Source organism: Podarcis pityusensis (assembly GCF_964106645.2).
Source record: "Podarcis pityusensis genome assembly, chromosome: 2".
Lineage (NCBI taxonomy): Eukaryota > Metazoa > Chordata > Lepidosauria > Squamata > Lacertidae > Podarcis > Podarcis pityusensis.
The window spans coordinates 114021890-114090048 of NC_138029.1; the positions used below are offsets into that span (position 1 = coordinate 114021890).

Sequence of the window (68159 nt, forward strand, 5' to 3'; positions counted from 1 at the left end):
GCGACAGTGAACTGGCCCAAGCCACAAAAACTTTGCCGACCTCTGTTGTATAACAAGAGAGAGAGAGAGAGAGGACCAACTGTGATGTAGTGGTTGTTGTTGTTGTTTAGTCGTGTCTGACTCTTTGTGACCCCCTGGACCAGAGCATGCCAGGCACTCCTGTCTTCCACTGCCTCCCGCAGTTTGGTCAAACTCATGCTGGTAGCTTCGAGAACACTGTCCAACCATCTCGTCCTCTGTTGTCCCCTTCTCCTTGTGCCCTCCATCTTTCCCAACATCAGGGTCTTTTCCAGGGAGACTTCTCTTCTCATGAGGTGGCCAAAGTACTGGAGTCTCAGCTTCAGGATCTGTCCTTCCAGTGAGCACTCAGGGCTGATTTCCTTCAGAATGGAGAGGTTTGATCTTCTTGCAGTCCATGGGACTCTCAAGAGTCTCCTCCAGCACCATAATTCAAAAGCATCACTTCTTCGGCGATCAGCCTTCTTTATGGTCCAGCTCTCACTTCCATACATCACTACTGGGAAAACCATAGCTTTAATGTAGTGGTTAGAGTGATGCATCGTACTTTGGAAACCAGAGTTGAAACCCCGGTTAAGGCATGAAGTTCACTGGGTGACCTTGGGCCAATCACCATCTAACCTTCCTCACAGGGTTGTTGTGGAGAGCAAAGGAAAATCATGTACGCCACCTTGGGCTCATTGGAGGAGAGTTAGGATAGAAATGTAATCTTGAATAATTTATGTTTCCTGCCTTCCTCCGTGCCAGCTGTAGGCTCTTCAACTCTTCACTCTCTTGGGAGGAAGGCTCCGTACAGCCTCCTCTGACTTTTTCCTCTCTTTCTCGCAGAAAACACAACCGAAAAAGTTTTGCAATCTGAGTTCAAGAAGCCCTGTACGGGTTAGTCTGACGTCACCCAGGAAAGCATGGGCAGAGAGCTTTGTTGTCAACTGCACAGCCCGGTCCATCACACGTTTACTTGGAAGCGAGCCCCTCCTGGTGGGCTTCCTTCCTTCTTCTTTTTTAAAATATTTTTTATTGCTCAATTTCCACATAACAAATTGTCAAACCATATACATTATTTTCCCCCTCCCCCCCCCACCAAGGACTTCCCTCAGCTCCTCTCCCTGATTTCTCTTCACATATTTTCTCTGCATATTACAAAATTGTACATATCCTTACATAGCTATCCATCACGTTATCAACCAATACATTTTCTGTATGTTTATTCAAAACCTGCCAAGGAGTCCAGTTCATTTTATTGTCTTTTTAGATAGTTTGTAAAAAGTTCCCATTCCTCACTGAAGTCACAGTAGCCCTTGTCTCGCAGTTTGTAAGTCAATTTGGCCAGTTCTGCGTAATTCATCAATTTCTCTTGCCACTGTTCTTTTGTCAGGGTTTCCTCATTCTTCCATCCTTGTGCTAACAAGACTCTTGCCGCTGTTGTAGCATACATAAATAAATTCTTTGTTTTCCTTGTCCTACAATCCCTAACAAAAATGCTTCTGGTTTTTTTTTACAAATGTCATTTTAAACATTTTTTTTTCAATTCATTGTATATCATTTCCCAAAAATTTTTAACTTCTCTACACTCCCACCACATATGATAACAAGTCCCTTCTTCTGGTGGGCTTCCTTCCACGTCAGCGCCATGCAGGGAGCTGCAATCTTCTGGTGACTTGAGTGCAAACAAGTCTAGGGTGTCCTCGGACTGTGCAGGAAGTGGTTGTTTCCCGCAGGCCCCTTTGCCAATGAACGTTTGAAAGGGCTACACCTAGGTTTCATTTTAGTCTAGGACAGGCTTCCTCAACCTCAGCCCTCCAGATGTTTTTGGCCTACAACTCCCATGATCCCTAGTGAAATAAAAAAATAAAGGTCATATATATATATATATATAATGTTCATAAATGCACCAACCAAGCACGTACATTGATATATAAACCACATGTCTGAAACCCGACAAAATGTCCTGAAACCATTTTGTCCCTCCCAAATTGACCTCAAACATTTCTCTGCAAGGTCGAAGGAAAATGGAAAAGCCTCCCCATTGTCTCCTCCTTCACAAATCCTGTCTTAAGGGTATATCTGTGTATGAATAGGGTGAGCCAGTGACCTGGCTCGGGAACTAAGTATTTGTCATGACAAAAGACTGGCCAGGCTCCCCAGGATATCCAATCAAGTGATCATTAACAGGTAACCTCCCAGACAGGAGATAAACAAGGCACTCAGATTTCTGTTGTAAACCGCCCTTTCTGTGATGTATCTGGGGGGTGGTCTTGAGCTACACCCCTTCTGTCATGTAGGTATGATGTTTCTGGGAGTGGTCTTGGACTCCAGGGTGCGCAATTTAAAATGTCTATATAAGGGCGAGCACACCTTTTTTCGGGGTCCTCCTCCTTTCCTGCGTGTGAGGGGAGCACCCTGTTGCAACAGTTCAATAAAGATCAGGCTTACGAGCTGCTTTGCTTCTCAATATTCTCTGGTTGGCCTCTGTTATTTTCTCCGACTGATGGAGAACCTACAAAGGACTCTATAAGGGCTCTTGTGTTCCCCATAAGGGAATAAGGGCAGATTTTTCTTTATTACACTAGCTAGCAGGGCCAGTGGTCAGGGATGATGGGAATTGTAGTCTCAAAACATCTGGAGGGCCGAGGTTGAGGAAGCCTGGTCTAGGAGAAGCCTTTGTTGTGCCAAAAGTTTTTAAGAGCAGTTGGAAATGACAAGATTTTTTTAAAAGAAACATAGGCATGTGTTCCAAATATACAGGGATGGTTCTTATTTTTTATAACCTCAATAATTTTTGGTTTTTGCATGCCGTGTTGTTTCCTACTAGGCCTTGTAGAGTTGTCGTTCTTTTATATTCAAGTTCCATCTTCCTTTTTTCTTTTTTCTTTTTTTAGGATTTTCAGGTTTATACATTTTAATAATTCTACAGTCATTTTAGCATTTCAAAACTTGACTTCCTTCCCTCTCTTTCTGCGGTTCCTTAAATTTATTTTTAATATTTTCTGCATATTTGTTCTTGAACTTAATTTGTTCGTTTATTCCTCTACTTTAAATCCATGCTCTTATGAAACTGCAGCTTGTTACAATAATCCTGCCAATGTTCTTGTCTGTTTACAATTTGTTTGTGAATCTTCAATCAACCATTTCCATTCTTCTATAAAAAGTCTGTTATCTTGATTTCTTATTTTTCCGGTAAGTTTTGCCATTTCTGCATATCAAGTTCCATCTTCCATCCAGGCCACCAGAATGGAAATGTACAGGTTTGTGCATGCGTGGAATGCATCTTGTTTTTAGTTTTTATTTTAATTTCATTTATTAAATTTGCATACCGCCCTTCATCTCAGGGCGGTTCACAGCATAAAAATACAAGATAAAAACACAAAATAAAAACAAGAACAAGAACGAAAACAAACCAGTAACCCAATACCCCTACCCCTAAGCAAACTCACAAACAGTAAGCGTGTCTCCAAGCTGTCACTATTTTGCAGGAGGAATTCAAGTGTCTTCTTCTTTCTTTGGTGATCACTCGTAGCCAAAGATTTATGGAAGATTGTCTTCCATAAACATGGTTTTAACAATGAGTCCGTAAGTGACTATGGAGGCCAATTCTGGATCCACACGTCCTTCCACAGTGGGGACATTGGTTTCCGGGTGGGAGTTGATCACAGTGAGGGTTTGCCAAGCGTGCCTTCCTTTTAGCACATTTCTCCCTTGAGTCCTGAGTTCAAGTGTCTTCAAAGCCCATGACACCTTTGGTAAAGGCTGTTCTCCAACTGGAGCGCTTGCAGGCCAGTGTTTCCCAGTTGTCAGTGTTGATACTACATTTTTAAAGATTTGGATTGAGACAGTCTTTAAACCTTCAAACTTCAAGTCTATGCTGCTTGGTGTAAGGAAAGCAGATGAAAGTGCTTCGTCACCTTAGCACAACAAACCAACTCCGTCATTCTTCTTTTTAAGCAGACCTTTTGCAGTTAGGAAAGATGTAGGAAATGCGCAAAAAGTGCAGGATGAATGGCTGAATCAATGGGAAGACATATAAACACACATCCCACAAGCAAATCAGGGCAGATGCTCAACATATAACCTCCCCATGAACATTCAGTAGGAGTCTAACCTGTTAGAATTCCTGCTCCATGATTGCAGTCATGGGATTGTTGTTTATCACATGACGGTGTGTGTTTTGACTCCACAGAGTTGGAAGTGACGGAGACAAGATGTTTGTGTTACTGTGGGACTATTGTCCTTTGTTCTTTCTCTCTTTGCTGTCTGATGCTAGAGAGAGAAGGAGCCATGTTGCAGTACTCCGTGTGTGTTTATATGTAAATAAAGTAGATTAGCCAAAATGCTGAGTTGCTGAGGTCTGTCATGCAAGGTGCGCAAACTCTGTGGATCCCTAAGTGTGCCGGTGTCGGTTGGCATCCGTCGCTGTGATGTTTGGGCTGAAGAAAGCTTTTGAAGCTCCCGAATGATCTACCAGGAGGGAGGGAACATGCCAATCGGGCATGTGTCTCTGCCAGGGTCCTACTCAAGTGTAGGCTGAACTCAATTAACTCAGGATGAAAGTGGAATAAGCATGTCATCTGGAGGGGCCCTAAGGAACCTGCCTTTAAGAAAAAACAACCACAGCTACTGAGCAGGAAGCAACTGCAGTTGTGAGGGACTGTCAGCAAAGTGCCCCTTTATTCTGTCACCTCCCCCCAGTGGCAACTCCAGGCAGCTAAAAGCCACCATTTTAAATTTCCCACAGTGCTCTGTCATCACTCGGGGCATTGTGACATTGGGAAACGTCAATGACAGGCTCCATTAAGGGGCAGGGCCTTACCTTTCTGAGCCCTCAGATTAAATTCTATTTCCTGCCCTCACCCCCCAGGTTTCCCACAATTTTGGTGATGACAGTGGAATCAAAGAAAATCCCCATCCACTCTATGGAGAACCTTGAAGGGCTTGTCATCTCTATTGCTAACATAACTTCTTAGAACAGTTATGTCATATTTGTTTGCTTATTCGTGGCATTTACATCCCATCCTTCAACAATCACATGCATGACAAATTTGTGCTATCAGTAGAGATGGCTGAGTGTTGTGAAGATCTCCTCAGATTTGCTCAGGATTTTTCCAGGGCATGGGTCGGGGGGGGGAGGGGGAGTAACTCAGGAAAAATCTGGTCCAGCTGGAAGGCTCAGAAAGGTGTTGCTCTGTACCCCTACTGGGCACAAGCCTTTACCAAAGGTGTCATGGGCTTTGAAGACACTCGAACTCAGGACGCAAGGGAGAAACGTGCTAAGAGGAAGGCACGCTTAGCAAACCCTCACCACGATCAGCTCCCACCCGGAAACCTATGTCCCCACTGTGGAAGGACGTGTGGATCCAGAATTGGCCTCCACAGTCACTTACAGACTCACTGTTAAAACAATGTTCATGGAAGACAATCTTACTCGGTTACGAGTGATCGCCAAAGAAGAAGAATGTTGGATCCTTAGTAGGAATTGTCAGTATTGTCTATTGGGTTGGGCCATCCAAGGATAGTCTAGCAATATAATTACTGAAGCTATAACTCAAATTTGGCCTGTGTTACGTTTGCTCAGTAGCAGAGGAGTCTACAGAAGGGTAAATTCTGCTCTGTTGATGAAGGTCCTCAGATTATAAAGGGGAGGATGAGTTCTACTGGATTGAAGGGGGAAAGGAATAGAGAATGGGTCGTGGGTTTTGTAGCTGCCTCTGCTGCTGTTGTCAATTCCTGCTTGTTGCTTTATATTCATTCTCTCTGCGGTGCAACGGCCTCTTTTGTGGAGCTAGAATAAGGAAGAAAAGAGGTAACTATTGGCAGACTGGTTTTCCAAGTGCGCAGCCTGACATAACCAAAACAACAACACTTGACACATGCGCAAGAAGGAAGTATCAAATTGAGGTGCATGAGAACTTCCCATTTGGCCCATGGGGCCATTTTGGCCAAGCCGCACCCACCTGCCCCACACAGCTGATATCCAGGGGGCTGGAAATGGATGTTCCAGCGCACCAGAGATCCCACAGATCTGTTGCTGCCACCTACAACTCCCCACCGAGGCCTACAGAGCAGTCCTCTCTCCCTCAGAGCTGCCCTGCCACCACCTGGCTTAGTTGCCTGGCCTGGCTTGAGTTAGTACGAATAACCTCTTTTTGCCCAGTTACAGATAGGTAGCCGTGTTGGTCTGCCATAGTCAAAATAAAAAAAATTCTTCCAGTAGCACCTTTAAGACCAACTAAGTTAGTTCTTGGTATGAGCTTTCGTGTGCAAGCACACTTCTTCAGATACCTCTGAAGAAGTGTGCTTGCACACGAAAGCTCATACCAAGAACTAACTTAGTTGGTCTTAAAGGTGCTACTGGAAGAATTTTTTTTATTTTGACTCTTTTTGCCCAGTTGGTTGTGAAGCAGCACCACTCACCAGTGCCGTCCCACCCATGAGACAAGGTGAGGGGACTGCCTCAGGCAGCAAGATCCACAGGGGCAGAAGATCCCGATGTAGATATTCATTGCCCTCTTGTTCCTAATGAAGGTCTTCAGTCAACCCTTCTTTCCTGACCAAGAGGGGCATGCAGTTTTGCGATTTGCCTCAGATGCTAAAATGTCGGAGGCTGGTTCTGCCCCTCAGGACTGAATTCTGCAGGGTAGTCCTTCTCAAGCAGATCCTGACAGCGCATGCGCATGCTAAGCATGCTAAGTAAGATTGAACGCACTGCTCTCGGTCATGGAAGGGGCGCATTTCCTTTTTTAAAAACCCTAATTAAGCATTAGCCTTCCCCTGAATGGATTCAGGACTGAGACTGGGTAGGCTAGCTAGTGTTAGAATTCCTCCTCTATGATTGCAGTCATGGGATTGTTGTCTATCACATGATGGTGTATGTTTTCATTCCACAGAGTGGGAAGTGACGGAGACAGGATATTTGTGTTACTGTGGGACAATTGTCCTTTGTTCTTTTTCTCTTTGCTGTCTGATGCTAGAAAGAGAGGGAGCCATGTTGCAGTGCTCCGTGTGTGATTATATGTAAATAAAGTAGATTAGCCAAAATGCTGAGATCTGTTACACAAGCTGCGCAAACTCTGTGGATCTCTAAGTGTGCCGGTGTCTATTGGCATCGGTGGCTGTGATGTTTGGGCAGAAGAAAGCTTTTGAAGCTCCCGAACGATCGACCAGGAGGGAGGGAACATGCCAGTCGGGCATGTGTCTCTGCCAAGGTCCTACTCGAGTGTAGGCTGAACTCCTGACAGCTAGAACACTCAGGTCACCTTGATCTGTGGCATCAGATTGGGGGCCTGAATTGGGTCTGTGGGGTGGATCACACTTTCCCGGCCATGGCAATCTTCTGGCCCTTTCCCCTTCTGACTCTCTCTATGGTCCAGAAAATGCCAGCTTCTACGGGGGGGGGGGGGTCTGAGGGTTACTCACATCTCTTCCCATAATAAAGACGTGTCACCAAAGCAGTGGTTGTAATTCCAAAGGTACAGAGGGAAGTACGCAGGAGAAGCCATATGAGGACCATGGTATCCTGTTGTGGTGCAGAATTAGATCCTGGAAGATTCCAAACACGGGAGAATGGATTAAGACAGGGGAACACAAAGACATATAATCGAGACCATATAACACTGGTCCTGAAAGACCTACATTGACTCCCAGTACGTTTCTGAGCACAATTCAAAGTGTTGGTGCTGACCTTGAAAGCCCTAAACGGCCTCTGCCCAGTATACCTGAAGGAGCGTCTCCACCCCCATTGTTCAGCACGGACGCTGTGGTCCAGCGCTGAGGGCCTCCTGGTGGTTCCCTCATTGCGAGAATTGAGGTTACAGGGAACCAGGCAGAGGGCCTTCTCGGTAGTGGCACTCATCCTGTGGAAGGCCCGCCCATCAGATGTCAAGGAAATAAACAACTATCTGACTTTTAGAAGACACCTGAAGGCAGCTCTCTTTAGCGAAGTTTTTAATATTTGACGTTTTGTTGTGTTTTAAATATTCTGTTGGGAGCCGTCCAGAGTGGCTGGGGAAACCCAGCCAGATGGGTGGGGTATAAATACTATTATTATTATTATTATTATTATTCACTTTCGCTGCCGGTTCTCAGAACTTACAGACTACCAAAAGCTAGTCAGGTCATCTTGATCTGGGACACCAGATTGGGAGCCTGAATTGGACAATACAATCCACCCATACAAAAGTCAGGCCTCTTAGATTTCCCATGAGCTTACCTTTCAGGTCTTCTCTAAGTACGTGAAGCTCAGTCCCGTTCCCCGAAGTCTCCTGGAATCCAGGGATCTTCACCACGCATTGATACACCCCTGAGTCGTAATGTCTCAGATCCCGTATCTCTATGTCGGCTCTTCTATCCAAGAGGAAGGCCTGCTCCGAGGTGGGACTCACCCTTCCCATGAATTCCCGGGTGGTCTTTCTGACCTCCACCCCTGGCTCCTTCACCCACCGGAAGCTCCCAACCTTAGGCTCTGAGGTGGAGTTGTAGGAACAATGCAAGGTGACGGAACCGCCTTCCGTGCCTTCTGCTGAGCTGGGCTGGGAGACCATGAGGAGTTCTTGAGCCTGGGAAGCTAGAAGAACAAAGATGGAAGAGTCAGGAGGTAAGGCAGGTGTCCCACCCCACACAGCTCCTATGGCTGGACGGCAATTCTCATCGTCCCCAATCGTACGCCATGCTGGTCTTGGCTTATGGTCTCACTGTGCAATGGTCTTTGTGCTTCTCCTCAGTTGTCTCCCTTCTGCCAAATTTTAGGTCATAACAGCCTTGTATTTAATCACTCACCTGGTCACTAAAGGGACACAGAAATCTCCCTTTTACTGAGGCTCGGTATCTGGCTCAGCAGTATTTACAGCTGTTATGTACTGAGTTGAACAGGAACCAAAATGCAGCAGTCTGATTGGTCCTAGAACAATAGGATTCAGAATGCAGCAGTCTGATTGGTCCTAGAACAATGCAGCAGTATGATTGGTCCGCAGGAGCCACCCAATCCGGCTCCAAACGGAAGTGAATCCACAACCTGATTGGCCTACAGGAGAATCCCGGAATTAGCCAATCATGTGCAACCCATTGTGTAAATAATGTATATAAAGCAGATACTTTGGGGGAACTTTCATTCCTCCTCACCACTATGAGCTGAATAAAGAGCATGAAATCCACTCTCGACTCCGAGTATATTTCAACAGCTGTCCAGGCTTTCAGACTAGGGTCTCTACCAGACCTCTCTGAAGTTGCTGAGCATTGAACCCCGGCCAATCTGCCTGCAAAGCATGCATGCACACACACAACAACAACAACAACAACAACAACAACAACCACAACCATACACAATCCTAAGAGGCTGTTGGCTTTTCTTCCCTATTCTGGCTTCAGAGGAAGGCTTATCTTCTTATGGAGGTAGAAAATGAGTCTCTTAGCAGGGTAGTAAATATTTCTGCATGCTAGAAAGGTTTGTGGGCTTGTTTACAAAGCTGGATTGCCGGGCACTCATGTTTCGTTCAGCCTTTCTGAGATTATTTACACAATGCGCTTTCAACAGGTTGAATGTGGCATACAAACATTGAGAATTATTATTATGGAGATTTTTTTAAAAAAAAAAAATCCAAGTAGGAATCTGGATTGAAATTTGAACTGTTGCTTTTCTGCATACAATTCTTTCAACTTTTTTTTTTTTCATTTCGTAATGGCGTTCGTTTTTATATATGCAATCGTTTTATTTATGTTTTAATTGTATTGTGAAATCACTTAAAGATGCCTCATAGGAAGCAACTCATAAATATAAAACAATTGCAGTCATACCTTTGTTTTCAAACAGCTTAGTTCTCAAACGTTTTGGCTCCTGAACGCCGCAAACCTGGAAGTGAGTGCTTGCTCCGGTTTGCGAACTATTTTTAGAAGGTGAGCGTCCAATGGGGCTTATGTGGCTTGGCTTCTGCAGCCAATCAGAAGCCACACTTTGGTTTCTGAACATTTTGGAAGTCGAACGGACTTCCGGAACGGATTCTGATCGACTTCTGAGGTACGACTGTACAATGATAATAACTCCTCTTGCACAATGGGACTCCCCACCTCCCAGCGCATGCACCTCATGCCCTGCTAGAATCTTCAGAGTGATGGACAGACCAGAACAGAACCCCTGGAACAGACTGAGGGATGCGCAAGCAGAAATCCTTTCACTGTTGCGCAAGCAGAAATCCGTTCGCTGATGGAATGTCCTATTGTTAGGAATCTGCGCACTTTTACTGTTTCGTGCAGGATCACACATCCTGACGGGGTCTGTGTGGGATTCATTTTTTTGTGAAGGGGGATATTAGCAAGGCCACACACACACACACACACACACCCTACACACATCCCCTTCCGTTCCATGTAGCTGTTGCCGAATTTGGGTTTGTGGAAGTAGTTTGCAATCATGACATGAGGATGGCGCATGTGGGCAGGCTGTTGGACAACGTTATGTGAGGGGAAGTAGTCGACCAACTTCCTGTTTGACGGTAAAAAGGCAAACGTGTGTAAAGAAAGCAACCATGTGCAATCTATCCCTGCTTTTCTTTCCCTCTCTGTGGGTCTGTCTTTGGCTCATTTGGATCATTTTAGCCTAGAAAGGGGGTGCAGGAAATTTGGAAGGCCGAGAGCAGAACTGTATCCCATGCAGCAGCTTCTCTCAATAAAAGGAAGCCTTGGAAATGTATTGTGTGGGTATCCATTGACATGATAACCAGCTCTGTATATTTAACAACTGAGTTTATCTCAGTGAAGACCTTACTTGGAAAATAAATAGAACCCAGGCGGTTAAGAAAGCCCAACAGAGACTCCATCTCCTCAGAGTATTGCAGAAGAACGATGTCAATCAACATTTGATTATCTCCTTCTACCGGTCAACAATAGAAAGTGTCCTTTCATACTGCATCACAGTGTGGTACGCTGGTTTGACATCATCTGATAGGAAGTGCCTACAGAGGGTGGTGAATACAGCACAAGATATTATGGGCTGTCCCGTGAATCCGCTGGATGAAATAGCGGAAGAACGTTGCCTCAGGAGAGTGAGGAAAATTCTCAGGGATGATTCACACCCTGGCCGGCACTTTCTTGATCTCCTGCCCTCAGGCAGAAGATAAAGAAGTATGATTAGTCGCACCAACAGGGTAAAGAACAGCTTCTATCCATGGGCTGTTAGGTTGCTGAATGAAAAGATAACAGGACAACTGACTTTCGGATTTGGTGGGTGTGCGTCAGTAAATGAGGGGAATTAAGACTAAGAGAGATGAGTGGGGGGTGCTCGTGTATTCTCACTGTAAACCACAGAGCCTAGGACTTGCTGATCAGAAGGTCAGTGGTTCGAATCCCCGCGACGGGGTGAGCTCCCTTTGCTCAGTCCCTGCTCCTGCCAACCTAGCAGTTCAAAAGCACGTCAAAGTGCAAGTAGATAAATAGGTACCACTCCAGCGGGAAGGTAAAAACAGTGTTTCCGTGCGCTGCTCTGGTTCGCCAGAAGCGGCTTAGTCATGCTGGCCACATGACCCGGAAGCTGTATGCCGGCTCCCTCGGCCAATAAAGTGAGATGAGCACCGCAACCCCAGAGTCGGCCACGACTGGACCTAATGGACAGGGATCCCTTTACCTTTACCTTTACAAGTTGTACAAGTGACAATAAAGTTTTTCAAATATGAAGATGTTTGACTGGGGGGGATACCAGCTCCTAGCTACCACCAGCCTGTTTTCAGTGTGGTGGAAGAGGAGGGATCAGGCCAGTGGTCCTTCAGTCCGCCATTTTGTTCTCATAACAGCCACCGAAATCCCTGTGGGAAGCCTGAAAGCAAGACCTGAGCACAAGAGCGCACTGCTCCCTTGAGTTTCCCAGCAAATGTCACTCAGAGGCATACTTCCTCGCATCAGAGCCTCGCTAGTCACCACAAATGACTAGTCTGTTGGGTCACACAGCAGCTTTCATCTTAGACACCTTCCTGTTCTCCCCTCCCTCACGGTTATCTGTGGCTTAAATCCCTCACCGTAATTTAAGCCACATATTTCAAATGGCCACACATCACGGGCTCACTTTTATTTTTGTTCTGAAGCTATCCCTTGTGTCGCAGTTTTACAAGCCTGACTGTGTGTTGTCGTGGACTTCTCTGTTCTGTATGCAATGGAAGTTCCCCTGCAGCACTAAAAATATATATATGAGTTTGAGGAACTGTTAGTAACACAGGATGCTGCCACAAGAGCCGCTTTTACTCTGACCTCATTTGTTTATTCATTTGGTAGAATCCAGATAGGGACTTCCTATTTAACAACAACAACTATTATTATTATTATTATTATTATTATTATTATTATTATTATTATCCCACCAATCTGATTGGGTTGCCCCAGCCATTCTGGGAGACTTCCAACATATATAAAAACACAATAAAATATTAAACATTAAAAAAAAAAACTTTCCCATACAAGGCTGCCTTCAGGTGTCTTCTAAAGGTTGTATAGGTATTGTTACAAAAGTCGGGTGCCTCTCTCTGCAAGAGCCCATGGGATTCTAAATCTCCTTTAAAAAAACAGATTTTGATTTTGCTCCAGCCTTTTAAAATGCAGCGTTATTTGTTTTTATTAGGAATTATAGGTACCAAGATTCCATAGGATCAGAAAATACTTTTTATGTATGCGACAACAGATGCACGGATGTTATTAGCCCAGTGATGGAAAGAAGAAACCGTCCCGACCAGGGAAGAATGGCAAACCAAGTTGATGGACCATGCAGAAATGGCAAAATTAAGTGGGAAGTTCAGGAACCAAGAGGACAACAACTTTAAAAAAGAATGGGAAAATTTATAATTTATTTAGGAGACCATTGCGAGCAAATGAAAACAATAGCAGGATTTTAATCTCAATTGTAAGGTAACAAAGACTATGGATAACTCAGATGGATTTTTTTTTAAAATGTGGATAACGGATTGATAAGCAGTTGTAAATGTTGACATTTGGACCTATGGAGGGGGGGATTTTTGAGATTCAGAGCAATCTCTTTATATGGATTTGTAATTGATTTTGTTATTAATTTATATTTTTTTAAATCAAATAAAATCTATTTTCAAAAGGGGGGGGGGGAATGCAACGTGATTCAGAACCACTTTTCAATGGTAGTTCTGCAAATACGGAACTCCAACTCCATCTTGCCATTTCATTCTGATCATATACGCCATTCATTTAAAACACACCGTTTCCACCACCAAAGAATACCGGGAAATGCAATTTAGCCCACACAGAGCTACAATTCTCAGCATCCTTTGTTTCCTTAGCATAATTTTACTAATCTAGATTTCCAAGATAGCCTTAAAAAAAAAGAGAGAACCATAAAACAAATATAAAACAGATCAAAAACGTCAGAAACAAAAGCAATTATTGTAGCAACAGCAAAAAAATAATACAAAAAAGCAGTAGATATAAAATCAGTTAAAATCCTGGGCAATCTTTTTTCCCCCTTTTTTAAAAAATGTCTAAAACATTGTTCTCTGGGCAACCCTGTCAGGTGATGGCACATAATTAATAGTAATTATTATTACAATTTTTATTATTTACTATTTACTATTAGGGGCGTGGGTGGCGCTGTGGGTTAAACCACAGAGACTAGGACTTGCCAATCAGAAGGTCGGCGGTTCGAATCCCCGCGACGGGGTGAGCTCCCGTTGCTCGATCCCTGCTCCTGCCAACCTAGCAGTTCGAAGGCACATCAAAGTGCAAGTAGATAAATAGGTACTGCTTCGTCGGGAAGGTAAACGGCGTTTCCATGTTCTGCTCTGGTTCGCCAGAAGCGGCTTAGTCATGCTGGCCACATGACCCGGAAGCTGTACGCCGGCTCCCTTGGCCAATAAAGCGAGATGAGCGCCGCAACCCCAGAGTCAGCCACGACTGGACCTAATGGTCAGGGGTCCCTTTACCTTTACTATTAATTTATTATATATTTATTGTTTATTTGTTATTATTTATTATTATTTACTATTTTTATTATTATTACAATTATTATTACTAACATGAGTTTGACCAAACTGTGGGAGGCAGTGGAAGACAGGATTGCCTGGCGTGCTCTGGTCCATGGGGTCACAAAGAGTCCGACACGACTAACCACAATTATTATTAATAAAGCTTTCAGAGTGACATGGATATTTGGAGAAGGACTGGGCTAGCTGGGGTGGGATGCTCCACGGGGCCTCCAAGGAGTCAGCCTGCCTCCTCCCACTCAGCCGCCCTACAGCTGAGGGGGAGGCAGTGGGCGGACCATTTGGGGCAGTCAGAAGCCTGCGGGTACCCAAGCCACCACATCACTCCCAGAAGGGACGTGTGGCTGGGCGTGCTGCAGCCCCTGCGGTGAGTGCCGCATGTCATTTTGTCAGCCCCCTCAGTGGTGACACCCGGGGCAGTCTGCCCCCACTGCCCCCCTTCCTCCACCCCTGTCACTAGTCCAGCTGCCGCATTCTGGATTAGTTGTAGTTTCTGGGTCACCTTCAAAGGTAGCCCCACATAGAGCGCATTGCAGTAGTCCAAGCAAGAAGTAACTAGAGCATGCACCACTCTGGTGAGACAGTGCGGGCAAGTAGGGTCTCAGCCTGCGTACCAGATGGAGCTGGTAGGCAGCCACCCTGGACACAGAATTGACCTACGCCTCCATGGACAGCAGTGAGTCGAGAATGACTCCCAGGCTGCTCCCAAGTTTGGGGGACCAGGGAGTCCCCAATACCTGCCCGCCCCCTGTTCCCCCCAAACAGTATTTCTGTCTTGTCAGGATTCAGGTTTAAATGTACGGTATGTACCAAGAATGTCAGATAATTTCTACAGAAACAGAATCAAGTGTGGAAATCACTGTTTTCCCCATACAGTGGTGCCTCAGGTTAAGAACTTAATTTGTTCCGGAAGTCCGTTCTTAACCTAAAACTGTTCTTAACCTGAGGTACCACTTTAGCTCATGGGGCCTCCCGCTGCACGATTTCTGTTCTCATCCTGAAGCAAAGTTCTTAACCCGAGGTACTATTTCTGGGTTAACGGAGTCTGTAACCTGAAGTGTCTGTAACCTGAGGTACCACTGTATTCACTCAACATCAGGACCACATTAACTTCAAACAAAGGCAAGTAGGAATTTGTTGACACCAAGTTTCAAAGCTGCAAGTATCTATCACAAATTAACGCAACTTGCGTTCAGTTTGTGGTGCTTGGATGCAAGCTCCATTGAATCTAGTGAAACTTATTTTATGATATTGCTTTTTTGTTGTTGTTGCAATTTCATTTTGGTATAGTTTTTATTTTAGTTATTTATTTAGGTGCCGGCAGCGTCAACCACAGAATCCTTTCATCTCCCAACATGACCTTTTAAGTGGAGATCTTCCGGGGGCGGCGCGAACGGCAATGGCGGTCCTCTTCTGAACGGGAGAGGAGGCTCCGCAGGCAACGGGTCGTCCGCTACGGCGAAGCGGAGACCCACTCTGGAAAACCCCAGGCGGCAAGAGCCTGGGGTCTTGAGGCTCGGTGGGCGCCTTGAGCGACCCTCCAAGTGCAGAAGGAACCCCGTAAGGGGCTCCGGAGCGCAGAGGGGGGTTGCGGCGCTGTGAGCTGTTTCACAGCCTGAGGAGCGAAGCCGCGCTGCTACTGTCGGTGAGCGCTGATCCCTTTTCCTGCTAAATTACGGATTCGGACGAAAAAGCAACTAACTTGTGAGTAAAAGACTGAGTCACTTGAATTTGAGACTTTAAAAGGAAAACTTAAATTGGCTTGAACTTGGCTGAAAGCGGAGAGACGTGGAAGCAGGAAGTCCGTCTTCCGCAGCCATTGAACTTGAAAAAAGCAATCAGCTGGAGGAGTGGAGGCTGAAAGAAAGAGATCCTAAGTTTTACAGATCTAAGCATCTACTGAACTTGCATCTTAAAGTAAAGACTTTAAGTTAAAGATTTGGGATTTTTATTTGCACTTGACTTTCCTCCTTTTTATTGGATTACAAATTAGAAGGTGAAACCCAGAGTCAGGAGCTGCCTGAGCACTAAGGGAGCTGTCAGCACTGCAGATTTGGATACTGTATATTGGAACTTGAAACAATCTGAGGGTATTGAGACCTTTTAAATTTGAAACATTTTTTTTTGGAGATAAATAAGCACTGTCTGCAACAAAGTGACCATTTATAAACTCTGCTAAACATTTGTATTTGAAGGTTCTTGGACATTAAATTAGACTCTGAAAGACAGATTAAGCTCCCTCTAGAGGATTGGATTATAACAGTGACTTTACATGCACTTTTTACTTTCGATTCCCTTGCTGTTTGCTTGCTCTGGACCTTTCCATTCCCATGGGAACAACTCAGTGTGACCTTGACTGACAGATAACGTTGGAATGAGTGGCACAAGAAAAAGAGGGAGAGCTAAACAAACAACTTTAACAACTCTAACCTCAGCCTCACAGACACGTAGATCATCTGTGCCTACTTTGCCCTCAGAAGTGGAGGGAGAGGGCGAAGCAGAGCAGTTACAATTGGAAGATATGGCCTCAGGAGCATCTGTTTCTGTTCTAGACAAAATTTTTGAAAAATTGGAAGCTTTGGACAAGAAAGCAGATGCGCAATCAGCAAAGATTGATAAAAACACAGAATGTCTAAATAAATTAACCACACAAGTGGTACAGAATGCACAAGCAACTGGACAGTTAACGGAGGCCTCAGCAGAAAATCGGAAATTGGCTGAGGACACCAGACAAAAATTTGAAAATTTAGAGCAAGAGGTAAGACCACTCACTAAACAAGTCGGGGAACATCAGATTTATCTTTCTATGATAGAACTGCGAAACCGTGAGAACAACTTAAGGATTAGATCACTACAAGAGGCAGAAGAAGGACATCTAACTGAGTTTTTGACCAAAGAATTCTCCAAGTTCTGGAACTTGGAAGAAAAGGACTTTAAAATCGTGTCAGCTTTCAGACTTGGAAGATTTATAAAGAAGGAGAGGCCCAGAGACTGTTTGATAACATTGAGATCAAAGGAGGAAAGGGATAAGATTTTGGGACTACATTTTGTAAAATCACTGGAGGTTTCGGACAGAAGAATTGAAATTTATAAAGATATCCCAAGACTACTGCTTGATCTTAGAGCCGCCTATTCTGAACTTGTTAAACTACTAAGGAGCAACGCAATTCCATTCAGGTGGGAATTTCCCCAAGGAATATCTTTTACCTTTAGAGGGAGAAAGGTTAAAGTAAGAACACTGGAAGAGAGAGACAAATTCTTGTCTACATACGGAGAGGACCTTCAAAAAGGAACTGAACTACCTTCTGGGCCCGAGGCAACGCCAGTACCAACATCGGCATCTGTGGAACCTGAAGATCCTGAGAAGATACCACCCCTTGAAAAATAACCAGATAGTTCAGGATGTCTCTGCAACTGTTGAGCTGGAATATTAATGGTTGTAACATTCCGGAAAAAAGGAAGAAAATATTTCATATATTAAAAAAAGAACAATTGGATATTATTTGTTTACAAGAAACACATGTGACGAGGCTCCACAGAAAAGTGTTAATAAATAAAAGATTGGGCCAGGAATTTGTATCGTCCGACAAAGTTAAGAAGAGAGGTGTGGTGATATATGCAAAAGAGAGCCTGTCACCTAAATTCCTATTTAAAGATGAACATGGAAGAATTTTGGCTATTGAGATACAATATCAAGGAGAGAAATTGCTGATATTAGGAATCTACGCACCTAATGAAGGGAAATCGGAATTCTACAAGAAGTTGCAGGAGACAATGCTGGACTACCTAGACTACAACAACATCATAATGATGGGAGATATGAATGGGGTCGTATCAACTAACATGGACAAGTCACAAAGTCAAAATGTTACAAAAGACGGCAGACTACCTAAAACCTTTTTTGAAATGACTGACAATATGGATTTGATTGACATTTGGAGGACAAAGAACCCACTAGGAAGAGAGGGAACATTCTTTTCTGAAGCCCAACTGACCTGGACAAGAATCGACCAAATATGGATCTCCAGAGGCCTGGCACCCAAGGTCAGAAAAGTGGAAATCTGCCCAAAGACCTGCTCCGACCATAATGCAGTAAAGATGGATATGACACTATTACCAACTGGATCCTTCAGATGGAAGATGAATGACAATTTGTTTAGAGATCAGGAAATTACCAAGAAGGCCCAAAAAGTTCTGAAGGACTATTTTGAGATAAATATGAATAATATGGTGGAAAAAAGAATAATCTGGGACGCAAGTAAAGCTGTAATGAGGGGATTCTTGATACAACAGAATGCAGTAAAGAAAAGAACACAAAATGAGAAGAAAGATAAGATCTTGGAAAAAATAAAAGAATTAGAGAAGAAATTAAGAGTGAATCCGAAGTCACAGCCAACTCTGAGAGAAATTAAACTTTATCAAACACAATATTCTAAATTGATAAATCAGGAAATTGAATGGAAGGTTAAATTAATGAAACAAAAAACGTTTGAGTCGGCGAATAAATGTGGAAAACTGCTAGCTTGGCAGCTGAAGAGAAGACAAAGATTAAATACTGTTACAAACTTAGAGGTTGATGGAAAAAACATCCAGAATCCAGTGGACATTAGAAAGTGTTTCCAGAGATACTTCAAAAAATTATACACCCAAGGGCCGCAAGATGATGCTGAGATTAAACAATTTTTGGTAAAAAACGGACTATCTAAATTGTCACAAGAAAATAGGACAATCCTGAATTCTAAAATAACACGACAGGAGATCGAACAAGCTATCCAGAACATGCAACTTGGCAAATCTCCAGGACCAGATGGGCTGACCTCCAAGTACTATAAGACATTAAAAGACTATTTGATACAACCTTTGATGGAGGTCAGCAATGAAATTATGGAGGGGAAGAGGGCACCGGAGTCGTGGAAGGAAGCGTTTATCACATTAATACCAAAGTCGGAAGCTGAAAAGACACAACTTAAGAACTACCGTCCCATCTCTCTTTTAAATGTGGATTACAAAATATTTGCAGACATTCTGGCAATTAGATTTAAAAAAGTTTTAAATGAAGTAATTCATAAGGACCAGGCCGGCTTTCTCCCAGGAAGACATCTGTTTGCTAATACAAGGAACATTATTGACATTTTGGAACTTTTGCAAACAGACATAAATACAAAAGCAGTCTTAATTTTTATAGACGCGGAGAAGGCCTTTGACAATATCTCCTGGAAATTTATGATGGGAAATTTAAAAGAGATGGGAGTGGGACGGGGTTTTGAGAATGGGATCGGGGCGATATATTCAGAACAGAAAGCTAAACTGATAGTTAATAATGTGGTTACAGAAGAGTTTAAAATTGAAAAAGGGACACGACAAGGTTGCCCTATTTCCCCTTTGTTATTTATTTCGGTTCTGGAAGTGCTATTAAACATGATTAGAGAGGATCGGTTGGTGGAAGGAATTCAGGTCGGTCAGAAACAATATAAATTAAAAGCTTTTGCAGATGACCTGGTTTTGACCCTGCAGAAGCCAGAGCCCAGTACGAAAAGAGTATTACAACTGATTAATGATTTTGGTCGGGTGGCTGGATTTAAACTAAATAAACAGAAAACTAAGGTTTTGGGGAAAAATTTGACTGATACAGAGTCAGAACGGTTTCAGAATGAGACAGAACTTAATGTGGTTAAAAAAGTAAAATACCTAGGGGTGAACATAACAGCAAAAAATCTAAGTCTATTTAAGGACAATTATGAAAAATGCTGGACAGAAATTAAGAGAGACCTAGATAGTTGGTCAAAATTGAAACTTTCTTTGTTAGGCCGAATTGCTGCTATCAAGATGAATGTATTGCCAAGGATGTTGTTTTTATTTCAAACACTTCAGGTCTTGGACAAAACGGGGTGCTTTCAGAAGTGGCAGAGAGACATTTCTAAGTTTGTCTGGCAGGGCAAAAAGCCCAGAATTAAGTTTAAGATTTTAACTGATGCAAAACAAAGAGGGGGCTTTGCCCTGCCAGACTTAAAGTTGTATTATGAAGCAGCAGCGTTCTGCTGGCTAAAAGACTGGCTACTTCTTGAGGACACTGATGTGTTGGATCTGGAAGGGTTTAACAATGCTTTTGGATGGCATGCATATTTATGGTATGACAAGGTTAAAGCAAATAAGGCCTTTAAGAACCATATTGTCAGAAAATCATTGTTTAATGTCTGGACAAAATATAAAGACTTGTTGGAAAATAAAACACCAAGGTGGCTTTCACCTTTGGAAGCCAAGGCCCGAAAAAGACCCAATATGGAGGCTAAATGGCCAAAATATTGGGAAATACTAGAAAAGGATGGAGACAATTGGAAATTGCAGAGTTTGGAGAAAATGAAAGACAAAGTGCGAGATTGGTTACATTACGCTCAGATCAAAGAAGTTTTTAAAAATGATAAGAAACTAGGGTTCCAGGTGGAGAAATCGAAATTAGAAACAGAATTGTTAGAACCAAAGATTAAGGTACTTTCAAGGATGTATAACTTGCTGTTGAAATGGAATACACAAGATGAAACGGTTAAATCGGCTATGATATGGTGGGCACAGGACATTGGGCATAATATCATGTTTGAGGACTGGGAGAGGTTGTGGAGCAATGGATTGAAATTTACTGCATGTAACGCTCTGAAAGAAAATGTAATGAAAATGATTTATAGATGGTATATGACCCCAGTCAAACTTGCCAAAATTTACCACCTGCCTGATAATAAGTGTTGGAAATGCAAAGAATGTGAGGGAACGTTCTTCCACCTCTGGTGGACTTGCCCTAAAGTGAAGGCGTTCTGGGAAATGATCTATAATGAACTGAAAAAGGTATTTAAATATACCTTCACTAAGAAACCAGAGGCTTTCCTTTTGGGTATTGTCGGCCAAGGGGTGGCAAAGAAGGACCAGACATTCTTTATGTATGCAACAACAGCAGCAAGGATACTTCTCGCAAAACACTGGAAAACTCAAGATCTACCCACACTGGAAGAATGGCAGATACAACTGATAGACTACATGGAACTGGCTGAAATGACCGGCAGAATCCGTGACCTGGGAGAAGAGAGGATTGAGGAGGACTGGAAGAAATTTAAGAACTATTTACAAAAGTATTGTAATTTGAGTGAATGCTAAACAAGACGCTAGATCAAAATAACTGAGCACCACTAAATTTAGAAGTTTTTAAGAAAATAAGTAAGACTATGAAATTTAGCTCCTTCTGAGAATTATAAGATTATGAAATATAGAAGGGATATAAGAATTTAAATAAGATGATAAATTGCTGACAAAACGTTACAACGATGAAAGTGGGAGCGGGAGATGTGAGGAAGTCCAAAGAAAATGTGAAAATATGTTAAGATCAATGTTACATTGTTTATTATGTTTATTTTTATTGTAAAACTTAATAAATTGCTTTAAAAAAAAAATAATTAAGTGGAGATCTTTATCCCAGTCTGCCCTCTGTTTTCATATATGGAATTGTTTTTAAACGTTTTATATATGAAGCTATTTTTGACAATTTTCACACTTTTCTTCTTTCGTTGTAACAGTTTGGTTTTTCCTGCTGTAACCTGCCAATGGGGTCTTACGGCACAGGGAGATAAGTAAGTTTTGCATAGACCATTTACCAATTATTTTTAAAACAAATATCTAAGCAGCTTACAGTATAGGTTAAAACATCTCAATAAAAAAAAAGGGGGGGGGGAAATCACATTCTGTAAGGCACAGTTAACAACTAAATAGAGAATCTTCCTTGGCATCGAAATAGATATTACACATAAAAACCTGCTGCAAAAATACAGTTGAAGACATTTTTCTTCCAACCAGCTTTCCCAGCTGAATAATTGGACCTCTACCATGTAAGTCTATTCTTATTGTACATCACTTTCAGATGCTTGTACAGATGAATAAATGGTTGATAATATTTTTTAAAAAAAAATAATGACAAAAATACAAGGAAATTTCAACAATGTAAAACAGCTGAAGAGAATATCCTCTAAATATAAAGAAATAAAACAAAATGTTACAAATGAAAATCAGCACAAAACTTATATTAAGTTTTCATTCTGCTTACTTCCCTCTGTCTGTAAAGTTAGGAGTAGCATAAATAAATAATTGAGAAAATAAAATTCATTTTAATTTGAATACTGAAGACACAAAGACAATTGTTTACAGACCGGAATTTGACCACCCAGAAATTAAAATTCTCATTCTGGAGCCCAAAGATACCAGTAAATTCTACTCTCCTGCAGCTGCCATCGTGGGGTTAGCAGAGGATCTGACAATTTTGATTTTCTGTTTCTCGTTTTTCTCTAGTCTTAAATTCTGTTTTCCAAATTTCTGCAGCAATTGGCGTGTTAAAAAAATCCCCATGAGAATTCTTCAGCATTTCAGTGGGAATTTCTTCTAATAAGCATCTCATATACACATTTTCCCAAGCAATTTCACCTGATATAATGCATGTTGGCATGCTATTTTCACAAATATATTCATTTTAATGCAGACTTCCCCCTAATATATGCAGTTTTGTAAGCACTGTCTGGTTGGAGAACTGCATCACAAAATTCGGGTGTTTGTGATTGTCAAAGGACGGCGGTGTTTCAGTTCTCGCACTGTTTTGGAAAGCACGAATTGGCTAGATTTAGCTTTTAATTGAAAGTGCATCCCTCCCACAGAGAGTTGTCTTGCCCTGGCGGAAGGAGAGAGCTAACTTTCAGAAAGGATTTCCCTACAACTGTTTCTATCTTGCCTCTATTGATCTTAATTGTTGCTGATTTGTGAGGTTATATGGAAAAGCTGCATGTCTAAATCCGTACAAACAAACAAAACAAATACATGCAGTGCCTTCTCAGTGGTGGCTCCCCATTTGTGGAATGCCCTCCCTGGCAACATGCATTTGTTTTCGCTCATTATCGACTTTCAGGAGTTGAGAAACATTCCTGCTTACCCAGGCATTTAATGGCCGGCTGAGAGAATGTGACTGTTTCAAGGATGCTTTTAGACCTGATCTAAGAACGTTTCAATAATTTTATAGATGCGTTTGCCACCCTGAGTTCCTTTGAGAGGAAGGGTGGAATGTGGGTCGGCTTGCTCTGGCAGGGTGGAAAGCTGTGCTACTATATTATGGGTTGCTGGTTCACCCTCCTCCTCACTCCTGTGGAAGGTTTTTACAGTTTCGCTGGTACCATCAGAAGTAAGGAAGTGAAATCGACAAAGCTTTTTGCAGAAATAAACAAAAGACATAGAGGAAACGCAACAGCTATCTTCCTGGTAAATATTGCCCCAAACAGGGATAGGGAGCATGTAGCCCTCCAAATGTTGTATGGCCACAATTTCCATCATCCTCATCGCCTGCCGGCATGCCCAATATTCAGGGTTGATGGGAACTGTAGTCCATTAACACCACACCACCAGGTCTGACTAGCAGAAGGATCTGAGAGAGGGATCTTTCCCAACTCAGTCTGGAGATGCCAGGGATTTAATCTGGGAGTATTGGGAAATAATTTATAATGAATTGAAAAAAAATGTTTAAAAGTACTTTTCCAAAACAAAAAACCAGAATATTTTGTTGGGGATAATTCAGATGGAAATTCCCAGGTATGCCACTACTGCAGCCCATGTTTCGTTAGCCCAAAAATGGAAAACGAGCGAGGTCCTGACTAAAGAAGAACAGCAACTTAAACTGATGGAATATGCGCAGATTGCGGACCTGACATATAGAACAAGAGAACAAGAAGAACATACGTTTAGAGAACGGAAAACGTTTATTGAGGGTCAAAAAATGCGTTCTCAAGATGGCCACCATGTAAGTTTCCTCCTTCCAGTTCTCTCCGACCTCTTCTCCTGACTTGGATTTTACAACCGCTGGAGTAAGCTATTTACTTTAGTTTTGCCTTTTGCTAGACAAGTAATTGCTGGACTCTCCACTGGTGTGATGCCAGATTTTAACTAAGTTTGACGAAGGAGGATTGCTTTGGATTGATCTGGGTGGTGCCAAACTTGTGTGCTTCATAGAACAACGATCCTTCAGACCTGCACCGCCGGCACGAAGAGAAACTCCCCTGTTTAAGGTTTCTTATTGCTAAATGATTTTCTCTTCTGGGGGACACTCGGACAAATGACTGAGAAATGTAAGTAAGCAACGAACTTTACCTTACTTTTTCTTCGCTCACCACTCCCCTGCCTCCTGCAATACTCTCTAAGGTGCATTAAGATATTTCCAATTATTGCGGATATTTCTCCTAATCTCCACTATGGGCCATGGCAAGCGGCCAAGGGACCTGGATGAGGCAATGCCTCCCCCGAGGCCCAAACAGTCCAAGATTGATTCTTTCTTTCTTAACTGTAGCAGAAATAACGAGGAAGATAGCTACACGGTTGAAACCCACAATCGTTTTAATCCTTTAATTGACCTCGCAGCCGATATAGAAGTGGAGGGGGTGAACTTGAAGGCAACGAATAATGCTAATGATAATGACAAAGAAGAGAGAGTCACCTCGAAGGGGGAGTCCGAGTTGGCCCTGGGCGATGGCATGGGATTCAATCATTTCCAATTAATAATCAGGACCCTGCGCTGCATCTTTAAGAGCATAAATGGGATCTCCATGCAGGTGAATAATCTCCACCAAAAGCTTGAGGCCCATTTGCTGGAGCTGCAGCACAACCTCACTCTGCCTCCGAGGGATTTAAAGGGACAGAGGTGTACCTCCCCTGTTAGACATGAAAGTGGTACTGGTGGTCACCTCTTAAAAACTCAACTGGACTCTCAATCTCTGATCTTACAACCAAACAAAATATGTCTAACTATACGCAGCAGTGACCCCAGGTCCCCAAGGTGGAATAATCCGAGAGATGTCAAAGATCATCTAAGGCAACTCCTTCAGATTTGGCCTCCGCTAATAGATCTCAGTACAGTGAAACTCTTATACTACCACCATCGGTTCCAAAAAGTACTGCTCTCCTTCCAGTCACCAAAAATTCCCTCCATACTGGTTAGGCATAAAGCGTTTTTGGCCACCTGGGGCATCTTCCCAACGAGAGTCTTTAATGACACCAGGATTAAACCTCTTTTCCGTAGCATCGTACAAAAAGGTATCCGCTCGCCAGACAGGCGCGACATAGTCTTGAAACTCAAGCTGTCCACCCGGGAACCTCACCCTCCCTCTCAGCCCAAGCCTCCTGGTTTATCTACTCCAGCTACAGAGAAGCATGACCAAAGCGGGCCCAGCCATCTGGCTGCCTCAGAGGAGAGGGACCTTATTTCATCCTATGGCGAGTTGCCATTAGTAGAACAGCAGGAAGTTATAAACAGGCTCGATACACTCAAGCAGCAACTTACACATGTACTTCAAGAAAAAATCTCCTCAAAACCTGGTCATAGCAACCTATTAAATCAAAGGAACGCAGTCATGAAGGGGCTAACACCCCAGAAACCCCTGCCAATCACTGGGACTCCAATAACGGATGATATGGCAGTCTGCCTGGCGGAAGCTCCTCATACACCGTCGCAACGCAGACCCCCTTCACCTCTACTAATAGATCTGCAATCAGCTACCTCGTCCTCCGCCTTAAAGAGCAATGCGCCAAACACCCCTCATCCTGGTAATCTGTCAATGTCCTATTCTTCTATGCCTGACCTGGAGTCCTCATTCAGTGTGGTCCAGCCAGATGACTGTATATCCTCGTCCTTTGCCAGTCAACCTCTTTTGGTAGAACCTCATGTATCCGCAACCTCTTCAAGCCAATATATAAACGTTAAGGAAGCCACTGCGCAAAGAGACAGCTCAGGCTTTATTGAAGACCCTGCTGGCCACATCAATCAAATTACCACCCCTTCGATACCTTCGGCTGTATCACGCCTGGCGCTGTCTCAGACCCTTGGCAATGCTTCTCCCACCAGCAACCAGAGTAACTGACTAGCACATAGTCCCTCTTCAAACTGCTTCAATGTGCTATCCTGGAACGTGGCGGGATGGACGTCCAAACAGGATGGCAGGGATATGAAAGAGTTTTTAGCGAAATTCCAGATTATGGGTATACAAGAGACCTGGTGCTTAGAATCGTCACCCCCCCCTTCCCTACTGGGCTATGACGCCTTTGTGATTCCTGCGACCAAAACACATTTGTTTGGGCGCCCTAGTGGAGGCCTGGTAACATTTGTTTCGCAGGAGCTTCAACTTAATATCTCTCCTCTCTTTTGGTTAGAGAGTAATTGCATTCAAACTTTACACATCACTAACAGCCCGGTTGGGGACTTCATATGTGTAAACTTGTACAATCCATCTACCTACTCCTCTTCTCATTCAAATCAGCTTTGGGAGGATTTAAGATTTATCCTCGACAAATCTGTGGCTGAATTTCCAAAGTCAGAGATCCTTATAATGGGGGACTTTAATGCCAGAATCGGAGCAGATATAAGCTCATTCACCAATAAGTCGCAATTATTCATAGAAGATGAGTGGTTTCCTACGTGGAATTCACATGATGAGACCATTAATAGGGCTGGCATCATACTGCTGGAGTTTACCATAAACTGCGGGCTGCACAGCTTGCATGGCACACCCAAAGACTGGTCCGGGGGATTCTATACTTTTCTAGGATCTAGAGGGGCAAGCGTTATAGACTACATCTGGTCCTCCTCGGTATTTAATGATAAGGCATATTGTTTCAATGTGTTCAACAGAACCGAAAGTGACCACCTGCCAATCGCCATCTCCTTCCTCCACACACAGCTGGGGCTTCCCAGCTCACTCCACCCCCAGGATCCACTGATCTTAGCTCCTGGACGTAAGAAGTGGGATTTCTATCTGGAGCAAGACATAAAAGTCCTCCTAAATTCCCCTGAGATCCTAGCCCTGAAAGCTCAGCTGTTAACAATGAATGTGAATCATTTCTCAACTTTCCAGCAAATTCTAGCCTTCTTGCTTCCTTCACTTACGAAACCCTCCCGTGCGATTCTAACCTGGAAGAATCAAACTTGGTTCGACCAAGAATGCAAACAGTGCAGAAGTAGGCTTAGATTTCTTCAGTCTGATATGAAATCAGACAGCACCCAGAGCAAAATCAGGGAGTTAGCCCAATTCCGTTCATACTACAAGAAGCTGCTCCATCATAAGAAATTGCTCTTTGCGAAAGACCGCTGGACGGCACTGTCAGTGGCCATTAAAACCCGTGACGACAAGAAATTCTGGAATTTAATTAATGCAGGTTTAAGACCCCCCTCATTCATCGCTAATAACATCACAGCAGCCAGTTGGCACTTTCACTTTGCTCAGCTGTATTCCGCCCCAGATCCCGAAGTAAATGTTGTCTCCACTCTTCCAGCATCTGCCTTGCCCACCTGGGAGCCCGTCTCCCCAGAGAGATGTATACAACTAATCAGTACGCTTTCAGGGGATAAATCCCCGGGGGAGGATATGATACCACCTGAGGTATTCTTGTCGAACCAGACATGGTGGGCCCCTATTTTAGCATCTCTCTTTACCACTATTAATGCTACTCTTAAGATTCCACCTAATTGGAAACAGAGCATAGTCATCCCAATACATAAAAAGGGGGATCCACAAGATCCGCGTAACTATCGACCTATCAGCCTGCTGGACATATCATACAAGGTCTACTCTAGATTCTTGCTAGAGAAATTAATCGAGTGGGCAGAAGAAACAAAGCTATTCCACCCGGAACAGGCTGGCTTCCGTAAAGGTCACAGCACATCTGGCCAATGTCTTGTTCTATTTACCCTGATTGATAAATACCTAAACAGGTTCAACTGCAAACTACACGCGGCTTTTGTGGACCTGACCTCCGCTTTTGACTCCATCCCCAGAGATAGGCTATGGCAGAAGCTTAGTTACACTAACATAGATAAGAGACTCCTCCACCTTCTTATGGAAATTCATAATGACATATCGGCCAGAGTAAAATTCGGCCCCCTGGGAGCTCTATCTGATCCTTTCCCTCTGAATAAAGGGGTCAAACAGGGCTGCCTCTTGGCCCCTTTTCTATTCAATTTCTACATCAATGACATCGTTACAACCATGAAGGCCCTAAATCAAGCTGCCCCCTCTTTACAACAGCTCAAGATCCCCATATTACTCTATGCGGACGACATGGTGATACTGTCTTTAACCAAGCAGGGCTTAAACAACATGCTCAGAGGGCTCATGACATATTGTGATACCAACTCCCTCAAAATCAATTTCGCCAAAACCAAAATTCTTACTTTTGGCACGAAAACTCGGAAGCCTTTCTGGAATTTTGAGGGCCACTCTATTGAATATTGTTCAGCATTCAAGTATTTGGGTATCACTTTTCAGCATGGGCTTAGCTGGTCAGCTCACCTAAATATGACCATCCTGGCTGCCCGTAGAACCATCAAAGCCTTGGAGAAATTCTTCTATGCAAAAGGCGGCCAGTTGGTTCCACCAATCAGAAAAGCATTTATCAGCAAAGTCCTCCCGATGTTACTGTATGGGGTTGAAATCTGGGGGTGGAATTTAAAAACACTACAATGGCTGGAGATTCTGCAAAACTCTTTTGCACGAAAGATACTGGGCCTCCCCAAGGGCTCAGTTGCTGCACAGTTAAGAACAGAACTGGGCCTCCCCTCCATTGTTGCGAGAGCCCACATTAGAATCATTAGTTTTTACTGTAAATTAATCAATGCCCCAGGTTCCCTACTAGCTAGGCAAGCCTTTTTAACTTGTTCTCATACCAACAAATGGTCCAAGGCCATGGAGACTATTACTGCACGCTACTCCCTCCCAGATCTCGACACGCTGTCATCTTGGGACCAACATAAAATCCGGGCCTGGATTCTTACAAGAGACGAGGCCATGGACCGGGCACAGTCCATTACAGCTCGCCTCTCCATGTGGCTCCCTAAAGTGAAAGTGGTAAGATCACTTGCCAACTACTTGATAGACCTGACGGAGCCCAATTTGAGAAGAGCGTTTACTATGGCCCGTTTCCATTCTATACCCACGGCCTTCCTGCAGGGGATTTACTCTAAGACCCCTATTACTCAGCGTTTATGTCCATGCACAATGAATGAAGTAGAGGACTTCATACATTTCTTTTTCTACTGCCCTATTTATGAGCCAATAAGACCTAAGCTCCTCCTCTTGATCCCGTCCACCATTACATCTAAGGAAGACTGTTTGAAATCGCTTCTTGTGGACGCAAATCCCCAAATTTCACGTGGGGTGGCAATTTTTATAGTGCAGGCTCTGAAACTCAGGGCTACTCTGACTGGGTAGTGTGTCCTAGACCTGGACCTGTTTTAATTCTTTTTATTACTTTTTCAACCCAATGTGCCGAGCCTATTTTGGGGCCATTTTATGTTTTATATACATCCGCATTTTGGATTCTTGGCGCTGGCAACTAAATCTTTACATTATTGTCTTAGGGTAATTTAAATGTCATTACGCCAGTAATACCGCTTTGAATTTTGTTTGGTTGCTTGTCTCTAGTATTTTTGTCTTATTTTGCTATGGCTGTATGCTAATGCAATAAAGGTTTTGATTGATTGATTGAATAAATGGGGGGGAACTGTGTATACTTGAAAACGTTGGCATTATTAAGATAAATTCAACAGTGTAAACAAGTTTGGATGGATGTATTAATGGAATACTGAATGGTTTAGTTAATGTAAAATATGTGGGGGTTTGCGATATGCGATTGAACCATGGAAAGAGAGGAAGGGAAGTCTTTGACATTTAAGGTTTAATGAATATTTTAAATTGTAAAATAGAAAACTTAATAAAAATTATATATACACATATAAATAATAATAATCTGGGATGCTCAGTGTACAAAGCACATGTTTATCTCTAGCCCTTGCTGTCCAATGTGCCTTTATTGAGGGTGCTTCTAGATTACCTGCTTATTGAGCATTAAGTCCTGATTTATTTGCAGGGAAGTTAGATAATAATCCCACACTTTCCCCATCACCTTCCCAAAGGTCCAGTTTTTGTGGGTGGGAGGGGAGTGGGTCTGTTGCGCACCCTCCAAATTTGCCAATATGTGATTGAAGCACCCCAAATCACTGCCTCAGTGCGAGAGATGGGAACGAGGCTCATTCCATCAGCTTTGCTGAAAGACCATCTCCGTCAGACATCTCCTGCTCCTGAACTGTTTCTGTGCCAGCTGGTTGTGATAAGAATTACTATTTTAAGAATTGGTGCCTGTTTGTTTCCCCCCCCCTTCCCTCCCTGTCTCTTTTCCCTTGTGTGTTGCATTTTGGGGGGACAAACGCCGGCTCCCTCAGCCTGAAAGCGAGATGAGCGCCGCAACCCCATAGTCGCCTTCAACTGGACTTGACCGTCCAGGGGTCCTTTACCTTTTTAACTTGCATTTTTTAGATTGTAAACCTGAGGGCAGGGACCACCTTGTTTAACTGACAGTAGACTAAGTTTTAATTTATATATATTTTTAACTGTTGCTATATCTGTATTGTCCCTGTTATACCTAATTGCAGATTCAAATGTATCCCTCTCGTGTTTTATGACTTCCTTGATATTGTATGTGGGCTGGAACTGGTCTGTGACCGAAATAATAACATTCATTCAACTGACTGTACGTAAGCCACTCTGGGGGCCTTTTAAGCCAAAGACCAAGGTATAAATGCTCTAAATAACAACCCTCTTCCCTAAAATTCTGTAGATTCCAAAGCCTTATCAAGTCCCACTCCGCCCTGCCAAAAAGCAGGGTCTGCCCCCCAGCCCCAGCCCCTCACCGATCGGCCCACACAATCCAGACCTCCACCTGCCTCAGGTAGCCTGCAAGCTCCAGCAGAACAAAAACTTGAGAAATCAACTCAAACTATAAAAGAAAAGATAAAAAAAATCCCAACCAGTGAACAGATGAAAGATTCCTTCCCTGTTGCCAAATAAACAGTGACCAGTCAGAGCCTGAGTACAAGCAAATTCCATCCACCAGATCTATTCCACAGTGCAAATTCTAGAGTTGCAGGCTTTGTTAAAACACACACACACAACCCTCTACTCTTGTGTCAGCTGCCAGACATAAAGAAGGCAAGTAAGCGATGTTTTCCTCGTCATATTATGTCTGCAATCAGGGGAGAAAAAATGCTTACCTAATTTCCATTTGTTATGCCTACTGTTAAAGACACAGGAACAGAGCCAGCAAAAGACAGTACGCACAATTACTATTTTTTAAAAGACAGTTGGCAACCCTAGAAATCTGGATCAGACCTGCCCTTTTTTGACTCTCCGGCCCCCTCGCCTAAAGCTTTTCCTTGTGAAGGTGAAACATCGAACACACCTGCCTTGGTTACCTGTGATCAGAGTCAACATCAAGTGAATCGCTTTCAGGTCCATGAGGCCCATCTGAGCAAAGCCGGTGGATTGGTGGTAGTTGTGGACAGAAATGAAATTCCTTTTGGGGAAGGCGATAAGAGATGGGGAAGTATGGCAGTTTCTCTTGTCTCTGAAAGATGCTGGTTGTTAGTCACTCAGGACCGGCTGAAAACAAGGCTTCCTGTTTGTGGGGCAGATGCGGAGAGAAGCTTGTAGGTTGTTGCGATGGGGTGAAGATAGGAGAGGAAAGGGGTCTGGTGGGGTAGCGCAGAGACAGAAATAGGTGTCTCACACACACTTGTTATCTTTCCATAGTCTTCAGCCGTCCTGTCATACAACCTACGTTCTGAAAGTGTGCAATTCTTAAGTTCTGGATCAGAGCCTATGCTTCAAGAGTCTCTGGGTGCTTCATAGGGATGCAGAGATCTGTCCATTTCAATTTTCTCAGTTTCTCCTCGGTCCAGTTTTAAATTTAATTCACGTTTTTGCATCGATTCGCCCCCCCCCCCCAAAAAAACACATTACAAAACCTTCAGCATTTTGGTGCGAATTTCCCCTAATAAGCACATTTTGTATGTGGTTTTGACTAATATACACATTTTTGCCAGCAATTCCTCCTAATACGGTGTGTTTTAATATGTTATTTCCACAATATGTGCACTTTAACCGAATATATGCATATTTTTTTGCTCTCAAATCTTCCTTTATTTAATATGTGCATTTTTGTAAATACTGGACAACTGCATTGCAAAATTCGGACGCGTGAGAATTTCGATATTTGGCTGTGTTTCAGTTCTCACAACACTCAACAGCCCAATTCCTATATCGTTCAGAATGGATAAAATTGTATCTGTAGGAGACCCTCACCTGTTGAGCCCAGGGGTCGAATGAGTATGTAAGGGCAATTATCCTGGTCCCAAGCTGTGGGAGCAGCATCTTGAGGTTAATAGATTAGGTTAAATGGCAAACAAAAATGTTTACACATGTACAAAAATGTTGCATTAAGACACTGGTGTGAATGATGGTAAGGAGCTTTTCTTTTTTGTTGTTGTTGTTTAGTCGTTTAGTCGTGTCCGACTCTTCGTGACCCCATGGACCAGAGCATGCCAGGCACTCCTGTCTTCCACTGCCTCCCGCAGTTTGGTCAAACTCATGCTGGTAGCTTCGAGAAGACTGTCCAACCATCTCATCCTCTGTCACCCCCTTCTCCTTGTGCCCTCCACCTGCGGGACCAGAGATTCTTAGAAGACTGGAGTAAATATTTGAACTATCTGAAAAGCAATTGTAATAAACAGATTACGCTAGTAGGACTGCAAGAAGTTCTGTAAGGAGGACTATGTGAAATATTGCAAGGAAGACTATGAAGAGAATTATTAGTTAATGAGAATTAACAGTGGAATTTGCTGCCAAGGAGTGTGGTGGAGTCTCCTTCTTTGGAGGTCTTTAAGCAGAGGCTTGACAACCATATGTCAGGAGTGCTCTGATGGTGTTTCCTGCTTGGCAGGGGGTTGGACTCGATGGCCCTTGTGGTCTCTTCCAACTCTATGATTCTATGATTCTATGATTCTATGATTCTAAAAGTAATAGAGAAATTAAGAAATGCAGAACAAGTCATAAAGAACAGAAAATCTTCAGAGGTTGTAGACAGAAGTCTAAAATATTGTATAAGATAAGAAGGACTGTTGGAAATGATATGTTAAAAAAACTAATAAAAATGTATATTTTAAAAAAAATTCCTTTATTCTTTGCAGCTGTTTTCTCCACCTTATACTCCACCAAAGCAAGAATCTTAATTGGTTCAAGAGAAGCAGGCGGCATTTTGTAAGAATTAGAAATCGCACCCGAACACTCTTCAGTGGAACAGTTTTATCTTGATCTGATCTCTGATTGTTCTGCAGAATGCAAGGCCACAAGAAGAGACTCTGAGACCACATTGCATCACAGCAGAGGGGAGGGGACTCTTGGGCTGTCAGTCTTCACGCATGTGGGAAAGAGAGAGAGCAAATGGTGTACAATGTCCGTAACCCTGAGCACTATACCAGAAAAGTTGGGGGGGGGGACACACATTGCTGGTTTTGCACAGTTTGAGCATGAAAAAGTGGGAGGTTGATAGCATGCAATGGGAAGAGCACGAGAATTTCCACTCTGGGCAAGACTGACGACCCATCAAGTACAGTTGCCACTGCGAATGCTGTTACTTGTTACAGCCAACCCAGTACCCTCCAGATGTTTTAGACTACAGGTCCCTGGGGCTGATGGGAGTTGTAGTCCAAAACATCTGGAGGGCACCAGCCTTTCTCAACCTGTGGGTCCCCAGATGTTGTTGAACTACAACTCCCATTACCCCTAGCTAGCAAGGCCAGAGCTCAGGGATGATGGGAGTTGTAGTCCAAAAACATCTGAGGACCCACAGGTTGAGAACCACTGAGCTAGGCAAGGGCTGCCTAGAGGTGCCAGGGCTGGAACCGGAGATCTTCTGTAAGCAAAGCAAAAGCTCTGCTGCCAGGAATAATAATAATAAAAAAAAAATTTTTTAATTATATCCCGCCCTTCCCAGTTAAAAAACCGGGCTCAGGGCGGCTAACAACAAATTTAAAACACTAAACACTTAATTATAAAAGCAGCATAAAATACAGTATAAAAACATGAATAACAATAATATTCAAAAAGCTAAAATCAATTAGAGGGCTAGCTGGCTGAATTGGTCCTACTTGGGCCAGCAAGGAGGCCAGGGGAGAATTAGCTGTGGGGTTTCAGACCGGGTGATCTTCATAAAAGGGGAGGGGGAGGGAAGAGAAGAGAAGAGAAATAAAAGATCAGGCTGAATTCAAATGAAAGGCCAGGCGGAATAGCTCTGTCTTACAGGCCCGGCAGAAGGAGGTTAAATCCTGAAGGGCCCTAGTGTCATGGGACAGAGCATTCCACCAGGTCGGAGCCATCACTGAAAAGGCCCTGGCCCTGGTGGAGGATAGGCTGACTTCCTTAGGGCCTGGGACCTCTAAACTATGGTTATTCATGGACCTTAAGGTCCTCAGCAGGGCACAGCAGGAGAGGGGGAAATTCAATTGTGCCAATTGAAAACCAAATTACAGACATGCTTTTTAATTGATCCAGCAACTGAAGTATCATACAATACTTTGCCAAGATTTAAAGCGCTGAAAATAGCCCCATGACAATACTGGTTAAAGATTACCATGTTTAAGACGAGCTTTTTTCCCTTAAAAATAATGTCCAAAATTAGGGTGTTGTCTTATACACGGATAGTGCCGAGGGTGGATTTTCTTAAATCTGAATCCCCAAAAGTAGGGGGCGTCTTATACACAGGGACGTCTTATAGACGGGAAAATACGGTATACCTTTTCACCAGTCGTGCTGATAGAAGCTATTTTCTTTCGTTTCTCCCACCACATTTTCAGTTTCTAAAATGCATTTTGAAAGGCCCAAACATACAAGATTGCTATTTATTCATCCCCTCTCTATTTCACCCCAGGCTGGCATTCCTCAAAACTGAGGTACAGTGGTGCCTCGCAAGACGAAATTAATTCATTCCGCAAGTTTTTTCTTCTTGCGAGTTTTTCGTCTTGCGAAGCACGGTTTCCCATAGGAATGCACTGAAAATCAATCAATGCGTTCCTATGGAGACCGTCCGGGGACAGAGGGGAAGTGCCGCACGCCTTCCCCTCTGTCCCCTCTTTTGAAGCAAGGGGCGGAGGGGAGAAGATCGCTTCTCCCCGTTGCCGCCCCTTGGTTCAAAAGGGGTCCAGGGAGAGAGGGGAAGGCCCGCGGTGCTTCCCCTCTGTCCCCGGAGATTGTGGGGCAGGCAACGGGGAGAAGCAATCTTCTCCCCGCCGCCCCTTGCTTCAAAAGAGGTCCGGGGACAGCGGGGAAGACGCGCTGCGCTTCCCCGCTATCCCCGGAGCTTGCGGGGCAAGTTTTGTTTTGCGAAGCAAGCCCATAGGGAAATGCGTCTTGCGAAGCAGCTAAGAAAACAAAAAACTCCTTCGTCTAGCGAGTTTTTCGTCTTCCGAGGCGTTCGTCTTGCGGGGTACCACTGTAGAATAAATATGGAGGACTCAATGATGTCGATATAGCCAGAATTGTTTCTGCAGGAATAGCCCCCATCGTAGTCCATGCCGCCATTTCACCCAGTGACCTCGCAGTCTGTAGTAGTGGCACCCGCCCTGTGGAACACCCTCCCACCAGATGTCAAGGAAATAAACAACTGTCTGACTTTTAGAAGACATCTGAAAGCAGCCCTGTTTAAGGGAGTTTTTAATGTTTGATGTTTTATCATGTTTTTAATATTCTGTTGGGAGCTGCCCAGAGTGGCTGGGGAAACCCAGCCAGATGGGTGGGGTATAAGTAATAAGTTGTTGTTGTTGTTCCAGATCCAGAACACACAACCGAATGGTTGATATAATGAGGAAAGAAAATGTCACTGAAATATAAATGCAAGGTTTTAATTCATGGGATGAACTGAAAAAAGCACCATAGGGATACTAAGGTAAAGGTAAAGGGACCCCTGACCATTAGGTCCAATCGCGGATGACTCTGGGGTTGCGGCGCTCATCTCGCTTTATTGGCCAAGGGAGCCGGCGTACAGCTTCCAGGTCATGTGGCCAGCATGACTAAGCCGCTTCTGGCGAACCAGAGCAGCGCATGGAAACGCCGTTTACCTTCCCGGCAGAGTGGTACCTATTTATCTACTTGCACTCTGACATGCTTTCGAACTGCTAGGTTGGCAGGAGCAGGGACCGAGCAACAGGAGCTCATCCAGTCGCAAGGATTCGAACCGCCAACCTTCTGATCGGCAAGTCCTAGGCTCTGTGGTTTAACCCACAGCGCCACCTGCATCCCAGTATAGGGATACTGGATGCTTCTTTATGTTGTGTCAGACCATTGGTCCGTCTAGCTCAGTCTGTATTAATTGGCAGCAGTTCTACATAGATTTTAGACAGGATTCTTCCATCCCTACTTGAAGACGCTGGGAAGTGAACCTGGGATCTTCATAGGCTCTACCACTACGGATGGACGAATCTGTCCATTTTCGTTCCCTCAGTTTGTCTTCATTCAATCATACTTTCAGTTCTCCACATTTCTGCAGCATTTTTATTTTTATTTTACTTTAATCCTCACGAAAATACGCCAGCATTTTAGCACTGATTTCCTCCTGGCCAATATTTTTGCAATTAATTTCCCTGAAAATGGAATGAATTTTGCATTTTTATTTGTTTTGTGGTCTTTGATCCTCACAACGACCCTGCGAAGCAGACCGTAGTGAAATCCGAGCAAAGCAACAAAAAGGAACGGCATGAGCACATTCAAGACTAACAAATTTATTGTGGTGTAACCTTTGGGGGGGCTAAAGTCCATCAAATAAATCATTCTTCACAATCCACAAATACATTTGCTACATAGCCTCTGAAGCGTCACTTGACTATTGTTTCATTTCTGCTATAAGTCGTGGATAGTTGGCGGCCCCATTGATTGAAAGGACACCAGCATAATTTTCTCAACACCACACAAGCAGCCAATGACAGAGAGGAGGATCCTTAAATTAAGCACAACAGTGACAAATGATGGAGTCTGGGGCCCCCGTAAAACAAATCCGCCATGACAATGAATTCTCAAAACCACATCTTTTTTGCCCTGGCTTCCTTCCTCTAAAGTCTAGAATAATGTTTAAAAAAGGCACTGCTTTTCCTTCCTCTTCAGTGTCTCAGGCAGGATATAATCAATAACTTTAAAAGAAACAAGGACATAGTCTTGTGATGTTCAGTTTACAGAAGGAAGGAAGCCCTGAATATTAAAAACTAGAGGCCAAATGGCTCCCTTTACAAGGGTGGGGGTGGGGGGGGTGAAATTCACCAGGAAAACCACAATGGAGTAAAATGGAAATGGTCCGCACTGAATTCAGTGCCAAAATGCCTCCTTGCCATGTCCTTATAATCCCAGTGGGGTACTTTGTAAATCCATTTGTGTGTGTTATGGGGAGAAATCATTTTTCTCATTTGCAGCACTTTGTAAATCCAGGTTTGTTTGGTTGCTTGCTTGTGGTTGTTAAGATCCATGGCCCCTTTCTCAGGTTAATCCAGGCATCCACCACCGTCTTGGTCCTCCAGAGCAGTAGAGTTTTTCATTTTTATTATTCTTACTGGAGTGGTTTCTTTGAGTTCAGTTTTCTGCCCCAACTGAAGCCTCCGACTCAGGGCATTCTGGGATAACACCTGGTGAATCAAAGTAGACATTATCCAATCATCCTGATGTAACGTGAAGGAAGATCCACTGTCTGGGGATAAGTCAGTAAGGCAGATGAAGTTCTGAAAGTATGAATTGTGTGGGACACAGGATTCTTCCAGGTGGAGCTTTATTATGGAATCAGTGGGTCCAATTCTTTTCCTTCCACCGCCATGGTTGCCCCGAGGCATTCTGGGATTTGCAGTTTGCTGATGACTCTGGTCGTTCTCTGTTAAAGGTCCTTAGCCACCCTCACAGGACAGAAGTTTTCGGGATGACATTTAAACTGCTTTGAATCTGCCACACAGACACGCTCGTAAATTAGTTTAAGAGGGAGTTGACAAGACACACCAGTAACTTCCCCACTGAACAACACACTCATTCGCAGATGGCACCAAACTGGGAGGGGTAGCTAATTCCTTAGAAGACAGAATCTGAATTCCAAATTACCTTAAAAAACTGGAGAATGGGGTCCAAGCTAACAAAACAAAGTTCAACAGGGACAAATGTTCCCACTTAGGCGGGAAGAACCTGATGTGGGATGTAAGAATCAGGTGCAGTCAAACACAACATTACTAGAGTAGACATGAAGGTTGTCTCAGTCCTCCAGCAGGAACTTCCTGCTTTCCAGGACTGAGACGAAATTTCCTATGTGTAACTTGACATGGACATGGCCTCTCCTGAAGTAGAAAGTGTTACGGAAAAGCAGCAATGCGAGAGCGAGCTGCAGGTGGCTGGAATGCAAAACAGGATGTTGATGTTTGGGACTGGACCATGGGAACAAAGGGGCAGTCTATTCACTGTACTGAGCACCGGATGTTAGCTCAGAGTGTCATCTGACCTGTACTGGAAGTACAGGGGTGGAGTTTTCTCTCTCTACTGTTGGAGTCTGTTGAGTACAGACGCGTTTCTCTGTACTGCTGCAAGGACAGAAATAAAGACATGTAAATACATTTCTGTCTGTCTCTTTCCCCTCCCTGGGGGAGGCAGGGAGGAGGGAAGAGTGGTGTGTTCTTCTCACGCTTGAGGAGGATCGCCGATAGTGACCTAGCCTGTATCCTGCCGGGAGACGCAGACGGGGAGATCAACAAGGAGCTTAAGCCGAGTGCCTGGAGAGTGGCCAGTTTCCTCTGATAAGGCTTAAGAATCCAACAGAAAGAACCAGAACCACAGGCTGGCGACCATCTTGTCTCTCTTGTCTCTATCGATGCCATCTTAACAACAGCACTACTACTAAGATGCACCCTTGGCTCCAGGCCAAGAGAAGAAAAGGGGGGCTTTCTCCCATAAGGAAATAGTCACCACATTTAAACTATGTTCTAACCTTTTAAGTCTGCCTTCTGGGAACCATTGTATGAACAGATGATTACTTGTCAGTAAACATTTTATACTTTACAGAAGACTGTGTGGCGTCTTATTTTAGGAGGGATTAAACAGGGAAAATACCAGGAAATATTTACAGAGGCTCTAATGAGTCTGAGCAAGCTATCTGCTGTGAGTGTGTTTAAAAGGGGGAATGTTAACTCTGCTGATTTTGCTGAACTTGTAAAGACAAGTTGGGATAGGATATCTTAGACAATATATCCTTCCCCGCATCCCTAAACATTCCCACACACGATACACAAATATAGGATGGGGGACACCTGGCTTACTAGCGGTACGTGTGAAAAGGATCTAGGGGTCTTGGTGGACCACAAGTTTAACAAGTGTCAACAGTGTGATGCAGCAGCAAAAAAAGCGAATGTTATTCTAGGCTGCATCAAGAGAAGTATAGTGTCCAGATCAAGGGAAGTAATTATCCCACTCTATTCTGCCTTGGGCAGACCACACCTGGAATGCTGTGTCCAATTCTGGACACCACCATTTAAGAAGGATGTTAAGCTGGAACATGTGCAGAGGAGGGCAACCAAGATGATCAAGGGTCTGGAAACTGAGCCTTATGAGGAGCGGTTGAAGGAGCTGGGTATGTTTAGCCTGGAAAAAAGGAGACTGAGAGGAGATATGACAGCCATCTTCAAATATCTTAAGGGCTGTCCCATGGAGGAGCGAGCATGCTTATTTCCTCCTACTCTGGAAGGTAGGACTCGAACCCATGGCTTCAAGATGCAAGAAAGGGGATTCCGACTAAACATTCTGTCAGAGTTGCTTCCAGATCCTAGCTCACAGAGGATCACGCTAGCCAGCGATCATTAAATAAAAGTCTTTATTGAGTTACAGTTTCCATTCTCAAGCTGCTGCGTGCAACCCTACGTCTAATGGTTAGATCGGCGAAGCTCCATCTGAGTCTCCGCCCCTTGTACACCAACTTAATATCCTAGCCTTGCTCCACCTTTTCCGCCTGACTGTTCTTCTCTGGGTCCCTCTGCCCCCCGGGGTCTCTTCCTTCCGGGATTCCTCTGACGCTGACGCTGACCCCCCTGACTCTTCTCCCTCCTTTCGGCGGGCTTTAGGACCTGGCTCCCTTTCCGGGCTGCCTACTGCGCCACCTTCCTGTGCATTTGAACTTGGCGCGCGCGCCCAACCTTCCACCTTCCGTCTGACCGTTTCTTCGCTCCCCGATGGAGGTGTGGCCACTCCTGACTCGTGCCCTCCCCCCTGTTGTGAGCTGCCAGCGCTTGATCCCTGGCGCCCTTCCTCTTCCCTGCTCTCTGGCGGTGACGCTGGTCCCGATTTCCAACTGCTCCCCTCTGAGTCCCCTCTGGCTCTATCTTCCTGGGGTGTCCCCCTAGGCTCCCCCCTTGCCCTGGCCCCTGGTGCTCCTTTCTGTGAATCTTCTGATTCACTGGAAAGACTCGGAGATCTCGGGTCGTCGTCATCACTCATCTTTTCTTCTGCCTCCTCCCCCTCGCTCTCTGTTTCCTCCCTTGCCCTTGCCTCTGCTCCTGAACCCCTGACACATTCGGATAAACTTTCCGGCAGCAAGAGCTGTTCAGCAGTGGGATGGACTCCCACGGGAGGTGGTGGACTCTCCTTCCTTGGAGGTTTCTAAACAGAGGTTGGAGGGCCACCTGTCATGGATGCTTTATCTGAGATTCCTACATTGCAGGGGGTTGGACTAGATGCCCCTTGGGATCCCTTCCAACTCTATGGTTCTGCGATTTAGTTTGCCCCAGTGTTATCTCTGGTCCATCAGTTTTTGCAGGCTTTTGAGGTCCATGAATAACCATAGTTTAGAGGTCCCAGGCCCTAAGGAAGTCAGACTATCCCAGGGCCTTTTCAGTGATGGCTCCGACCTGGTGGAATGCTCTGTCCCATGAGACCAGGGCCCTTCAGGATTTAACCTCCTTCCGTCGGGCCTGTAAGACAGAGCTATTCCGCCTGGCCTTTAATTTGAATTCAGCTTGATCTTTTATTCCCCTTCTCTTCCCTCCCCCTCCCCTTTTATGAAGATCACCCACTCTGAGACCCCACAGCTAATTCTCCCCTGGCCTCCTCGCTGGCCCAAGTAGGACCAATTCAGCCAGCTAGCCCTGGGGATTATCAAATTGATTTTTGAATTTCATTGTTATTCATGTTTTTATACTGTATTTTATGCTGCTTTTATAATTTAAGTGTTTTAAATTTGTTGTTAGCTCCCTTGAGCCCGGTTTTTGAACAGGGAAGGGCGGGGTATAAATATTTTTTTTTAATTTTGTTGTTGTTGTTGTTATTATTATTATTATTATTATTATTACTATTATTATTATTATTATTATTACAAAACCCTGCAAGATCGGTGAACAAGAGGAGTTTATCCGACCTCCCACCCACAGGGCAACAACATCTCTAACACCTTGTACAACCTCAAAAACACTCTACGCTGTCCCTTTATTCAGCCATAGCTGCATTTGCTTTCGGCCTCAGCCAAAAGGTACCTTTGTGACAGCCAGAAGACACTGACACCTGCCGGTAAAATGTTAGAATTGCTGCCATATCTGTGCCACTATCTTTCAAAGGGAGAGGGGTAGAATCGCTCATGAAAGGTGGAGAATAGCACCCTCTGTTGCCTCTGAATGAAGTTTTTCCATCTTCTTTTTTTACTCACCCTTTCCCCCTCCTCCTCCTCAGTCTTCCCTCATAAGTCTCTCTCCTTGGTCTCCAACTGTCTAAAAAAGCAAATTTTTGCTCAAGTAATTTTGATGTATGGAAGTGAGAGCTGGACCATAAGGAAGGCTGATTGCCAAAGAATTGATGCTTTTGAATTATGGTGCTGGAGGAGACTCTTGAGAGTCCCATGGACTGCAAGAAGATCAAACCTCTCCATTCTGAAGGAAATCAGCCCTGAGTGCTCACTGGAAGGACAGATCCTGAAGCTGAGACTCCAGTACTTTGGCCACCTCATGAGAAGAGAAGACTCCCTGGAAAAGACCCTGATGTTGGGAAAGATGGAGGGCACAAGGAGAAGGGGACGACAGAGGACAAGATGGTTGGACAGTTTTCTCAAAGCTACCAGCATGAGTTAGACCAAACTGCGGGAGGCAGTGGAAGACAGGAGTGCCTGGCGTGCTCTGGTCCATGGGGTCACGAAGAGTCGGACACGACTAAACAACTCAACAACAACAACAATTTTGATGCCTGAGGTGGGGCAGACAACGCCACTGCCTATCCAAGCCGAGGTCCATCAAGTACCCGAGTCCGAAATAATTTTGATACCTGAGGAAAAATATTTCACAAGCACATCTTTCTCTCTCTGTGGCAGCAGGGGGGGAAAGGATGGGGTGGGGCAGAATAATGAGACATTAAATAGCTAACATTCTGCTGCCTTTTCATGACACAAAGAATCAGCTGCCTGAGGGGGCCACTTCACTTTGTCCAATGGTAGGGCTAGACCTGCATTAAAATATTTTAAATATGGGGGAGAAAGAATATACCACTATATGACTGAAATAGTTATGGGAAGGTGCATGTTTTTGGAACAAAGGCAAATACAGTCCTACCCATAGCTGTCAACTTACAGATTTGAAAATAAGGGATCAGCAGCCAAAATAAGGGATTTTCGAAGCACAGGTATGTTCAACTTCTGAGCCCCTCCGAGCCAAAGGCAGAAAGCCCAGCCAGCAGCCAAACGAAGCCTCAAGCGGTGGTTCCCACAGCGCAGCAACCCGGCAAAGGGGATGCAGCAAGGAAAACCACTGTCACATCTCTGCTGGGAAGCGCTGAGCAAAGGCAAGTCCCCAGGCAACGCGGCCGATTTGATCGGCACAAGGCATGCAAGCTCCACCCCCCAGTCGTTCTTAGACTCCTTATTGGGTGAGCAACGCAGCCAAGCAACGCAGTTGGAGCCTCCCTCCTCCCTCGCTGGCAGGGAGGGAGGGAGAGGAGCTGCTTCCTTTGAAACCCGGGAAATTTAAGGGACATCATCAATAAGGGACAGCAGCGGGACACGGCGCTGGGATAAGGGAGTTTCCCGCCAAATAAGGGACGGTTGACATCTATGGTCCTACCTTGGATCTTAAACGCCTTGGCTCCTGCACAAATTGGCTCCCAAATGCCGCAAACCCGGAAGTGAGTGTTCCGGTTTCTGAACAATTTTCAGAAGCCAAACGTCCATCGTGGCTTCCAATTGGCTGCAGGATGCTCCTGCAGCCAGTCAGAAGTCGCGCTTTGGTTTCTGAACTTTTTGGAAGTCGAACGGACTTCTGGAATGGATTCTGTTTGACTTCCAAGGTACAACTGTATAGAATCCAGGAGAACATAATATGAATTGAAATACCAATCCAGAATGTCAAAGGAGTAGCAAGCAAAATAAAACCTTTAATCAGCATTTGTATATAGGTATCTGTATAAGGCAGGAAGTGAATGATTTTATATTATTGGGTCTTGAATTCTATACATCTCAGTTGGTTGTTTTTGCTGATACAGAAAAATATGCATTATAATTATCATCATCATCATTATTACCAAAACTGTGGTTGAATATGACTTGTTATTCTTAGCCAATAATTTACAGCACTGAAGCAAAATCTGGAAAAACAGAATTTAAACATTACATTTTTAAACAGTTCATTCCAAGGTAAACCTTTCTCGAAGTTGTGCTAAACATTTCTACATCCTTCCCATTTGTTTTTGCTTTAAGTCACCCAAGTGGGAGGAAATGGCAGTTTTTCCATCCTTATTCCTCTCCTGGCTTTCAAGCTGCCACAAATCAAAATCCTGCTATCAGGAATGTACATAGAGCAGGGATTCCCAAACTGTGGCACGTGAGTTTCACCCAGGTGGTCTACAGCATGCCCGTGTCAAATATTCATATTGATTTTTAATTGGGGGTTTTATTGTTTCTTTTATTTCTTTCATTTTCCCGCATTACGTCTTGAATTCTATGGGATGCAAATCTAGCCCAACACATTACAATTGCTACCAACAGACAGACAAATCATTAGGTGACCCACCAAAAGAATTAGCCATTTTCAAGCAGTCAGTGGAGGGGCCAGGAAGTTGAGGAATTACTGTAGGTTCGAGGATGACGGCACTTACTCCAAGACTATACAGTGGTACCTCGGGTTGCAAACTTAATTCAATTCGTTCTGGAGGTCCGTTCTTAACCCGAAACCGTTCCTAACCTGAGGCTCACTTTCACTAATGGGGCCTCCTGCTGCCGCCAAGCCGCCACCACACAATTTCTGTTCTCATCCTGAGGCAAAGTTCTTAACCCGAGGTACTACTTCTGGGTTAGCAGCGTTTGTAACCCGAAGCATTTGTAACCCAAGGTACCACTGTACACATATCTTTTAAATTCTACCCCCCTCTTTTTTTGTATTTTTTCTTTTATTCTTTTTCTCTTTTCTCTGTAACTTTCAAAATGCAATAAAAATATTTTTTTTAAAAAAAGACTATACACGTATGGAAGCATATGTGACCTTTTCGCTTTGACGCTTGGATTTCCCCGCCTTCTTCACGATGACCTCTGAATAATTCAGATCTGCCGTTGACTCTGCCTTCTTGTCCTATGGAAAGAGGTCAAGGAATCAGTGTCATCGTTTGTGAGCTTCCCCCAGATGTTTCCTGAACACTGGTAAAGCCACAACATCAGCCATTAGGCCTCTAGCAAGTTACCGCTCCTTCGGATCACCCTTACTACAATCACGGCAATTACAGTCAAACCTTGGTTGACGAACGTAATCCGTTCCAGGAAACTGTTCGACTTCCGAAACGTTCAACAACCAAGGATCAAAGGGTGGTTGGCAAAGTCAGTGGAGAGAAAAGAAGAAAAAACTCCCCGGAAGCCGTTCAGCTTCTGAAAATTGTTCGAAAACCAAAGCAGCAATTTCTAGGTTTTTGGCGTTCGGCAGCCAAAGTGTTCCAAAGGGAGGCATTTGGCAGCTGAGGTTTCACTGTATTGTTTTTTCCAGGGATGCGGGGAGTAATTAATGCACCCGTCCAGGGGTGGCAGAGAAATTTGGTTCTCATTTCATTGCCAACATACCTAATTCTCACTTCCTAAAACAATATGCAAAACCAAAAGATAGCTGTTCTTCTAAATTTGCTTTTCTCTGAATTTTGCAGTGCAGGTCTCCAGCCCAAAGATAGCCTGGATAGGTCAGTTGGTTAGGTACTGATAACGCCAAGGTTGCAGGCTTGAACCCTGTATGAGGCGGCTTCATATTTGGGTTGGACTAGATGATCCTATGGGGTCCCTTCCAACTCTACGATTCTATGTATTGAACAATGAGCACATCTGGGCGAAGTGTGTCTTAAACCAAGTGCGTTAGGGGAAGTGGCGTACAAAAATGCACTACACTGGGGGAGACCGCTTGCAAAAAAAAAATGGATATACAGTGGTAAGGTAAAGGTAAAGGGACCCCTGACCATTAGGTCCAGTCGTGACCGACTCTGGGGTTGCGGTGCTCATCTCGCTTTACTGGCCGAGGGAGCCGGCGTACAGCTTCCGGGTCATGTGGCCAGCATGACGAAGCCGCTTCTGGCGAACCAGAGGCAGCGCATGGAAACACCGTTTACCTTCCCGCCGGAGCGGTTCCTATTTATCTACTTGCACTTTGACGTGCTTTTGAACTGCTAGGTCGGCAGGAGCAGGGACCGAGCAACGGGAGCTCACCCCGTCGCGGGGATTCGAACCTTCTGATCGGCAAGTCCTAGGCTCTGTGGTTTAACCCACAGCGCCACCCACGTCCCTTACAGTGGTACCTCGGGTTAAGTACTTAATTCGTTCCGGAGGTCTGTTCTTAACCCAAAACTGTTCTTAACCTGAGGTACCACTTTAGCTAATGGGGCCTCCCGCTGCCGCCACACTGCTGGTGCATGACTTCTGTTCTCATCCTGAGGTAAAGTTCTTAACCCGAGGTACTATTTCTGGGTTAGCGGAAATAAAAAAAATCCTTCCAGTAGCACCTTTAAGACCAACTAAGTTAGTTCTTGGTATGAGCTTTCGTGTGCAAGTGTATCTGAAGAAGTGTGCTTGCACACGAAAGCTCATACCAAGAACTAACTTAGTTGGTCTTAAAGGTGCTACTGGAAGGATTTTTTTTATTTTGACTATGGCAGACCAACACGGCTACCTATCTGTAACTGGGTTAGCGGAGTCTGTAACCTGAAGTGTCTGTAACCCGAGGTACCACTGTAGTTGCTCAAGGGAGCCGTAGACTCAGAAAGGTTGAAAACCTCTGGGCTAGAGACTACATCAGTTCTGCCTCACCTCTCCAACCTCCTCCCAGTTTCCAAACTTGCCTGTCTAGTATTATCTATGCTAGCTAACTGTGTTTCAAGCACAAGCCAGTCTGCAGATTATAGCTGTCAACTTTCAGATTTGAAAATAAGGGATCAGCAGCCTCACCTGTCCCGGGGACAGTCTACGGGATATCCAACAATCCGGGATAGCAGCAGGAAGCAGTGGGAAACGGCGCTGGAATAAGGGAATTTCCCGCAAAAAAAGGGAAGGTTGACAGCTATGCTGCAGATATCGGGTATCAGACCTGAGACCTTTGCCATGCCATGAAGTATCTGCGACTGAACTGCAGCCCTTCTGCCTCCCAACCGTATCCAGCTTGGAGCCAGGTTTCTGAGCGCTACACTTGCAGGCCTGACTGTTTTTAAGCTCAGGGCTTACCTGACTCAGGCGTTTCGTCCCGGATCCTCTTGCTTGGCGGCGACCTGCAAATTCAGTTTCGTAAAATGTAGCGATCGAGATGCAATCCGAACAAATTTTCCTCTAAGTATAACCCATAGGAGGCCTATTTTTGGTTCCTGTCTCTTTGCTACACTATAGCAGCTTTCACCAAGCTGGTGCCCTCCAGGTGTTTTGGACGTCAACATAATATCATTTTCTTAATAACAATTTATTTAACTAAAACAATAACATTATAGCATATGTATCCATGTTTGTTAACTTGATGTGGTTAAATGGTTTTTTTATTTTTAAAAAAAGCCAGAGTTTTAGCACACATGAAAAACTTAAAACAAATCCTTATTTCCTGATGAATAGCCTTTGGACTACAATGTAACTTAAACAGAAAACTATCTTTAGGAAGATTTTTCCTCCAAAAGCATTTTATTTTAAAAATCCAATTTAAATTTAAAAAATCTGATTTAAATTTTTGAAAAATCCGATTTAAATTTTTTAAAAATCCATTTTTTAAAAAAAAGCATTGATTTTTATCCACCCTGCCTTCAACCCCCAGGTCTGTCAAATGCTCATCTCTGGTTTAGAGATAAGCTCCAGTCACCTTGCTCACCTTGTCTGTTCCTACAGTAGAGCACTATCAGAGGAGAAACTACAAAAACCGCCAGGGCTGAGCTGAGGCCTGCCCAAAGCGCTATGGAATGTGTGCTATTTTCATCAGGTTTCTTAGGATCTCCTAGGAGAGAGAATAAACGGGGTATTACATCATCAAACTTCAGAATCAAGGTAACAAAATGTTATAAGGCACACTCACCCACATATGTACACAGTGCCGCAATACAGGAAGACATTGTGAGAAAATTTCAAATTAAATTCAACAGATCCTGCTGGATTGCTGTTGCGGTTTCTATTCTTTCTTTTTAACTTTAGATGTTCCTCTGGGCATTTTTATACACTAGCACAGAGAATCTCTTGCCTCATTGCCGCCAACAAGAAAACACAGTCTTGTCCTTTGGCCTTGCATGGGGTTTTTCCCTCTCAGACAGAACAACCAACTGTCTATTTCTCATGTAGCACATGTTATCACACCCTGAGAATGGCCTTTCCCCTTAGCAGTTAGAATATTTGGGAACATTCAGTGACATCACTGCTGCCCATCCAATCTAGGGGAGAACCTCAAAGCAGCAGCCGGTCCTTAGAAATTACAACTAACCCAGAATGCAGCAGCCAGACTAATGACTGGGAGTAGCCATCAAGACCACATAACACCGGTCTTTAAAAAACCTACATTGGCTCCCAGTACGTTTCCGAGCACAATTCAAAGTGTTGATACTGACCTTTAAAGCCCTAAACGGCCTCGGTCCTGTATACCTGAAGGAGCGTCTCCACCTCCATCGTTCTACCCGGACACTGAGGGCTGCCTTCAGATGTCTTCTAAAAGTCTGGTAGTTGTTTTTCTCTTTGACATCTGGTGAGAGGGCGTTCCACAGGGAGGGCGCCACTACCGAGAAGGCCCTCTGCCTGGTTCCCTGTAAACCTCACTTCTCGCAGTGAGGGAACCGCCAGAAGGCCCTCGGAGCTGGACCTCAGTGTCCGGGCAGAACGATGGCGGTGGAGACGCTCCTTCAGGTATACTGGGCCGAGGCTGCTTAGGGCTTTAAAGGTCAGCACCAACACTTTGAATTGTGCTCGGAAACATACTGGGAGCCAATGTAGGTATTTCATGACCGGTGTTATATGGTCTCGGCAGCAGCTCCCAGTCACCAGTCTAGCTGCCACATTCTGCATTAGTTGTAGTTTCTGGGTCACCTTCAAAGGTAGCCCCACATAGAGCGCATTGCAGTAGTCCAAGCGGGAGATAACTAGAGCATGCACCATATTTGGAGATGGCTCTCATTTCTCCTCCTAGTCTCCTCTTACACAGGCTAAACATACCCAGCTCCCTCACCCGTTCCTGAAATATATCAATTCTTCACCCCCAACTTACTGTCCACACAGAAAATCCAGAAGTACTACACCCCAGCACTTTCTACACAAGCAGCTTCAAGCGACAGGGAAGGCCTGTAGCTGAGTAGTAGAGCACCTGCATCTTTCCTGAAACCCTGCAGAGCTGTGCTAGTCACTGTAGATTACAGTACAGTGGTACCTCAGGTTAAGTACGTAATTCGTTCCGGAGGTCCATTCTTAACCTGAAACTGTTCTTAACCTGAAGCACCACTTTAGCTCATGGGGCCTCCTGCTGCTGCCGTGCCGCCGGAGCCCGATTTCTGTTCTTCTCTTGAAGCAAAATTCTTAACCTGAAGCACTGTTTCTGGGTTAGCAGAGTCTGTAACCTGAAGCGTATGTAACCTGAAGCGTATGTACCACTGTAAACTGATAATGAGCTAGATGGACTATCTCAGTAGAAGGCAACTTCCTATGATAAAACCAGCAACATCTGAGTCTAGCCCACTGTTTTCCCAATGAACCCATCCCAGTTCCTTCCTTCCTCCTGACCAACTACAGTGGTACCTCGGGTTAAGAACTTAATTCGTTCCGGAGGTCCGTTCTTCACCTGAAACTGTTCTTAACCTGAGGTACCACTGTAGCTAATGGGGCCTCCCGCTGCCGCTGCGCGGTTTCTGTTCTCATCCTGAGGTAAAGTTCTTAACCCGAGGTACTATTTCTGGGCTAGCGGAGTCTGTAACCTGAAGCGTCTGTAACCTGAGGTACCACTGTACATTCCTTCCACAGAGCCCAACCTCTTTACCTTTTGCAGCTTTAAGCACGCGAAGCTCAGTCCCGTTCCCCGGTGTCTCCTGGAATCCAGGGATCTTCACCACGCATCGATACACCCCTGAGTCGTAATGTCTCAGATCCCGTATCTCTATGTCGGCTCTTCTCCCCAAGAGGAAGGCCTGCTCCGAGGTGGGACTCACCCTTCCCATGAATTCCCGGGTGGTCTTTCTGACCTCCACCCCTGGCTCCTTCACCCACCGGAAGCTCCCAACCTTAGGCTCTGAGGTGGAGTTGTAGGAACAGTGCAAGGTGACAGAACCGCCTTCTGTGCCTTCTGCTGAGCTGGGCTGGGAGACCATGAGGAGGTCTTGAGCCTGGGAAGCTAGGAGAGTGGAAATGGGATGGGGGTGAGAGAGAAGGAAAGGCAGGAGTCCCAGTTGTTCATGGTCTTGACCAGTTCTCCCAGCCTAACCTCCCAGCATAGCTAAACTGTACAGTCTTAATGGTCCCTGAATGAGGCACCATTGTTCACACACAACTTATTTCCAACATGGTCAAGAGGAGGAAATAAAACTCATGTGGCTATAATTCCAGTTGCATTAGACCGCAGCAGGAATGAGGGAGAAATTCAATTCAACTCCTCCTCTGCGTTCTGGAGGTGCATCCTCCTCAGTTCTTGGAAACCATATTTGGTGCTCTCAGAGTTAACGCTACTACTCATTTGTCCAGCGTGGTCAAGCAGATTCCACACCTGCAGAAACAGCTATATAGTTGCACTTGTTTGTATTGGGACACACAATTGTCACAATTCATCGCAATATCAATTACAGTGGTACCTCAGGTTAAGTACTTAATTCGTTCCACAGGTCCGTACTTAACCTGAAACTGTTCTTAACCTGAGGTACCACTTTAGCTAATGGGGCCTCCTGCTGCTGCCGCACTGCCGGAGCACGATTTCTGTTCTCATCCTGAAGCAAAGTTCTTAACCTGAAGCACTATTTCTGGGTTAGCGGAGTCTGCAACCTGAAGCCTCTTTAACCTGAAGCGTATGTAACCCGAGGTACCACTGTAATGTAATGTTTCAAATATTTTGTGTATCATTGAAGTCTGGTGAACCCTTGAAGCCTGGTGGTTGAATCTAACAAAGTATTACCTGTGGAAGTACGTACCACAATAAATTTATGGGTCTTTAAACTGCCACAGGACACAACTTCATAAGCCCTGCTACAAGTGTTTAACACGGCTAAACCAAAAAAGTCTGGTTTGGATTTGAAATATGTTATTAGAATCATGTAAGTGATAATCTGAAGGCAGCCCTGTTCAGGGAAGTTTTTAATGTCTGATGTTTTATTGTATTTTTAATATTTTGTCGGGAGCTGCCTAGAGTGGCTGGGGAAACCCAGTCAGATGGGCGAGGTATAAATTATTATTATTATTATTATTATTATTATTATTATTATTATTATTAATTGTAGTTGCATTTTTACAAGAAACTGCCCTCTTCTATACGGCTATTAACAGAACAAAGGCTCTGTCCTCCCTCTCTCTTGGACACCCTAACACCAGGGGAGCCTTGGAGCAGTCAGCAGAGACCAGGAAAATGCACATGTCCAAGAAGAAGGAACATGAAATAGTCACTCCTTACCTGCCCAGAGGGTGAAGCAGAAGCAGAAGAACTCCAGATTCATCGTCGACATGAAGCACCTAGGAATCGGTTTGAACAGCAACAGGGGCCAGCACAAAACCGAGTGCGCATAGCACGCTTCCACCAGTGGCTTCCGGAGAAGGCGAGCACATGGTGGAAAATGTGGTCTGGTGGCCGGAAGGAAGAGGTGCTGCCCGTCCACAGGAAAACACAGCTCACATTTTCCATTCCGGGAGCCACTGGAGCAGGCGATCAATCCATCCCCCAAACCTTGCCAGCCCATCCATCGTCCACCAAAGCTTTCCAGCTCTTTCTGTCGCTTGCAACCATAGCTCAGCGAACATGCTCTGTATGTACAATGTCCCACGTCTGATCCCTGGCCTCTCCAGTTAAACTAGAGGCGGGGAATGTGTTCCCCTCCAGAAGTTGTTGTTGTATAACTCCAATCCTCCCTGAACACTGAGCCACGCTGGCTGGGGCTGGTTGGAATTGACACTCAAACAACATCTGGAAAAGCCACGGGTTCACTAGCTCTTGAGTTAAAAGGTCTCTAATAGTAGGGGTGTGGGTGGCGCTGTGGTCTAAACCACAGAGCTGCTTGGGCTTGCCAATCAGAAGGTCGGCGGTTTGAATCCCCACAACGGGGTGAGCTCCTGTTGCTCGGTCCTTGCTCCTGCTAACCTAGCAGTTCAAAAGCACGTCAAAGTACAAGTAGATAAATAGGTACCATTCCAGCGGGAAGGTAAACGGTGTTTCCATGCGCTGCTCTGGTTCACCACAAGCGGCTTAGTCATGCTGGCCACATGACCCGGAAGCTGTACGCCGGCTCCCTCGGCCAATAAAGCGAGATGAGCACCGCAACCCCAGAGTCGGCCACGACTGGACCTAATGGTCAGGGGTCCCTTTACCTTAATAGTAGGGGGTGGGCAAATAAGTCCATTTTGATTTCCTCTCCGTTTATCCTTTCTCCAGTCTTCAATTCGGTTTTCCGCATCTCTACATCGGCTTGCATTTCCAAGCCCTCGTGAAAAGTTGGCCTTTAAATCCAAAGTGAATTGCAATTTTCTTCTCCAGCCCTGGGAAAGGTGCTCTGCCCAAGACTTTGGGGGATGATTTGCAAGTCAGACTACAGTCACTGACAGTCACTGAGCTATAACGTTAGAGTGTCCACTAGAACCAGGGAGACCTTGGCTCAAATCTCCAGTCAGCTGTGGGTGGGGTTTCCTGGAGCTTGTCAACATCTTTCAGTCGCCTTCACAGCATTGTTGTGATAATAAAAAGAGAGCAATATTTGTATCAACAATCTGAATATTTTCTTTTATACTTTTATAAGCCTCTTAGAGGTTTTTAATAATCAAGAGTGGTATTTTTTTTTCCTTAAAAAAATGTTTAGGACTACTCTCATTTTCCTACTCACATAGAAATACTGCCCCTCAATGAGGCCAAACTTATATTCACAAAATGTTTAGGGGTATGCGTACCCCTGCGTCCCCCCAGGAAAAAAGCACTGATCAAGAGACATAAAAATCTTCTTAAAGGAAAATAATTGAATGAATTAAATTAACCATGCTGGGGTTTTTTTTATCCTGAGTCCTTCACACGTGTCCTCGCCAGTATTTTGGGACAATCAGCAACCATAATCTTCGGGTTTTTTCCTGTGACCTTATGAGTCCGCTAAGCACAGTTTCAGGTGTTATTCAAGTACGGTACAATTCTCTCAAGAACTCCTCTGTGGCAAACTGACTCAAATCCCTCTATAAACAGGCACAGATTTCCTCCCTCCTCCTTCTTTTTGCAATTTTCCTTGGGGAGGGAACAGTTTGCTGGCATTGCGCAAGCTCCCAACTGGGGGGGGGGGGGGAATCACTTCATCTCCTCAGATTCTCTATCTGCTCCACAGCTGTAGCTCTGGAACTTCAGAAAGTCCAGCCCTCCTTAGCAGAGGTTGGATTTGTGAGCAGAGCCTAGGACCGGTGCGTTTCTTGTTTCTTGTTCTTTGCCGGAGATGCTGGTTTTGTAATAACATACAGCATGTTGCATCCACATCTGGAGCTGGGAGATTCCACAACTTCACCACTGGGTTCAGCAAAGCGATTCTTATCTCCAGTGGCTTTCTGGTTCTGATCTACTTCCCTCCCAATTGCAAGTCCCTCCTGTGTCACCCACAGAGCCTGCCCTTCTTTGGATTCGCAAGGGCTTCTTCAATTCCACAACCCCATCTTCCCAGAAGTGTGTGTGTGTTTGCTTGTTTGTTTGAGAGAGGCTCTTAAGTGCAGGGTCCGTGAAGTCACAACAGAGCAAACCACAGGGCTGAGAGAGGCAGGAAAGGGCTCTGCCACCTTCCAGACCACAAACAATGGCTCTTTGCGTCCACCCGAGCAACTCTGAGGAGGAGTTTTGCGGTGGCCGCTTTGATGCTAAGAGGCAACAGGCCTCTTGCACGGGTGGTCACGTCTCTCTCTAGCAGCGCCATCGAGACTAAACTCTCCCCTGGCAAGCTACTGCCGCTTCTGTTTCCTTCCAAACCACAACGCTCGCACTTCTTTTCCTGCCCTCGCTTTTCAACTTGCAGATTTCTTCATGAGGCCCCATCAATTGTGTGAAATTGGATTTCGGGCCCGACTTTATCAGCCACTTTCTTTTGTTCTAGAAGTACCTTGAGTGGATTCCTGACCAAATATTCACTTCCTTGTTTATTTATTGCTTAACTAAAGACCCGCTCTTAAAACCTCGACAGCTTGTCTTCCTGCTTCCGTGTACATTACAAACCTGCAGTTATGGGCTTGATTGATTGAGGTAGCTGATAGACTCCTTCATTTTTTATTTAAAAAAACAAACAAATAGGGCACACCCGTTGAAATTAATGGAGAAAATAGGCTGGACCTCATTGGAGCTAACCCTTTTTATTGCTGCAATGAAACAGGTGCATTGTTCAGAAGAGAGCATTGTCATTTATTCATAATGAGAAGCTGGAGTTTCTCAAGAAGCTAGCAAGCTTGCCAAAAAGTCTGGAACAAAAACAACAAAGCGGCAATATTTTCAGGTGAATTTTAGGTCGCATTTTCAGATGAATTTTAGGTCACATTCGCGCTGTGCTGTTAAAACACTCTTTTATGACTTTGGCAGTCATGGGAATGCAACAGCAGAGATCGTGCAGCTGAAGTGTTAATTCTGTTCACGATCATTTGTCAAGGTACCACACGCTCTGATTGAATGCATAATTCTGACAGATTTTTCCTTCTATGTTTTAGTTCAGTGTTTCCCAAACTTGCTCCTGCCAACCTAGCAGTTTGAAAGCACGTCAAAGTGCAAGTAGATAAATAGGTACCGCTCCAGCGGGAAGGTAAACGGCATTTCCATGCGCTGCTCTGATTTGCCAGAAGCGACTGAGTCATGCTGGACACATGACCCAGAAGCTGTATGCCGGCTCCCTCGGCCAATAAAGCGAGATGAGCACCGCAACCCCAGAGTCGGCCACGACTGGACCTAATGGTCAGGGGTCCCTTTACCTTTACCTTTTCCCATACTTGTGCCTGTTTGAGGACTACAATTCCCATCATCCCTGACTGGTCTTGCTAGCTAGGGATGATGGGAGTTGTAGTCCAAAAAACAGCTGGAGACTCAAGTTTGGGAAACATGGTATTAGTTGAATGTTCACCACTTTGTACAAGGCCTGACATAATATCAGAATTGTAGAGTTGGAAGGGACCCAGGGGTCATCTAGTCCAACCCCAGGAATCTTTTGCCCAAAGTGGGGCTCGAACCCACAACCCCAAGAGTCTCAAGTTATGCACTGTTTTATTCACTTTCCTCAGTAAAATGTTATCGAGACTTTTCCACCTCAACTCTGACTGTGTTGCTCAAGTGACTTTGCTAACAGTGGCTGGTGGGAGTTGCAGTCTAAAATATCTGGAGAGCACCAGGTTGGGGAACGCTGCTCTATCTAGGGTGGCAAAGAAATGGAACAGTCTGTGGGATTATCTAGGGGGAAAACTGGTTCGAAGAGATAATCATACTGAAGCTTTGCACAGCAATCTGAGGGCAATTTAGGGGATTAAAGCTGCTTATATCCAGGAAGCAGAACAATAAAAATGACAGTTAAATACCAAATACAAATAAGTGAGAGGACATCCATGCACACAATGAAAGGGTAGAAAAGAGAGGAGCATTGTTAAATAAATCATATTTATTAAATAATACAGAAAAACGAAGAGAAAACACTGAACACATACATGCTCATCAAGCAGAAAAAGGAAACAAAAAATTACGAAAACAGCAGCGTCACAGTTTATTGAGAGTTTTGCTGAAGGACATAATATGCCTTCGAATGTGTGTATGTGTGGTAAAGACCTTTCAGAGTGTCAGTCCCATTCACAATTTTGTTCTGGGCCATTTCATCTGTCTGTCTCAATCTTGCTTAGCTAAACTGACATTTCAGTGGTAATGTGTTGCATAATTTGCTGCCATGATCAAAAGTTAGCATTTAAAGTACCTCAGTTATACTTTTCGAAACAATGCAAGAACTGAAACACAGCCGTCTTTCAAAATTCGCACTTCTCTGAAGTTTGAAATGCAGTCCTCCAGCCTAGTAATGGGTACCAAAATGCCGCAGTTTGTTTAAATTTGTGCATACCAGTGAAAATAAATGGCGAAAGTATATTACGTTAGGGGGAACTGCTCCTCAAAAATGTCTATATTAAGCAAAACTGAGTTTCAACGATGCACGGAGTACAGAAATGCCGATGAATTTTCACAATGATTTGTTGTTGTTGTTGTTTTAAATTGCAGGCTGATGTGGGAATGTGTAGAACCAATCTTAAGGCTAGAATGACCGCTCAACACACTAAATGGAGGGCGCCCTTTGTGTAGTCGCGTGCAGCCCCCTGGACCCTGTGTGGCTCCATTAGCACAGGCTTGGCTTTGCCTCCCCCCAGGTGGGATACCTGGAGGTCTCCGCCTACCTCAGTCAGTTGCCCAATCCCGCCTGGGGAGGTGCTGCCAAGGTGATCAGGCCAGGTAGGGGGAGGGACCACCCTGCCCACACACTAGAGGGAGGATTTTACCTGGGAGTCGTCAGTTGGCTCCAGAGCTTCTCCCACCCTACCCACTCTCAGTTGAGACTTCTTTTGCAGGTTAACCTTTTCTCCACAGGTACGCAGGCGCTGCTACGTCAAGGTTGCTGTTGAAGGGCTGGAAAGGAATTCTCTTGCATTGGCAGGTTTGCCTTTCCCGTAGCAAAACATCACAACTTTGGCGGTATCAGGCCTTGGGCGGAATCCTTTAATCTATCTTCCCTGAATGGAGGGGGGGTTGTTCAGCAGTGACCCTTGCCCCCCCTTCTTCGCGGTGGCAATACCAGGGTTCCCCGTTAAAGGGGTTGTTTGAGGGGAGGCGTTGGCCGTACGCCTAGAGGTCGTCATTGCTCTCCCCGGCGGCGGCGGCATAATGGGGGTGGGCTCTCTCTGCTTGAACATATGTTCTCCAGAGCCAGCCCATCCACCCCCCACACTGGATAACCCTGATGTTCCCCAGATCCCCTGGGGAGGGGGGACTGGGAGGGATAAACGCCCAATGCCTGAGCCAAGGTCTACCCACATCTGAAACATAATAAAGTTGTGGCCAATTTTAATCCCACAGCACGTTGTCTTGAGTAGTTATTCCACACGGGGGCCGCCCAGGGTTTGGGGGACTCCGCCTGTCCACACAAAAATGAAAGATTGAGAGAAACTGAAATTCACTCATTCCTATTACAGTGTCCAGATTCACTCAGGATTCCCCACCTGAACTGATAGGCAACATCTTCCACAGAATTTCCTGGAGAATATTGACCAGTGAATTGTTTAATATATCCCCTCCCCCCTATGATTATGATGTTGAAGCTTAAAGGCCCAAAGAGTCTATAGAGTAATCACACACACACACACACACACACACACACACGTACGTGTAAGATAAACTAAAAACTGTTTAATGTTCTGCCCCCAAAATTATCTTTATTCATGCTCAGTCCACTTGGAAATTATGAGGACGATTTTCAGGTGTTGTTCAGAGATTTTTGAACTAATTCAGTGAACTTCATTAAAGCGAACTAGTTCGTTCCAAGCACTGATATGTGGCAGTGGATGGATGGATAGGATTTAACACTGGGTTTCTCAAACTTGGGTCCCCAGCTGGACTACAATTCCCATCATCCCTGACCACTGATTCTGTTCGGAACTTCCCGTGTATTGACATCCGGTAGGCACTTTTGCTGTATCTTTTTGGCACCTGCTTAAAATATTTTTGTTCAGGCAAGCCTATCCAGACATCTAGAAATTAGCACTTGCCCTGCTAGCTAGGGATGATGGGAGTTGTAGTCGGATGATGGGAGAACAGCCGGGGCCCCAAGTTTGAGAAACACTGATGCAACCAGACCAATAGGCAACTGCAAAATAAGCAAACTGTTGGGTTTTTCATGAGTGCCCACTTGTCATAATTATACCACCGTTCTGTATTTTAAAAGCAAATAAGGGTTTCTTCATAGTTGCCAGACACCCTGGGTATATGTAGAAAAATGTTACTTGGTTCTAAAATAAACAAATCCCAAAAGCCTCCCAGTAAGGGTTTATGCATGCACAAAGCCCTCTTGTCAAAAAACAACAACCATGAGACTTGGTTAAATGTTTCTAGCTGAGGTGGCACTTAAGGCCAGCTGCCAGCACAAAAGCTGCTGGAGAACCTTCTGGCTCTGGGGAGAGGAGAGAGGTGACAAAACGGCTCATCAGGCCACCTCATTTAAGCTAAAACAACAAGAGTCTTAAGCTGTCAGTTAGGCACATCACTCTGAGGAGATTTCACCCCTCCCATACACAAGAATCTCCTGATCATCTCCTGATGGTCTCTGCTGACTCTCCAGAGAGAAGGAGGCGTGTCCTGCCTATCTACTTATTCTGCCCAGCAACATATCTGTGTGTGTGTGTGAGAGAGAGTCAGTCAGTCAGTGTATCGGAGAGAGTGAGAGTGTTGGAGATCCTAGAGATAAGATTGCTGTTAGAGCAGCTGCAGACTCTCAGTGTAGCATTGATTTATGCTTAGAATATTCAGCTCTGTATATAGTTTTGTATCATAGTTGTAGTTATAGAATAAAAGGAAGATATTCTACAGAGCTGCTCTCCGAGTGGTTTATACTCTGCAAGACTCTGCAAAACTGCTGCGCAACGACTGTATTATTGAGACAGTGAATCCGGTGCTCTCAGCTCTGAGCTGTGAGTCCACAGCACTGTGACCGTTTCCTGTGAGAAGGAGGTCTCTGGCGGTGCTACCCAGCTCGCCTAGCCCAGTCGGGGTTGAGGTGCAAGAGTCCAGTTGGTGCACTGGCTCTAGGGCGATGCTGACACACTCAGCTAATGCAAACCCGGTTTTTGAACACCAGTGCTTTTTATTTACCTTGCCCCAGGGCACTTTTTGGTGGAATGGTGCAACATTCCAACCAAACTTCCCTCTGGTGAAGAAATAAGGTGATTTCAGAAGCTGGTGGGGAAGAGCCCCCACCCTAACCCATTGTCCTTGCAGCTTACTTGGAGTAGGGCTGCCATATTCCAAGAGGAAAAAATCCGGACAAAAACTAGATAGCCCCTCCACCATTGCCACTGCTGAGCCAAAACCAGCGCCAGAGCCCAGGTCACCCACACTGGAGCCTGAACCAGTATGGGAGAGCAATCCTGAAGCCATTTTGACTCTCCCAGTGGCCTCAAATATTCCTCTGCAGTAAGGGAGGAAAATGGGGACAGCCCTCCCATTGTCTTTTTGCTTGCAAATCCTGTCTTAAGGGCATATTTGTGTATGAATAGGGTGAGCCTGTGACCTGGACTCAGGAACTAAAGTATTAACTATCACAAAAGAATGGCCAGGTTGCCCAGGTAATGCAACCAGTGACCATTATCAGGTATCCTGGCAGGCAGGATTTCTGCTGGAGACCGCCTCCTTCTGTGATGTATGTATGATTTTTTGGGGGTAGTCTTGGGATACGGGGTGGGCAATTTCAGGAGTCTATATAAGGGCTTGCGCACCATTGTTCGGGGTTCTCCTCCCTCCTGCGTGTGGTGAGTGGGGTGAGTTCCTTTAATAAAGATCAGGCTTACTAGCCACTTTGCTTCTCAATATACTCTGGTTGGACTCTATTATTTTCTCCTACTGATAGGGAACCCACTTAAGGGCTCGGGCTCCAGAATACCACATAAGGAAAAGGGAGCAGTTTTTCTTATAACAATAAAAAAACAGAGGACAAAGGAAGACACATCTCTGCCTACAAGTGTAGTACAGTGATACCTCAGGTTACAGACGCTTCAGCTTACAGACGCTTCAGGTTACAGACTCCGTCAACCCAGAAATAGTACCTCAGGTTAAGAACTTTACCTCAGGATGAGAACAGAAATCGCACAGCGGCAGCGGGAGGCCCCATGAGCTAAAGTGGTACCTCAGGTTAAGAACAGTTTCAGGTTAAGAACGGACCTCCAGAACGAATTAAGTTCTTAACCCGAGGTACCACTGTAATGGTAACTTGCATCAGTGTGCTTCAGAATGTGACAAGCCAATCCTGCAGTGTTTGGGAGCCCTTCTACTAAGTGGGGCCCTGGATGTCTGCCCAAAAACTTTGCTCTGATGGGCCGCTGGTAGTGTTGTTACCATCTCAACCCCAACAAGGGAATTCTTCCAGGTGTGGCACTATCCGTCATGACAGCCCAAGAATGTCCTAAGAAAGGGGTGAGGGACCTCAGGGCCCCGAGTCCATTTTCCTCAAGCTGCAACCACCCATCCTTCGTCTGACATCATTGGGGATGTCAGCTGATGGGCAGGAGGACAGGGTTTAATCCTGAACTGGCTGCAGGTTCCTGTTCCCAGCAGAGGACCGGCCCCCCACAGCCAAGGCAGCAGAATTAAATCTGCTGAGCTACTTCAAAGAGACTGTTGCAGAGGCTTTACGCCAGCACCTCCACTCTGGTTTGCTCAAATGGAGTAAACAGTCTTAAAGCAGTTTGCAAAATCTCTCTGAGGTAAAAGGTAAAGGACCCCTGACAGTTAAGTCCGGTCGCGAACGACTCTGGGGTTGCAGCGCTCATCTCACTTTATTGGCTGAGGGAGCCGGCGTACAGCTTCAGGTCATGTGCCCAGCATGACTAAGCCACTTCTGGCGAAACCAGAGCAGTGCACAGAAATGCCGTTTACCTTCCCAGCGAAGTGGTACCTATTTATCTACTTGCACTTTGACATGCTTTCGAACTGCTAGGTTGGCAGGAGCAATGGGATCTCACACTGTCGCGGGGATTCAAACCGCTGACCTTCGGATTGGCAAGCCCTAGGCTCTGTGGTTTAGACCACAGCACCACCTGCATCCCTCACCAAATCGCTCTACACCTCTTTAAACATTGGTGGAGTGCTGTTTACGAGGAGGTGGCACTGCTTCAGAGAACGGCTTGACCAAAGCTCCCCATTGCTGCTGCCACAGCTACCATGCAGAGGAGAAAAAAAGCCTGCATTTCAAAATGCAGAGGTTTCCCCCTCTCCCGTCTTACAGTGGCAGAAGCAGACAGTGAGGAATGATGGAGAGAAAACCTTCAGCTGTCCCCTTGAACATCTCTTTTAAACCTCTGCAGGAGGCTGTTTGAAGGTGTTATGTACTGAGTTGAATAGGATCCAAACTGTAGCAGTCTGATTGGTCCTAGAACAATAGGATCCAAAAGGCAGCAGTCTGATTGGTCCTAGAACAATAGGATTCAGAATGCAGCAGTCTGATTGGTCCTAGAACAATGCAGCAGTATGATTGGTTGGCAGGAACCACCCAATCCTGCTCCAGATAGAAGTGAATCCACAACCTGATTGGCTTACAGTAGAATTCCAGAATTAGCCAATCATGTGCAGCCCATTGTGTAAATAATGTATATAAAGCAGATACTGTGAGGGGACATTTATTCATTCCTCCTCACCACTATGAGCTGAATAAAGAGCATGAAATCACTTTGCGACTCTGAGTATATTTCACTGGCGACGAAGGTGGGATCCCGCTGAGCTGACTGCCACACACAGCACCGCAGCACCGCCAACTGCCGCACCGCTGCCTCGCACCGTGTATCCAGGCTTCAGCTCCGGGGCACAAGGAACTCAGAATGGCAGCCAACAGCAGCTTCTCGCCATTCAACCCAGCATCTGGAGACTGGGAAGCGTACGCCTCCCGTTTCACCTTCCTCCTAGAAGCCAAAGGGGTCACCGACGAAGAAGACGCCAAGAAGAGGGCGATATTCTTCAGCGTCTGCGGAGAGGAGACGTTTGAAATCGCCCGGGCTCTCCTTGCGCCTGAAGACGTCGCTACTGTTCCATACAAAACAATAATGGAACAGCTGAAGGGGCACTTTTCGCCGCAGCCCTCAGTGGTGGCTCGTCGAAATGCCTTCTACGCAAAGCGGCAAGCCCCTGGGGAAACCATAACTGGGTTTGTGACCTCTCTCCGCCAAGCCGCCCGGTTCTGCAACTTCTCAGAGCTGGAGAACATGCTTCGTGACCGCCTCGTCGGTGGCCTGAAGGATGAGAAGCTGCAACGGCGCCTCTACGCTAAGAAGGACCTAACGTTCCAGGTCGCTCTGGAGGAGGCCCTGGCAACAGAAGCTGCCGAGAGGTCGACCCAAGAGGCACGGCCGAGCCTGCCATCCCAACCGAGGGTCCACCATGAAGACCTCACCGACGACTCAGGATCCGACAGGGAGGAGGTGCACCGAGTACAGCAGCGCACTCAAGCAGCGCACAGACCACAGCTGCCTCGACGAGAAGGAGGGAACTGCGCAAGCTGCGGGGAGAGTCACGAGAGGAGGACCTGCCGTTTCCGCAACACAGAGTGCAGGCAGTGCAGAAAATCGGGACACATCGCCCGGGTGTGTCGGGCTCGGCCCACCCGACACCAGGCATCAGATGACCAATCCAAGAGCCCCAGGTCCCGGGGCCCAACGCACCAAGGCAACTCGACGGAGCTCACGGACTTCCAGGTATACCAGTTGCCCCACCCCAACGTAGAGAAAATTTATGTAGAGGTACAGATAGAGGGGGCCCCATGCCGCATGGAGCTTGACACGGGTTCAACTCTATCCATAATCTCGGCAAGGACCTTAAGGAAACTGTGTCCCACTGGGGGTCCCAAACTCAGGCCGGCCCCATTCACCCTCCGGGACTTCCAGAAACGTAAGGTCCCCACAATGGGGGTGGGGACCTTCAGGGTGCAATACCGAGGGCGGACGCGGCAACTGGACTTGCTTGTGGTCAAGGGCCCCTACATTAGCTTACTGGGATTGGCATGGTTTGGACCACTGGGGCTAGCTGTCACCGGGGTGAACCACACTAGCTTACAAGTGGACGTGGACGCCATATGCAAGGAATTTCCAGGGGTTTTCGATGGGAAATTGGGACAGTATACGGGCCCCCCCATTGCGCTACAGCTTGACCCCGCAGTACGACCGGTCAGGCTCAAGGCCCGCCGGGTCCCGTTCGCCTTGAAACCCCGTATAGACGAGGAATTGGACCGACTCGTAGAGCAAGGAGTGCTGGAGCCGGTGCCTAATGCTCCCTGGGAAACCCCAATCGTCACACCCGTCAAGCCTAATGGTTCGGTCCGCATCTGCGCAGACTACAAATGTACCATAAACAAGGCCCTCACGGCCCACGCATACCCAGTGCCAGTGGTCAGCCATGTCCTTGCCACCCTGGCTGGGTCGAAAATTTTTGGCAAGCTGGACTTGGCCCAAGCATATCAACAGCTGCCAGTAGATGAGGCCACAGCAGAGGCACAGACGATTGTGACGCACAGAGGAGCGTTCAGGGTAAAGCGGCTGCAATTCGGTGTCAGCGTGGCACCAGGCATATTCCAGAATATAATGGACTCTCTCCTTAAAGGGATTCCTGGCGTCACCCCCTTCTTCGATGATGTGTTGATTGCCGGCCCCACACCAGAGGAGTTTGAGGACCGCCTCCGCACCGTTCTGCACCGTTTCCAGACGGCGGGTCTCAAGGTGAAGCGGGAAAAATGTCTACTAGGAGTGCCTCAGGTGGACTTTCTGGGATTTATGGTGGACGCAGAAGGGGTCCACCCGACTGGGGACAAGGTACGGGCCATTTGTGATGCCCCAGCGCCCAAGAGCAAGACTGAACTTCAGGCCTTCTTGGGACTATTGAACTTTTACCATTCCTTCCTTCCCCACAAGGCGGCGGTAGCGGAGCCCCTACACAGACTCCTGGACAAGCGGGCCCCTTGGGTGTGGGGCCAGCGCCAGGAGGCCGCATTCCAGGCAGTCAAGGACTTGCTTGTCTCAAACTCGGTCTTGGCACACTTCGACGAGAGGCTGCCGGTGGTGCTAGCATGCGACGCCTCACCCTATGGCATTGGAGCTGTCCTGGGGCACCAACTCCCGGATGGAAGAGAGGTACCGGTGGCGTACTTTTCCCAGACACTCAACACAACCGAGCGGAACTACTCGCAAATCGACAAGGAGGGTCTGGCAATCGTAAAGGGAGTAAAAAAATTCCATGATTTCTTGTACGGGCGGCCCTTCACCGTGGTGACTGACCACAAGCCGTTGCTCGGCTTGTTTGCCCCCGAAAAGCAGACCCCCCAAGTGCTGTCTCCTCGCGTCCTCAGGTGGTCAATTTTCCTTGCCAGCTACCAGTATGCACTGATTCACCGACCTGGGAAGGCGATGGGCCATGCGGACGCCCTCAGCAGGCTACCACTACCGGAAACAGGCCCTGACCCAGCACCTGCACAAGAGGTTATGAGCCTGGAGCTGCTTCCCGACCGCCCCATTCAGGCACAAGAAGTTGCACACCATTCCAAGAAAGATAGGGTCATCTCCCGGGTCCTGGACTGGGTGTGGAGGGGATGGCCCAGCAGCAGCCCCGGGCCAGAATTCGCCGGCTACACAACCCGCAAACATGAACTGTCGGCCCACAAGGGGTGCCTGTTATGGGGAAGCAGAGTCGTTGTTCCCCAGCCCCTCTGCAAAAGGGTCCTCACAGCCCTACACGAGACACATCCAGGGGTAGTAAGAATGAAGGCCCTTGCCAGGAGTTATGTGTGGTGGCCGGGGATCGATGGAGAGATAGAGGCCTGGGTCAAACACTGCCAGGCCTGCCAAGAATCCCGCCCAGATCCCCCAAGGGCCCCAGTCCAGTCCTGGGAGTCCGCCCGAGCACCATGGTCACGCCTGCATGTGGATTTCGCTGGCCCCTTTCAGGGGAAAACATTCTTCATAGTGGTGGACTCCTACACCAAATGGCTGGAAGTCGCACTGGTACCGTCCACTTCCACGTCCGCAGCCATCCGGGTACTACGCAGGCTGTTTGCAACCCACGGGCTCCCTGACACTCTCGTCTCAGACAACGGGACTGCATTTACGTCAGGAGAATTCCAAACCTTCACAGCGCAGAACGCCATCCGCCACATCCGTTCGGCGCCGTTCCACCCTGCCACCAATGGCCAAGCAGAACGCATGGTGCGGACCACCAAGGACACCCTTCGCCGCACGACGCAAGGGGACTGGGAGTACCGCCTTGCCACATTCCTTCTAGCACAGCACAGCACCCCCAGCTCAACGACTGGCCGGAGCCCCGCTGAACTACTAATGGGTCGGCGCCTTGCAATCAGATTGGACCGCCTTCACCCCGATAGAGCTCAGGATGAGGTAGTGGTGGGGGAAGGCAGGAACCCCCGGACCTTCGAGGCCCAGGACCCAGTGTACGCAAAGAATTTTGGGGCAGGCCCAGCATGGGTACCCGCCACAATCACCAGGGTCACTGGCCCCGTGTCGTACGAGGTGCTAACGGATGGGGGGCAATGCTGGCGCCGCCACTGCGACCAGATACGGCGACGATTCCCGGGAGAAAACCAGGAGGAGGACAGGTCAGAGGAGTCCCAAGGGAACAGCGGGGCAGTGAGGCCCATAGAGCAGGAGGGGCCAGCAGGAGAGGCAGAATCAGTAAATACAGAGAGGACCCGTGAGGCCGAAAGGACACCGGAACCAGAACCACGACTGAGCGAGCCGGTTGCACCAGACCAAACAGCCGCATCACAGCCAGCATCCTTGGAACACGAGCCAGAACCCGGAGCCCGGACCAGGGAACACCCCAGGCCACAACGCACACGTAGGCCGCCGGCATACCTTGAGGACTATGAATGCGACCTCCCGGGCAGGACTGGAACTTAGAGGGGAGGGGTGTTATGTACTGAGTTGAATAGGATCCAAACTGTAGCAGTCTGATTGGTCCTAGAACAATAGGATCCAAAAGGCAGCAGTCTGATTGGTCCTAGAACAATAGGATTCAGAATGCAGCAGTCTGATTGGTCCTAGAACAATGCAGCAGTATGATTGGTTGGCAGGAACCACCCAATCCTGCTCCAGATAGAAGTGAATCCACAACCTGATTGGCTTACAGTAGAATTCCAGAATTAGCCAATCATGTGCAGCCCATTGTGTAAATAATGTATATAAAGCAAATACTGTGAGGGGACATTTATTCATTCCTCCTCACCACTATGAGCTGAATAAAGAGCATGAAATCACTTTGCGACTCTGAGTATATTTCAGAAGGTGTGCCCTCGCCCCATCAGCTGATGGACAGTAGGAAAGCACAAGTCCCCCTTCCATGATTCTCCAAACCTCATTTGAAATAGAATCACGGAGGGGGGTGGATGATTGAAAGCCCTCTACAAACTTTCCTGCATGAGGATGTTTGCAAAGGGCTGTTTCAAAGCCCTGCAGTTGACTTTTAAGTCTCTACAATCAAGGCTTCAAAAGGAAGCATTCCCTGGATGCCACAGGCGGAAGGCCCTGCCCCCTGTAAAGCCAGGGGTGGGGGAGATAAAGATCTGGCTCTTTGGCCCAAAAATAGTCACTCTGCCCACCACCATCTTAAGGAAACAATCAGGACCAAAAAGCTAGATTGGGACAGGTATGGACTGAATTCCACATATTGTTTTTAACAAACCATCCAGTTCTTTGGCTGCATCCTTCTAGTAATCATTTGCCGCAAGACACAAACCACCCCAATTATGCTCCGTTCCACTCACAGCAGCTTGATTTTAAATGCATGTCCACAACTAAGGTCATTAGGTAAGGTAAAGGTAAAGGGACCCCTGACCATTAGGTCCAGTCGTGGCCGACTCTGGGGTTGCGGTGCTCATTTCGCTTTATTGGCCGAGGGAGCCGGCGTACAGCTTCCAGGTCATGTGGCCAGCATGACTAAGCCGCTTCTGGCAAACCAGAGCAGTGCACGGAAACACCGTTTACCTTCCCGCCGGAGCGGTACCTATTTATCTACTTGCACTTTTATGTGCTTTCGCACTGCTAGGTTGGCAGGAGGAGGGACCGAGCAATGGGAGCTCACCCCGTCGCGGGGGGTTCGAACCGCCGACCTTCTGATTGGCAAGTCCTAGGCTCTGTGGTTTTTAAAAAAAAGTATAATAGCTCTCCTATATCATTTTATAGGATGCCATGCCAATCACTGTGTAAACAATACTGAGCTAGATTTTAAAAGGGGTGTTGTAATATGTTTGCACCAACGTTCACCTGTGCAAAGGTCTGGATTGGGCCTGATGCCAGCTGCCAAAAGCAGTGAGACTGGCTCAACCTTTCCTCACAAATTGCACACCAACGGGCATTAATCATAATGCGTAGCTTGGCTGCTACGTACGCAAAAAGGTACTTTGGCCAAAAACGCCAATTAATGCAACTCTTCAGTGAAAAGGAAGTATTTTGCAGGATAATGGATTTGAGACAAAGTTGGCAAGGTCCTCTGATTCCTTACAACCCATACCTGGGAATGCTTCACAGGCCAACTGGGAGAACCAGTAAATCTTTGTAGGCAAAGAACCAGAAGGCTGAACTATCAAACAGGGCTCCTTTATTCTCACAGTGTTGCCCTTGGGTGTTGATATGTCTATACTCACTATTAGCCTTCTTTATATGAGAAGCAAATAAAGCATAAAACTGATCAATGTAATTGTAAATCAATCAATGTAAAGGTAAATAATTGCTAATGTAAAGGTAAAGAATTGCTTAGAAGTATCTTATTCAAAAATGCCTCCCTTACTATAGACAGGAGTGCCTGGCGTGCTCTGGTCCATGGGGTCACGAAGAGTCGGGCACGACTAAACGACTAAACAACAACAACAAACTATAGAGGAATATTTGGAGTCATTGGGAGAGTCAAAATGGCTTCAGGATTGCTCTCCCATACTATTTCAGACACATGGTTGATATATTTAGATATGTGTGCATTTAGGAATATTTATTCTATGTATGAGACCTTAAAATTCTTACACCATGATGATGCGTTTTCTCCTTGGGGGCATTATGTAAGGGGCAGGAGCGGGTCAGCAATAAATAAGTCTTTCTTAGAAGAAGCAAGGTCTGCTCAGGAGTGGCAGATCTAGTGAGTACAGTAACTCTTTTCAGTAGTTCTTGCCCCTGGGAGGCAGTTGTGGAGACTAAAGGTCCCCCTGCCACCTTCCTACAGCTGCCTAAGCCTCCTCCTCATCTCCCAGGTCCTTCCCAAGCAATCGGAGACTCTGCTGCCTCAACTGCCATTGCTACACCCTCTTCATGCCTCCACCTCCTTCAAAATGTGCACTTATGCCCATTCACACTTCTGTTTGCCCCTTGAACCCGGCCTAGAAAACCGGGTCCTAAGCAGTTTTCCACTTGACCCATCCCTTTCAAAGGGGAAACCTGCCCCTGAGTGCAAATGTGAAGCAAACGTCCATCTGAAGAAAACCCAAACTGCTTTTTGTGTGCTAAAGAGCGATTTCCTGCAGGGGAAAGCAGTGGGACAATGGGAAGTACAGAGAATAATAATAATTTATAATAATAGTTTATTACTTATACCCTGCCCATCTGGCCAGGCTTCCCTAATGTGCAGGTGAATTTTCATGAATTTCCTGAAAGGACCTACATTGGCTCCCAGTACGTTTCCGAGCACAATTCAAAGTGTTGGTGCTGACCTTTAAAGCCCTAAACGGCCTCGGTCCAGTATACCTGAAGGAGCGTCTCCATCCCCATTGTTCAGCCCGGACACTGAGGTCCAGCTCCGAGGGCCTTCTGGTGGTTCCCTCAGTACAAAAAGTGAAGTTATAGGGACTCAGGCAGAGGGCCTTCTCGGTAGTGGCACCCGCCCTG

At 45.7% G+C, this 68159-nt stretch overlaps 2 protein-coding genes across 2 annotated transcripts; both read right to left on the reverse strand.

The window, feature by feature from the left end:
- Positions 1-4250: 4250 nt before the first annotated feature.
- On the reverse strand, positions 4251-31437 carry LOC308470094 (natural cytotoxicity triggering receptor 3-like). The gene is made up of 4 exons (XM_080993366.1): positions 31297-31437; positions 8222-8575; positions 7429-7551; positions 4251-5794 (listed from the first exon to the last, which is right to left on the reverse strand). Exons 1-4 carry the CDS (start codon positions 31346-31348, stop codon positions 5733-5735), a joined length of 591 nt encoding a protein of 196 aa, XP_080849492.1. The 5' UTR covers positions 31349-31437; the 3' UTR covers positions 4251-5732.
- A 12911-nt stretch (positions 31438-44348) lies between these two features.
- On the reverse strand, positions 44349-51013 carry LOC308471804 (natural cytotoxicity triggering receptor 3-like; the record flags this gene model as incomplete). Its single annotated transcript, XM_080996092.1, has 5 exons — positions 44349-44478; positions 46596-46639; positions 47221-47343; positions 49357-49707; positions 50971-51013. 5 exons carry the CDS (start codon positions 51011-51013, stop codon positions 44365-44367), a joined length of 675 nt encoding a protein of 224 aa, XP_080852218.1. The 3' UTR covers positions 44349-44364.
- Between the last annotated feature and the right edge of the window lie 17146 nt (positions 51014-68159).

What these genes read in the sequence shown, in the direction of transcription:
- LOC308470094 (XM_080993366.1), bottom strand. Translation starts at nt 31,348, where the DNA reads ATGGGCCTCATGGACCTGAAAGCGATTCACTTGATGTTGACTCTGATC. An exon ending in GATGTTGACTCTGATCACAG is followed by an intron (nt 8,576 to 31,296) that starts GTAACCAAGGCA and finishes TTGTTCTTCTAG; the next exon opens with CTTCCCAGGCTCAAGAACTC. An exon ending in ACTTAGAGAAGACCTGAAAG is followed by an intron (nt 7,552 to 8,221) that starts GTAAGCTCATGG and finishes GGAATCTTCCAG; the next exon opens with GATCTAATTCTGCACCACAA.